Here is a 58118-nt window from a genome sequence, read left to right as displayed (position 1 = left end):
AGAAGATTCCCTAGGCTTAAAAAAGAATTAAAAACAACTGATCAAAACAAGACAGTCATACTACTGCTCAAAATGGGAAGGTTTATTAAGGGCTCCCCAAGGAGAGCAGCAGCCAAGCTCCTGCCTCTTAAGAGAAGCAATTAGCAGAAGATGCATGTCACACCTTGAGCCCCCACCTGCCACAGGAGGCATCTTCTTGACAAGCCCAGAGACTGTGCATCTTCCATTCTCTTTTAAAAGCGACTGTCAGTGTCTGCAGGGCAGAACCCATGTTGCCTTCCTAGAAAACAGAACAGATACACTCCCAGTGAGAGAAACCTCCAACTGTTCTTAACGAGAATATTTAAGACAGAAAGGAAAATAACCGACCGAGCTTCTTGGACTAGACAGTACTTATGCCTAAGATGGGATAACTGGAGGAAGGCTTCGACATCAATGTGGTTCTGTATTCAGTTTCCAAGAATAACTCGCTTTCTTTACATTTAGGGAGGATACCTGTTAAAAGGCTTGGATGGTTAGGCCACCTCACAAAGACCACATTCATTTCCCTCCCTGCAAAAGGGAGCCTAACCAGACCCTGGCCAAACACTCTGGCCAACCTGACCTTTAAGACTGGGGCTGTTCATGAGAGAGGGACTGTTTTGACATGAGAAACACCTTGGAAGGATCATGACAAGGCTAACTTACAACCCTAATGAAAATGCTAATTCTACTCCTCTAAGAACTTGCCATTTCTTCCTCCTTGTAACTCTAGTTTTGTCATAGATACCAGCTTATCAGAGCATTTGATCTGACCTGCTTTCTCATGTTCCTCTAAATGCAGAGGAGACATCATGGGGCAGTGGAAAGAGTACCCAGGAATAAATGTAGGGAGATCTTTTCTCTGCTATGGACTAGCTGGGTGACCTTGGGCAAGTCACCATTTTTTTGGTCTTGTTTCTATATCTGTAAGCTGAAGGGGGTAAACCAGTTCTTAAAGTGCATGATTCTATGATTCTTGACTCTGCAATAGGTTACAAAGGAAAGAATCATGGGTTTTTGCCTTGTTTTCCCCTGCGGATATAAGCCCATGGCAGGCATCACTGTCCAAATAGGAGATAGCAAAAGGAGGGGGTTTACTATAAACTCTGAAGGAATCAATATCTCACCAAAGACCCGACTGTCTGAAGTGCTTTAGACTCAGAGGGACTACATTTTGTCCCTTTTTCTGTCCCCAGGGCTTTGCACAGTGCCTGGCACATAGTAGGCACTCAATAAATATTTATTGATTGATTAAAAAGACAAATAGGCTAACAGGCAGTATGGGAAAAAAAGGGTACAATAAGAGTGCTTGGATGAATAAAAGTCACCTGACCCAGAAGAACTCTATCTTCAGATACCAGAAGGGCTGGAGAATGGGATTGCTGAGCCACCATCAGTGATCCCAGAGAATCAGAGGGTGCTGAAGAACTGAAGGGCAAAAGTTGTAATTAAAAAAGAGAGAGAGACCAGTCCATAAACTATAGGCCAGTGAGCTTGATTCTGACTCCTTGCAAACTCTAAGACATACATTAAATAGTTAATGAATAGATAGAGGAGGAAGTGGCAGTCACAGAGAACCCATATGGCTTCATCAGAACAGGTCATACCAGGTTAACTTTATTTTTCCTTCTTTTATTGATTAGCTTTGCTGACTTTCTCCTTTTCTTTAAAAAAAAAATTGTTATATGAGGTGGTGTTCTGGGAGGGGGGATAAGGATACAGGGGAAATTTAGGCAACATAAAGGCAAAAGATATCAATAAAATTTTTTTTTAAAGAACTGGCGTGGGGCAGCTAGGTGGCGCAGTAGATAGAGCACCGACCCTGGAGTCGGGAGGACCTGAGTTCAAATCCGAACTCAGACACTTAAGACTTACTAGCTGTGTGACCCTGGGCAAATCACAACCCCAATTGCCTCACTAAAAAAATTAAAAATAAAAATAAAAAGAACTGAAGAGGTCAGCCTCATAGAATGATGATTAATGATTTGATGAGCTCAAAAGCTTATCATCAGTGAAATGCTTCAGGGACCTGTTTGGTTGGCTTACTACTATTTAATAATTTTATCAATGATTTTGGGGGAAAATAAAGGTATGGACAGAATGCTTATCAAGTCTGTGGGTGGTACAAACCTAGAAATGATTCCTAACTCCTTCAGATGAATCAGGATCCAAAAAGGTTCTGAATTCAAATGTGGCTTCAGACACTAGCTGTTTGACTCTGAGCAAGTCAATTAACCTCTGTCTACCTCAGTTTTGCCATTTGTAAAGGGGGGATAATAATAGCCCCTACCTCCCAGGGTAGTTATAAGGATCAAATTAATTACTAAGCCCTCACTCAGGATCTGGCACATAGTAAGCATATTTATTATTATTATTATTATTATTATTATTATTATTATTATTATTATTGGAGCTACATGGCACAGTGCATAGAATGCTGGGCATAGAGTCAGGAAGACTCATCTTGCTGAGATCAAATCTGACACTAGCTGTGTGACCCTGGGCAAGTCACTTAACCCTGTTTGTCTCAGTTTCCTCATCTGCAAAATGAGCTGCCCAGAAAACCCCAAATGGGGTCACAGAGTCGGACATGACTGAAAGCAACCCACCAACAAATCATCATCATCATATAATAAAACATTTGGACATATCTGTTGATACGAAATTCGGTAGGGAGAAATGTTAACTTCTTACATTTAGGTTCATAGAAATCAATTTCTCCATCACAAGGTCGAAGAGACAAAGCAGCTACTTATCTTGAAAAAAACCTGGTGCTTTTATGGGTTGCAAGCTCAACAAGTCACCAGTGTAATATGACAGCCTTAAAAGCTGATGAAATCTCAGGCTGCATTTGGAGGTAGAGCTTTGAGGAAGGCATTGTGCGGCCTGCCCTGGTCACACTACCACTGGAACTGGGTGTTCTATTCTAGGCACCACAGTGTAGGAAGGTCTTGAAAAGCTGAAGAATAGCTGGAGGACGACCAGAACTGGGCAGGCCCATGATGAGTTCCTGTGAACTAAGGATTCCCTGGAATGAATGGGGATTTTAGGTAGGAGAAGACTTAAGAGGGGGGAGCATGATGGTTGTCTTCAAGGACTGGAAGGGCCATTCCATGGCTGGCCCTGAGGACAGAAGTGGGAACGACGGGTGCAAGTTTCAGAGGCAGACTAGGCTCGATGAGGGAAAACCTCCCAACCATGAGCACCATCCCAAAGTAGAACAGGCCACCTGGGGAAGCAGTTGACTCCCTTCAGATAGCTGGATGACCACTGGTTAAGTGTGTGCCAGCAGCTGGAAGGTATTGAGATGCAGGGGTCCTGAGCTCTGCCCCGTAGAGAGCTCCTTCAAATGTGCTTCCTCACAAATGCCGATGGGCCTATGGTTAGTCAGTCTGGGGCCGATGGACTTTCATTTCTCTATAAATGTGCGCGGCTCTAGCTCACTGAACAGCTGTACTTAACTTACAGGGCTACCTTTTTGTGTGTCATTAGATTGTAGAGTTCTACAGAGGAAGACTAAGTATTTCTTGATATCCTCTAACATAATTGAGTTGAATCCTTTCATTTGAGATGTATTAACTAATACTGAAGCCCCCTCTAGTGGAGCCTCCCATGCTTACCTAGTAAGAATCATAAAGATGAAAGGGACCATCCTTGTCATCTAGCCCAAGTCATGGGAGTTATAGAAGGGCCCTCAGAGGCCAGGTAGTCCAAACTCCTAACTTTACAGATAAGAAAACCAAGGTGGAGGTTAAGTAATTAAGTCACACAGCTGGCAAGATTTGAATGCAGGTCTTCTTGCCGAGTTCATCATTTCAATGTTCTGATAGGTGTTCCTTCTACCAGGGCACCTTTACCTATCTAGAACACTCTGCTGCTTCAGTTTATGTGATCAAAGCCTACCTGCATCCCATTCACAAACAGTAAAGCCCCACTTTGCTCCTTATCATCAGACTAACTCTAATCTCGGAATGTTCAGAGTGGAGGGTCCTCAGAGGCTGTTGAGTTTACTCTGTACCTGAACAAGAATGCCTTCTACAGTGTAGCCAAACAGTCATCTGGCCTTTGCTTCAAATTCTCCTTTTATCAAGTTTAAATCTGCCTCTTTTCAACTTTGACCCATTATTCCCAGCTCTGCCCTTTAAGGTCAAACAGCCTTCCCCATGACTGTCTTCGAATGTCTGAAAGAACTATCCTCTTTCCCCTGAATCTTTTCTTCTCCGGGCTAAACATTCCAAGTTCCTTGGACTTACCTTTTTATGACATTACCTTGGATGCACCATCTGACTTGTCCTTCTCTGGATGCTCTCATACCATGTCCCATTCTTGTAGAATGAGCCAGTTGGGGGTGGGGTGGGGGTGGAGACACACCGTTTTATACACACACACACACACACACACATACATATACATCTAAATCTACATATATTCAGGTAGGCTCTGCTGGGGCCAAGCCTATAAGTTCACAACAATGATAAAATGTTTTTAAACATTTAAACCGGTTTTACTCTACAGAAATCTGAATTTTACAAGATATCTTTTAGCCCATTTTGTCCACAACTACAGATTCTTCCAAAGATGGCAATGAATGTCTCTGGCATGAGTCTATGAGTTGCTAGTGTTTACAGTATGTCTGCCCATGGCCCCACAAAGTTCCAGCTTGTACCTAAGAGGATCACAGAAGATGTGACCCATCGCCCAACTAATAATACAAATACAAAATAATACTGATCTGCACAAACTGTGCAGACTGTTGAGTGCTTTAAATCTATCAGCTCACACTTTGGGGGAGGTGGGTAACACAAATATTATCATTCCCTCATTTCCAGCTGGGCAAAGGGGCTCAGGGTGGCTGGGATGTTCCCTGGATCACTAGTGGAGCCAGGAGGCAAAGGCAAACTTCCTGTTTTTGAGGTGTGGGGCTCTTTCCACCTGTGCTTCCCTGCACTTCCCCAAAGGTGCCTGTGGTGGCATTGGCACTCCAGCAGGCTGCAACCTCAAGTTATACTCTTTTATTTAGTTATTTCCATCTACTTTGGAAGCTCATACCAACTACAGAAAGGCATAGAACAAGGTTGTCTCTTAAAAGCTTTACTCATTTATAAGAAGGTTGCTCATATTTGTATATTTAAGAATGAAATCACTAGAAGATTAGTTTTAGATGAAGACACTGTTTCCAGGGTCCCTCATAAAAAACACATTCCATCCTAACTTTGAAGAACTACCTAGCCCCGTTTTTCCCACTTTCCTTCTTTTGCCTCTCAACTACCTAAGACAAATGCATAACTGGGTCAGTGGAAGAAAGGTGCTAGGACACTTAAGTTTTATTAGGAACTTCTGGGAAAACACCAACATTTCCAAATGCTTTCTCTAAGTCACATTTTCTCAGACTGATAAGAACTTACATTTCAAACCTACTTGTTACATCAATTCAGTGACCAGTGAGCTGATTATACCCCGAGAAAATACTATTTATTTTCCAGTAAAATTCTCATAACAGCTTTCAATAAAAGTGTAACTAGATCCCTGAGCAATGTTTTAGATTTGCTAGGATTGGGCTTCTACTTAATGATTGGGGGGCGAGGCCCAGGGTGTCCTACCCCTAGCCCTTGCTCCCACAGGACACCAAGTACAATTCCAACTCCAATATGCTCTGAGCCTGTTGTTGCTTTATGGAGAAAACACAGGTAATACTGACATAAATTCTTGTTGTACCTACTCCCTGAATTCTATAAAACTGAAAAATATTAGGATGGGGAAAAAGAAAAAAATTTCTCTTGCTATACATCACACTAAATTTTAAAATGAGCAAATTTCCAAATGGCTGCTTTTTCACCCTAAAAAATAAGGGCAGTTGGCAGCATCCATCCTCTATCTTCTGATCCTGGCCCATTCTCTCTTCCTTTCCCCTGAATAAACTCAAACTGATTACAAAGCAACTCTGAGAAACTTCCTCTAACATTTCATTCCTGAGCTCATGACCTACATATTAACAATGGTGAAAGCAAAGATTCCCTCAATGAAATTACGAGCCAAGTAAAATTAAAGACCACAGTAAAAGTCATACCCTGATATAGTATTAAATTTTTTTAACATATAAAAATAATGTACACAGGGATATTCAGTAGAATACAATCTTTAAGATCCAAGAGAATATACAAAATGGTTTCATGTAGCCCAGTGTAGTTTGCTATATATTAGGATGAAATATATTAGAACAGTAACTGAGTCTGTTCCTTGAGAAACCATTACTATTAGGGTATAAAACCAACTATTATATAGGTACAGGGCAAGGAGGAGGCTATTGCTTCATTTCAAACAAATCAGTCCGTATTAAAAAAAAAAAATTCCTTATCTGTGGAACAGTAACAAAAACACACAAACCAAATGAAAATGTACTAAAATTTAATCATTCATAAAAGCTGTAATTTAATCTGTGACAGTAAAACACAAGAAGCAATATTAGAGTTGGTTTAGTATATTATATATTTTAGCTTTGAAAGCCATAGAAATCAGTTATCCCAGGTTTTTTTTCCTATAAAAGACCCATTTTTTCCAAAGCATTATGCACAAACAATTTTAATTAGAATATAATGGCAGAATGATATTCCATAATTTTTTAAATATAAAATGAAGTCAATGACTCAAAAAAGTTATTTGCTGCAGTGAGTTTGTGGGAAAATTTCCTATTCTATATCTATATCATTATAGATATAAAGTATAATGGTTCAACTTTTTAGTGCTTGATGGGGAGGAATTATGATAAAAAGGTCAATATGAAATCGTTTAATTAGAGTAGCAATACCTAACATTTGAAATGCATCCATGCTCTTTTGTATAATCATATTAGAGTCAAGTATATTTATTTTCACATCTGTTATAACTGCTATTGCAAAGGAGAAATACTATTGTCTTCTTTTTCCAAGAGATATACACAGAGCAATTTTTTCTCCAGGGAACTTGTGCAAACCATTATAAGATCTGGATTCTTCACATAATATATAAAACAGGAGAAGCCTCTTCAGGTATGTTGTTAATTAATTCATGTATTTTTTGAAGTCTGGAATGCTGGCACTTTCCAATTAGGCAACAGTTCTTCATTCCTGTAATCTTAAAGAGGAACAAAAGAAAAAGTTAACTTTTGGATCCAGAGAACACAAAGCCACCTAACAATGAAAGAAGAAAACAGTTGGGGCTGACCACCACTAGAGGGCTGTAAGCACCCAGAGCACAAAAGATGTGTGCTGCTTGTTCTACAAGCTAGGTAACAGTCAAAGGCAATAAGGCTATTTTAATTTCTCTCCACTGTGAATCTCTGCTGTGTAAACAATAAATCAAACACACAGGACCAGATTTACTCAAAGAGGCCTACGAATGGCTTCTGATTTCAGGGCAGGGAACTTGCTCCCTCCATTCTCCACGATGGCACCTTCTCTGAAACGGAAAGCCTTAGGAAATTGCCTAGAACACTGCGAAGTTAAGGGATCTGACTAGGGTCACAAAGGCAGTAGAATTGAAAGGTAGAACCTGAGCCCGGGGCTTTCTGGGCCTGTATCCCCATAACCATGCTGCCTCGTGTTTACTGCTTCATCTTTATTTTATATACAATGGCATCATTCAGGGAAAGAAAACAAAGGATATGCTACTTTATAACAAATTTCATTTTTACCATAATCATGTAACAGAAGAGGTCTTTCCCAATGAAGGAATCCTGCCCAACTGTTAGACCCTTCATGGAAAAACTTAAGATTCTAAAGAGTTCTACCGGGCATGATGAGATGCAACACATTTTTGATAGGAACCTGAGTTCTTTTATCCCATAAGCCCACAACAAAGGTAGAAGTTTGGACAGAAGGCTTTGACCCCTGTGTCGGCCTATGGCATTTCTCCTGGTGACCTGTATAAACAGGACATGCACCCATGGCAGGATGATGGCACAGCTGCCCTTACGGGGTCCTTCCTGACCCAGGGCTCCCACAACCAGCCGACAAACAAAAAACCCACTTTGGAAACAGTGCAACTCCATTCATTCATAGTGTTCTGTGCCTGTGGATGACAGCACCGCCCTCTGTACATATGAACAAGCAGTTACAGCAAAGCACACAACAAATGTGTGGCTATGATCTGACCTAGCATTTGTGTCACCCAACAAGCATCTACTCTGATGTGCCAGGCAGGGAAGTGTGCCGAGTGCTAAATATGATAAAGATAAAAATGATAAAGAAAGAACAAAAATGATGCCTGCCCTCAAGGAGCTTACATTCTAATGGAAAGACAACATACATATACATTAGTATAGACAAGGCACATTCAAAGCAGACATTCCTGAGCATCCACAGTGAAATGACAGTAGAGGTTTCAGAGCTAAAGAATGTGTGCCAAAGGATGGGTATCGATTCTCAAAGCTTTGGGCTCAGGCTAACATCTTCCCTTTACCAAAAAACAGCTCACCATCTATGGGATCATAAGAGGCCAGCAGATGGCTCCTTTCCCACTACACTTAAGAGGAAATTATATCTGCATGAAACAGATGTAAATGGAATTGTCTAATCAACTTTAAATCCATAGCTAAAAGGGAAGAGGAGTATATACAAGATATATATGTATGTATACATAAAAACTGAGGGCCCACCCTCAACCTCCAAAATGAAAACCCCCCCAAGATGCTCAGTTTTAAATGCTATATTTAAAGTCATTAAGCCACAGCAATATCCAAGCAAGATGTCTAAGGAAGAAAATATTTGCTGACTGTGGTTATCATTCAATTCTGTCAATCAAAACCAGCTTAATTCTACTTGCATTGCATCTCTTCCCTCACACTGCCACTAGGCTGGGTTTAGGCCCTTATTGTTCCTTGCCTAGATAGATACCTTATTAATAGTCATTCCCCCTGCTTCTAGCCTTTCCTTCCTTAATCCAGCTTCTGCCAGGTTTGTCTATACATTTAAGCCCCTTCCTCTCTCTCCAACCATTCAAGAAGCGTCCATGCTCCTAATGACTTTAGAATAAAATACAAACTTCCTAGGTTGGCATTTAACCAATCAATAAATATCTGTTAAACAGGTCAGGCACTATGCTAGACACTGAGGAAATTATAGTTGCAAAAAATGAAATAATGTGCTCAAAAAAACCTTACATTCCAGACCTCCACAGGCTTAATTATAAGTCTGTCTGTCTTTAGTTCCCTCCCATATAACAATACTTAACATTTATATAGGACCTACTATGTGCCAGGCACTGTGCGAAGTGTTTTACAAACATCTCATTTGGTCCTCATAACACCCCTGGGAGGTAAATCTACTATTTCCCCCATTTTACAGGCATGGAAACTGTGGCAGGCAGCCTGGTGTCACCCAGCTGGTGAGTCTCTTGGGCTAGATTTATGCTTTGAGCTCTGTGCCCTCTGGCACCCCCTAGAGTCCTCAATATCACACAGTGCTGGTTACTGTTACAAAAGTCTAAACAGGCATCATAACCACATTTGGTTCTCATGTGCTTGGATGGTGTCACAGACAGCATGCTAGATGCTCTCTCTTGGTAGAACATAAACTCCTTGAGAGGAGTGACCATTTTTTTTTTGTTTTTCATCTTTGTGTCACCAGTGCCCAGCATATATGTTTAAAATTTATATTCAACATTAACTGAAAGAACTTTTACTCATTTCTCATTCCTATAAGAGAGGAGGCTACAGGGCAGAGCGGCCAAAAGGCCACTGGGACAAGAGGAGATCTAGTCTCCCGTTGCCTCTGGGTCACAGGCTAGGTAAATGCTGCTGCTTCTCAGTGTCCCAGGAGGCTCTTTAGGACTATCAGTGGCCAATTTGAATGGCAGAGTAAGTTTCCACCCCCTAGTGTAATCAATCACAGGCCTGTCCAAAAAAATCCAAGTAATATTAACATTAACTTAGTGAGCTGCTCCTTGGAGTCTGAAGCAGGAATCCACTAAAAGCCACATAGCTGAGGCTTTGGCTAAATGCTAACTTTTCTTTTTTTTTGGTGAGGCATTTGGGGTTAAGTGACTTGCCCAGGGTCACACAGCTAGTAAGTATCAAGTGTCTGAGGCTGGATTTGAACTCAGGTGCTCCTGAATCCAGGGCCAGAGCTCTATCCACTGTGCCACCTAGCTGCCCCCTAACTTTTCTAATAAACATAGCTAAGGAGAAGCAGTTACCACCCAGAAAATTATATTTATTGGTCTTTTCGCCCTCTTATAAGGATTCGTGAATTTTTTTTAGGGTGGATATTCCATTGACATCAATCGAAAACCTTCAACAACCTTAGAAGACATTTTTTGAGATGTGTTGCAGCCAAGAAACTCACAAATCCCTGGAAAACATGGTAATGACACCCTCTACATTCAGTCAGATGGCTTCCCTCTCTTACATACCCCCTTTAAAAAACATAACTACTTCTGCTAGAGGAATTAACCATTCACTTTTAGACAAGGGTCTTAATATTTTTTGTACCATGCACCTCCACCCCCCACCGGTGAATCCTATGAACTCCTTCCCAGAAAAATGCTTTTAAATAAATAAAATAAAATACATAGTTACAATGGAAATTAATTATACCAAAATAAAAATATAATCTCTTCCACCCCAATTTTGTGGATCCCAGATTGAGAGCCTGTTTTAGAAGGTTGCTCAGCACTTAGCACAGTGGCTGGCACATAGTAGGCACATAATAGGCACTTAAATTTTTTTTTTTTTTTGCAGGGCAATGGGGGTTAAGTGACTTGCCCGGGGTCACACAGGTAGTAAGTGTCAAGTGTCTGAGGCCGGATTTGAACTCAGGTCCTCCTAAATCCAGGGCCTGTGCTTTATCCACTTCACCACCCAGCTGCCCCTGGTAGGCACTTAATAAATGTTTACTGATTCAGGCTTCTAGGGAATGGTGTTATTAATTAAATTAAATTTAGTGCAGTAGAAGAGATAATTTGCTAAATGAACCCAAGTGATCTCAAAGAGTTAGTACAACTCTCCAGAGGGATCAATTTAGTTCCTTCTCAACAAAACAAGATGAGGCTTAGGTGTTAACTTTCACCAAAACATTTCTATAAATATTTCTTTTCAAGTGGTGGATTTGTTTATAGTATTGCTGGTGACAAGTAGGATTATTCAATTAAAGAAGTGGGCTCACAAAACCCAAATTCTAGCTGAGTAGGCAGCTTAAATGTTGTTTCTTCCCAGAGGGTTCCCTTAAATAAGTACATGTGATGTTTAGAGTCAGAAGTTCAGTTGGTCTTAGATAAATTTATTTGAAAGGCAGACAAAATAGGCCAAACAAGAGTTGATTTGTATAAAACTATGTTTAATGGTTGACACTGTGAATGGAAGAGACTTTCAATGTCCAAGAAGGTAACTTGGTCAACGATGAGGATACCTGGGATAAAGGGTCTCACCCCAGGGTTCTTTTCCTAATAGACCGATGCCATTGGTAAATGTGTCAATTTTGGAGAAAAGAGAACTTGTCCACTTAAAGAATACTTCAATCAAAGCTGGCTATGTTGTGTGATTCCTGGCAGTTTGTTTCAGTCTTGTTTTCTGGTTTTTTGTTTTTTTTTTGTTTTTGTTTTTTCCTGGGGAGCTGCTGTTATCTGACTTCAATGCTGCTTAATTCTCAGCCTTCCCTCTAGAGCAGCAAGAACCTGCCTGAGCCTGAGGGAGATGGATGAGAGAACCTGATGTTATGGAAATCAGAAAAGACCAGCAACTCTTCACTAAGGCAGAAGGGTTGAGGGTGTTTGCAGACAAACATGATGCTGTTCACCTGTGCCCACCTATCCACCTGAGAGCCTTGTGGTCTTACCTGGCTCAGAGCTGCTGCACAGTGGGGTCTAAAGCAGCAGGCAGGATTTCTTTTTAGGTTTCTTCTTTTCCACTGGTGTTTTTCTATTTATTTGTCTGACCAGGTCATAAAATATCTAAAGGGAAAAAAAGAAAATGGGCATTTAGTCAATTAATATTTGGCAATTCATTCCATAAAAAGATATCCCTCTGACATGCCTTCTTTCAAGCCTGTACTTTACATCCTTTGGTATAAGGTGGGGTTGTCTCAAAGAGTGCCAAATCTTTTAGGAGACAATCAGTACACCCACAGCAAAGCTGATGTTACAGCACAGAATATAATCTTTTGTTCTCAACCAATAAATGAATTAAGGGAAGGTGGTGTTGGGAAACTAGGAAACCTTTAGACTTAATGAAACAGACTTACTAGAAACAATTAAGGAACTTTATGCTATATGGAGTCTGGTAATTTTTAAAACTTCTAATGAGGGGCAAGGAGGAGGCACAGAAGGACTACTATTGTTGAAATGGTATGGTAAAACACCATTTACAATTTTAAATCCTGTCCAAAAACTCTTGTAAGTCTAGTTTTCAGGTATTTCTGGTTTGGACCATAGGATTCTATTGTTTGATTTTAATTATCAACAATAAATGGGCTAGGGGGCAGCTAGGTGGCACAGTGGATAAAGCACCAGCCCTGGACTCAGGAGTACCTGAGTTCAAATCTGACCTCAGACACTTGACACTTACTAGCTGTGTGACCCTGGGCAAGTCACTTAATGCTCACTGCCCTGAAAAGAAAAAAGGGGGGGGTAGTGGTGGTGGTGAAAAAAACAAACAAACAAACAAAATAAATGGGTGATGGGAAACTAAAAAGGGTCAGATTTAACAAACTGGACTGAATGAAATGAATTCAGAAATCCTTTTTTCTTTTTCTATATGTGGAATTTTAAAAAATCAAGACAAAAATTATAACAGCATTCCCTCCTTAATTTCACAGAAGCACAGATTTTAATTCTAATAGGCCTCAGTACCTCTCTAGGCAGGGTGGCACAGTATAGTGGGATGCCTTGCAGTTAAGGAAGACTACTAGTTTAAGTTCCATCTCTGACACATACAATCTATGTGACCCTGTACAAGTAATTTATCCATCTTAACTCTTTAAGATGACTTGCAGAGCAGGTGCAATGTTGCATTAGATGAAGGCATTTTCTCATTAAAAGTTTCCTAAGCCAATGAAATCACAGGTCCAGGAAAAGAAAAAAGCCTCAGGGTGGCCTAGAGAGAACATTCCAGCAGAGCAGAGACTCTGGTAAATTCTTGTTTTTTTTTTTTAGGGAGGCAATTGGGGTTAAGTGACTTGCCCAGGGTCACACAGCTAGTAAGTATTAAGTGTCTGAGGCTGGATTTGAACTCAGGTACTCCTGACTCCAGGGCCGGTGCTCTATCCACTGCGCCACCTAGCTGCCCCAACTCTGGTAAATTCTTAAAGCATCACAAGCTTCAAAAGTCTGAGCACGGGAATGGTCTGTTTGCCTATTATCCCAAGGCCAGCAGAGAGAACTTCAGATGTGATCATCACCAGGGGAGGCAGATTTTCAGCCACAGCAACTCAGGGATATCATCTACTAACAACAGAGAGAGGTGGGCATCAGGAGGACACACCCACACAGATAAAGTCCTGGATCACTTCAATATATCTAAGTACATGTTTATCAATTCCTCTTAAAAAAAAAACAAACCCAAATCCAAAATTGAGAGAGAGAGAGAGAGAGAGAGAGAGAGAGAGAGAGAGAGAGAACTGGCTGATCTACTTTCTTCCAGGTGATTTTTTAGTCACACTCCCTCTTCAAACATTATTTGCCCCTTTTCTGCAGCGGCTCTTGAGTAGAAAAATGACAGGGTGAGACAGATTATTTTGTTATCTGTGTGGAGAATGGGCTAGGGATGTGACAGTTATTTGATTCTTTAGCAACAACCCTATGAGGAGGGTGGATAATATCCAGAGAGGTTAAGCGACAAGTTCTGATGTATCATTTAAAGTCTTTGAAAAAAATCCTTTCTATGTCAGTGCAAGAGATGGTTCAGAAAATCCATGAAGCATTACTGGTGGGGAGATGGAGTTGAAAGGTCAAGTTTAAAATTAGTGCTTTTGGAAGTGTGAAATCACTTGCAATGATCTGAAGTTCCTTTTTATTGCTCACTGAAAGGATAAAAGGAGGACAGAATTGAGGTTTTGCCTTTTTTCCTCTATTCCCAAATTGGGATTTCTGAATTCTATTTATTATGTCAGCGTCAGGATGAAGTAATGATCTCTCCATAAAGGTTAGAGCATCCCTGTTTATGTAAAGTAATACACACAGCATTAGTGATGCAGCCTGAAAAACAGTTTAAAAGGGTTCTTGAGGTAACTTCAATCTGCTGCCAACACACCTGTGCAGATAACATATGAAGCTGACTATTACATGAGTATTTGCAAGTGTCCTTTTCCAGTGTCTAGACAGCTGGGAAGCCACACAAATTTGCTATGTATTGAATATGAACAGAAAGCTCCAGCATCAAAGTAAAAGACTCAAAGCAACAACTCCTACACAGGATTCTTAAGTTGTAAGGAGAGAATCATAAATGATCCAAATGGTTAAATTGTGAAAAACCATTAGCAGGAAATGTATATTAAGTGAAAACATCTCTTAAGGTGTTTAATTTAATTTGTTCCAGGACACATTTATTGACAACTAAAATCACTGGAACCTGAGGGAAGAAAGAATAAAAATGAGTATCAATATCATGGCTATTTGTCCTCAAGAACTTGTCAATATTCATGATATTGTAGGAACGGGAGAGAGAAGTCATGTAGTTCATCTCCAGCACTTTAGAGATGAGGGAACTGACCCAGAGAAGTTTCGTGATTTACCCAGTGTCACTTGGTGGTATACCCATGACCATCCTTTTTTCTGAAGATTATTAATAACCCCTAAGACCCCCACATCCAGATTATGATTTCACAAGAGGGAAATTCACAGTCAATGAGTAAATAAGACTCAGCAGCAGCAAACAGTACAAAAGGTACAACTGGATAAGGGTGTGGGATCATTTGTTGATGCTAGTTTGCTACAAAAGTTAAGTTTTGGTATTCATGATTGAGGAGGGAGGGAATAGACAACTGGTTGAAAGCTAACTCTTTCTGCCAAGTGCTTGAAGAGGTCCAGGAAATTCTGGCAAGAGAAGTCACAGTAGTTGTTATAAATTAAGGAAATCCTGGAGAGTAAAGGCAAATCACAAACAGTATCTAAGGCCAGCAAAAACCAGTAACCTTAACACTGGAGCCTGAGTACATAAGCACAACACAACACACCCTTAACCGGTGATGTCATCGATAAGCCAAGGGAGCTCAGCTACCACGTTGGGTTCATTCAGCAGGATGAAGCCACATGAGCACCCCTCAGACAGCCCTGTGAGGCTGGGCCAAGAGCCCTTCTCGTTGACAGCTCTGTTTACTTTGAAACCAAAAAAGACAAGGAGATTCTCTCCCAGGTTTCTGCTTTGGTAGCCCAGAGTTGACATTTATGGCACTATGGAGACACTTGAATTCATGTTTTCTGGGCCCTCGTAACCCTAAAGCACTAAGCTGCGTCTAAGGCACCTGTTCTAAAAACTCCCAACTCAAGTCAAGCAGTAAATGATGGACTGGGCAAAATTTGGCCCCAGTACAACATTCCTTACTATGTAGAGTAGTCCAGAGGTCAGGGACTAGAAGAGGGCTTATGCACCATGCCTGAATGATTTGGGTGCATGATGCCTACTGATGAATAAGTGTATTCACATATATACACATCTCATCCCTGGAATTATGTTGTCACTGGCTAGAAGCACTCCAAGGATGATTGTATGGTCTCCCAGAAGAGAACAAATATGGACAAATTGCAATGATCTGGTTTAAAAGACTGCTTTCTTTTAACTCTGTCCCTGATTCATAATAAAAGAATTTATAGATGATATTTGGAAAGGAATTTATTTCAGTATAAATCTTGATGGAATGGTTTTGACAGAGCATTTAGTGATGCTGTTTAGAGGATATTTAGAACAAAAGTAAATAAAAGCTTACATATTCTTTTCAACATAAAATGAACCATAAATTTATGTATTCGTGTTAAGTATGTTTTAGATAACTTTATCTGTAAATAGTTTCTAGAAATTTACCTAGTTGTTTTAAAAATTGTTCAAATTCACATTACTTAGAGAAAAGATATTTTTAAAAGCAATTTTTATATTTTGGCAGTTAAGGCAAAGGAAGAAGAGAGATATGTGTTTGCATGTCTCAGCAGCTCAAGGTTACCTCGTTAACGTTGATCTTTGACTTTGCAGAAGACTCTAAAAAGGCACAGTTACACCACTGTCTTGCTAAATTCTGACCCTGTTCTTTGCCAACTACTCGCTCATCTTCCAGGTCACATTTATTGCCAACCAAAATCATTGGAACCTGAAGGATGAAAACACAGAAATAAGTTATCACTGTATTGGCTATTTATCCTAATGCCGGAAATTTAGATAACCTTTGATTAAGCCTTCATACTTGCCTTTTAATATAAGTCAAAAAGAAAAGTAGAAGAGAGATAAACACCTATTAGGTCTACACAAGGTAATATTAAAATTCTCATGTGTTTTTGGATTTGTTTCAGTTGTGTTCGACTCTTTTGGGACCCCATCTGGGGTTTTCTTGGCAGAGAAACTTCAGTGGTTTGCCATTTCCTTCTCCAGTTCATTTTACACATGAGGAACTGAGGCAAACAGGGTGAATGAAGTCACTTGCCTAGAGTCATGCAGATAGTATCTGGGGCTGTATTTGAACTCAGGTCTTCCTGACTCCAGGCCTGGTGTTCTATCCACTGTGCCACCTACCTGCCCATTTCTTATATGCCGAAATAGATGAATCAATGATAATTAAACTCTAAGCAGAAATTCACAGGGGATAGAAGCTTTTTAGAATTTAGTTTCTTGAGATCCAAATCCCACCACCCAGCCTCCACATTGTTTTAATACCCCCAAATTAAACTTTAACTGTAGCTCAAAGACAAGCTTTTCGAGCTTACATATGCTCAAATATAAAAGAACAAATTTCAGTGCACTGTTTCCTACTCTAGTAATTTGCTCTAATCTAGCACATTAGGTCATAAACATATAAACAGATTGTACAGTAACATCCTACAGGGATCCAAAGCAAAACCAAACTACAAGTATATGGCATGAAAAACATCAATGTGCCAAACCAGAAATGGCACTACTTCATTTATCCTTGTTGGACAGTGAATGTATACACAGTCTAGTTCTTGGAACAGGTAAGCATTCTGGCCTAAATGTCAATTTAAACAATAGAGCTCTCAGGCTAGATGAAGCACAATCCTCTCTAAATAAGGATCAAAGATGGTTAAAAATGCTACTAAGATACATAGCTCAGAGTGATGCTCTCACACGCAGTCATTTAAACCTTGACTTGATATCAGAGACATTCCAGGGCTAAAGAAGTAACAAAAACCAAGTGAATGGGAAATGTCTGACTGTTTCTGCCCTTACATGTAACTCTTGTGTGGCACGTTCATATCCTGCACTAAGCTGGATAAACTGCAAGATGACCAGCTGCAAATGCAAGAGTTCCCTCAAGCTGCTTAGCAAACAGCCAACTCCTGCTCACACCATTAATAAAGGAGATTTAACCCCAGGGGTCTGGGTGCATAAACAGAGAAGAAATATGTTTAATCTCTACAATCAGAAACAAGTCTGACTCAGAATTAGGGACAACGTCATTTGTCAGGTTCTACTCCCTGCTCTGAGTTCTGCTCTCTGGGCACAAGCAGACTACGTCCACTAATTTTTAATTGAAGTAAATACTACATTTCTGTTAAGAGTATAGTGAAAATAAAGATGCAACTTTTCCCCCCCCATTCTGTTTCATGGACCCCTGTTATTTATGATGTGGTATTATTACAGGTCCATTATTTGTCCAATTGGATCATGGGTGCTGCTTTCCAGAATTTGTCTGGCAGCCCAAATTTAAAGTCTGGAAAGAAGACCAGAGAGTAATAATGATCAAAATAAAACCTGCTTGTATGCAACTTGACTCTCTCGTTCTCTATGCTTTCAAAGGCTCAGAACTTTGGGCCTACTATAGCGGTCTACAGAGTAACTGTAAGGATCAAATGTAAAGTGGCGACAATCACAGCATCTACCTCATGAGGTTGTTTTGAGTCTCACGTGAGATAAATCATAAAGCTCTTACCACAGTACCTGGTAAGGTAAGTGCTATAATAATGATGGCCGTGATGATGATGATGATTAGTTTAAGACACAGAATGATACGTAATGTTGGGAGCTCATTTGATAAATTTCATCAAGAAATAAACACATTTCAGGAACCCACAATTCAACTTTCATTAGACAAGACAAGATTTGTACTCCTTTGTTGTGAGATAGAGGAACAATGTTTCTGGCCTCTAACACTAGCAGTGCATCTTTATACAACCACCATGTATCAATATAAAAACAGAGGCTTTAAACCTCTTATGTGAATTAGCCATGAGAAAGAGGATAATGTATTCATTAGGTTATGGTTGGTTATGAGTCATATAAATTTTTTCCTCATGCAACATTACCCAAGGTTAAAGATCTTAGTAGACACATGGGGATCCTATTAATAATTACACAGAACATAAAAACCTTGGAATATAAAAGGAAAAAGTACAAATAGATTTTTATTTTCTAATTTATACCAAAGAAAAATTCTTTGTAGCTCAAAACAGAGTTAACCTGACATAAATTTCACTTCTGCTAAGATCTAACCAATTTATATAACAATGTGCTTAACTATCTACCTAAAAGTTTAATTACCAGACAGCATAGCCAAAATAGTTATTCTGACTATACAAGAAAAAAAAATAGCATGTTTAAAATTTTAAAACCTAGTTAATTAAAATTCTTAAATAACTGAGGGAGAGAGAAAAAATAAAAATAATTATTCAATTGGTATTATTTTAATAGGCATTAATTTTGCATCTAGTTTTGTGATTTAAACATCGACCCTCTTCATGAACCTTTCCTCAACAATTCTTGCCTAGTGATAGCTCTTTTCTTTAACTCCTTTTTGTGCCCTTTTGGGGACCTAACAATTACACTAGGGCAATTATCTGTACAGTACAATTAAGCACCTTATTATATATGATCTCAACCTTCACTTTTGTGAGGGAGTGAGTCTTATACTTTATATTCTTCAGTGCACCTAACACTTTGTGTAACTGATTGATAAACAGAAACTTCCTCATGTGACCCTGGAAGGATTTTAGTGCTCAGAGGGAATAAAAAAGCATTACTTACATCTTCTGTATCTTTAACTCGTAAAATCTGTTCCCTCAAGTCCTGTAAGTCATTAAACGTGGACTGAGCTGTAATAGAATATACTAGTGCAAACCCTTGGCCATTCTTCATATACAGATCTCTCATTGCTGTAAATTGCTCCTATAATAATAAGAAAAAAAAATGAATGTGAAGACAGTTACAAAATGTGATTTATGTTAATTAACTGGAAGCTTTTTTATATTAAAAGAGTTTAAGAATCATTCAGTTATTTCATGGTAAAGAAAATAAGACATAACATATAGATTTTATAAACAAATCTTTACCCATGTGAAAGAAATGCTTGTTTCTCACCCACAGGACAAATCATCTAACTCTAAAGATAGAAGAGTTCTGTAAAATAACCCACTTCAGTCTCCCTGCTCTCAGACAGGAAGTGTCAACCAGTGATGTGTGTGTTGTTGTTGTTGTTTTTAAAGAACAGTGCATCTCCCCATCTATACCTTCCCCAGCTCTGCCATATAAACTGAGACCATGATCTACATTTTATTCTCCTGTACTGTCTCAGTTTCCTCATCTGTAAAATGAATCCATAAAATGGACTAGATGACCTTCTGAGATCTCATCCAACTCCAGAGCTGTAATTCTAAGAGCAGTCTAAACCATTCAAGAGAGAAGGCTATCTATTCTTTTTCTGTAAATCTCCACGAATAGCCAATTGACAACCTCCTTTGGTGGCCCATACCAGTGGTTCACCACCCTGACAATCAAGACACTCATATATTCAACTAAAATATTTTCTGCTTTACTTCATACCTCTTTAGTTTTGTTCAGAAACAGAAGATAATGCAATAATTACAAAAATTAGAACTAGGGATATGTAAAATGAGCCAGAAAATTGGTATTTTTAAAAAATAGATTCAGATCTGTACAAAAGATAAAAAGGAATGCATTGCAGAATATTTGAAAATCTACATATCCCAGCAACAGGGAGTGTGGAAATATTGCTTTGTATGTATGTATGGGCCATATACCTTGGTCTAAGCATGACCTGTTTCTCATCTGCTCTGCCCCTTTATTTCCACAAAGCTCCTTCACTCTCAAGCTTTCCTGGGCCATCTCTCTTGGTTCCTATGTACTTGACTACAGCTGGCTCTGCTTATTCCCCTCTTCCTGCTATCCACCCCCCCCCTCCCCTTCCCCTGACCAAGCCTCTGCTCTCCTAACTCCTTCCTGCTCATTCCCTATCTTCAGTATTCTACAGTGTTCACTGTTTCTTGGGATGTCACCATAGTGCACTTCTGGAAGGCACAGGTAAATACAAATTTCCTATCTTCATATTTTCTGGGTATAGATTCTTAAAATTATGTTTTATAAACTACCATGATGTTAAAGTCAGTCAGCTCCCATCTTATTTATCAGCTGGTTAACATTAAATCATTTGATGGAAATAATCAGTTTATTTAACCACAAATGTTAAATACTTTCACTACTATGATTGAATCTTCCCAGCTCTCTTGCTACAATGCCTTATTTAATTTTTTTTTTAAGTGAGGCAATTGGGGTTAAGTGACTTGCCCAGGGTCACACAGCTAGGAAGTGTTAAGTGTCTGAGGCTGGATTTGAACTCAGGTACTCCTGACTCCAGGGCCAGTGCTCTATCCATTGCGCCACCTAGCTGCCCCTTTTTTAAAATTTTTTTTTTTGCCTTATTTATTTAATCACACCACTAATAGAAATTTCATCACTACATATAACATTATTTCTATGGAAAAATGCATTCTGAATTCTAAGCAATTAACTCACAAAACATAGCAACACAAACTATTAATAAGTTGGGACTATGGTTCATAGTAAATGTTTTCTACCTAAAGAGAAGCTCTTGGCATAATCCTCTCATGCTTAAACGCCTCAATTAAAAGGAAATGAAATAATACAGATATATGAGCACAACATAATATAATATGGTGTTATATACCAGTTAAATACACCACAGAGGTCTTAATACGCTTAAGAAAATTCAATCAGTCCTAAATTTAGGAAGATTCCGTTTTAATCATAACAATGATTTTTTTTCATGGTGAGATTAATCTAATGACCGCTTTTATTCAACATCCAAATTATTAATTCAAAGTTTCATAGAAAAATAAAACATCCTTACTGTCCCTGCTGTATCGAGGATTTCAAGCATACACTGTTGGCAATCAACTTCAACTTGCTAGAGAGAAAAGAAGGATATGATGAGAATTGAGCAGCAACATCCAACTTTTCACCCCATTTCCCTCCCACCTTAACAAAGTATCTTAATTTTAATGTATTAGTGGCTTAAGAGCCCCTTAAGATGAATCTCCCATTTGTATCTATTTGACAAGTTTCAATTAAAACTGTGTGTAAAATGACATTATGCACACCCACTCTATTACTCTTATGGCTTATATTCACCTGGACCGAAAGCATTCTAGATGTACAATGGAAAGATCACTGGATCTGCACACACAGAAGCTGGGTTCAGGGCCCAGTTCTGCTATGTGCTACCTGTGGGGCTTTGGGCAAATTCACTCCACCTTTCTGGTCTCAGTTCCCCTCACTCTAAAACAAGGGGCTGGATTAGAGGACATAAAAGGTCTTTCCCCAGTTCTAATTTGTGCTCTTATGATCCTGAGATGAAGCAAACTTGGGGATAGGACTTGTGATACTCTAGACACTGCAGTACTTCAAGTAATGACGTTCCTGGGGAAGAGTAATCGATAGAAACCTAAAGGCACTCGTAGTCACACTAAGCCGAACCTTCATTTTAGAGGCTACTTCTTGGGGTGCTCGTGACAGAGGAAAGATAGCACCAAAGTGACCCGAGGAAGGTTCAAGTAACATAACGAATTTATGAGAGTGCAATTATTCCATAATTTTCTCAATGTGGTTACTGTAAAACTTCACATATATTTTATTTTTAATGAGAGATATCTACACATTGTCAATTCCACTCATTCAGGAAACATTATGGCATTCTACAACCACACCGTGACAATTTCCTAAAGATCTTCTCTTTCCAGTTTGTAGGAAAATGGTCTTTTATTTGAGCACCCCTCTCTCCAATGATCTTTTAACACATTTTCTTTTCCCTCCCTCATATTGACATGAAAATAGGAGAAAAATTGGTAAAGATTACCACAGGACTTTATAGCTACACAGTGTGGCCATTTGTCCAGACCAAACTCAAGCTCTTGGTGTTTTAAAGGGGACAAGCTAATACTTTTATTGTCAAGCAACAAAATAAATAAAAGACAGTTTTATAACCACTTAATGATTTCAAGCATGACAATTATGGAAATTTTGAACCATGAAGAAAATAGGTAAAAATCAAAAGATCTATTGTAAGGATGCTGAAGTACTTTTTTCCTCCACACAAACTGCTTCCAGAAAAATGTGAAATTACCATAGTTTTAAGGTTTATCTTTCTATTTAATATTTAATTATAAGATCTTTAAAATAGCAATGGACCACTTAGAAATTATAAGAGGGCAGAGATCTATGAATTTAGGAAAGTTTTAAGTATTTAAAAATATACTTATGACTCATGCAGAGAAGTTGTAGCTAATTTAAAAATAACTTGTTTTTAAGAAGCAATTTTGTGTATCAAGATTTCAAGTTGTAAGGAAACACTACTGAAAATGTTGAGATAAGTTCCATAGCTTACCTTTCTGTAGGAGTCTTCTATTGTAGGGTCATATTTTTCAACAAAGATTCCTTGGACAAACTGTACTGTCTAGAAAAATAAAAGTGGAGAAAAGTTAAGTGTTTAAGAATAAAACCTCTTGACAAAGATTAACTGCTAAAAAGAGACCACAGTTCAATTAAATCACAATTTTAAATTTTTCTTCCAGTCTTTAATTTCTTACACTTATATGCTATAGCATAAATTACTTATAATATTAGACTAAGGTAATTGAGGTAAAACTTCAAAATATAACATATTTCAAAAAGAGGACCCTATGTAAAGTATTCAATGAAATCATTTAAGTCAACATCAAGGAACTGATGTTGGAGAAACAATTCTGGGCAAAGAGTACAGCTAATTATGTACCAAACTGGACTTCTATACTATCCTTAAATTCATGCCTCTGAATACAACTCTGAATGACCAAAGCGCACCTCTGAAAATCAGAAGACAGTTACCTTCAAGTTGCATATACATCCCAGAGTAAATTTCATTCCCCGACCACAAAAACTGAATATCACTTCACCATTCAATAGCAGTGAAAATATGGAAAGGCACTTAAATGATCAACAATATTGCCACCTCTATATGTGGAAATATCTAATACATAGTAAAAAATTGTTTTAATATTACATGAATGAGTACATGCTAGGTACATGTCAAGAAAAATGAAAATTGACTTCTATGGATTTCCCTCCTATCCCTTTATTCTTAATACATCTACAATCCCCTCTTATCTGCTCACTTCAAAACTATTTCTGAATGAATTAAAACCAGGACAGGCCCTGTATAAAGTCTTAGAATGTTGTTTAAAAGGTAACTGCATTGTTCTTAGATTTTGCTGAACTTTTCCTCTGTTAGAATTATCTAGGATGGAAACAAGGTACATTCTGTCTAAAAAATTACCCTAGATAACTTTAAGAAACTTTTCTTTTTTGGAGCAGTTAGGTGGCACAGTGGATAAAGCACCGGCCCTGGATTCAGGAGGACCTAAGTTCAAATGCAGCCCCAGACACTTGACACTTGCTACCTGTGTGACCTTGGGCAAGTCATTTAATCCTCATTGCCCTGCCCCTCCCCAAAAGAAATTTTCCTTTTTTGAATAGGTTAGATACACTCATACCACACCTTACCCAGAAGAAATATACTTTTTCTGGAGGAAGCATTACTTTTCAAAGGAATCTTATCATATATAAAACTAAAATGTCAAATGAATCTACTACCTTTCTTTGTAGCTGTCACATCATTCTTTCTCAAATTCCTTCCAGGGATCATCATCATCTCTCTCCCACCTTCTTGGCATGGGTATCCCTCAAGGCTCAATTCTGGGACCTCTTCTCTCCTCTCTTTATACTCTCTGCCTTGGTTAGCAAACAAAGTTTCACCACCTCTTTCTCTTCCGATCTTTGTGATGCTGAATTGCCAGATCTATGAGAGTAAGCCTTCTACTAACTCATGATACTAACTCATTCCAGATACTTCAACCCATCCCTCCAATTGGAACTCTGCCCATTGTACCTTTTGGAACTCCTATCTCAGTTCCACACTTCTCCTCACTTTAGATATCTTTCTCTTCCTTTTGGGACCTTTTCATCTTTATGGCTCCCCTCAAAATCACACCCTATCCCTAACCACTCTCTCTACCTTTGTCTACTTGATCTCCCAATATCACTACTGTACTCTCTCTGCTGCCACTACTCAACCATCTTTCTTTTGCGGTTCCCACCATTGAAATCTATCACAAAATCCAGATTTTAGTAACAGGTATCTACTGGTTCCTAACTCATTCTTCTTTCCTTCTTAAGGACTTAGGTATTTGGCTCACAGTTTCCTTTTACAGCCCAACTCCAAATAATCTGCTATCTCCTCTAAGAGACTAACCTCTTGATCTCATACAGCTCAAACTCCTACAACTTACTTTTCTATACTTTGTCTCTATCGCACACAAGGATGGCTAACATCCTTGACCTAGACATCACTCACAAGATCAGAAGCTCAAATCTCTTTATGAGATACCAATCTTCTGTGATTCCCCATCTCCCTATGCTTGTTCTTCTTCCTTACTGAGATCACTAATTCCTCCAACCCTTAGTACTCTCCTAGACCATAAACCCTGCTCTAAACTCACTTGCCTTCTTTCCCAATCTTGACCATATAGTTAACCAGTTCAATTCTGCAATGTCTTATCTTGAATCCCTTGCCCTGTTGTTCTATTTGGCTTACTGCAAGTGGCCTTTCCAGGTGGTGAGCTGTTGTCCCATCCCCCCACCCTTCTTCTTGCTTGAGCCTTCCCCCTCAGATTACCTGAATTTACACTGTAAATATCTTGTTAGCATACAGTTCCCCCATTAGAATATTTCTGCCTTCCTTTGTATCCTTAGAGTTTAGCACAGTGCCTTGTACTTAAAGCACTAAATAAATGCTGGCTGACAAAGAATCCTGCCAAACCCCAAACATGGATTGCTCCCACTTCCCACCTTCACTCCTACTCATGTATTGCTGAATGGAGCTAGAAGAAATCATGAAACCAAGAGAAATGAGATCACTACAAATCTTTATCTAATCTCAACTGGGACCTCACTAAATAAAGATAATCTTTAACTCCTCCTTAATGGAGTTTGTCCCACTCCCTGGAGGTCAGTGCAAACCTTTTTTTTTCCCTCCTCAAGCCTCCTGTTCCCCAATTTTCTGAATTGAAGATCTAGCCCAATCATCCATTACTGAGAAAAGAGAGGCCATTCTCTGGGGAATCCCTCTTCTCTTCATAGGAAAACCTCTTGACAAAATATGCCATTATCTCCTTCTTTACTTTTGTCTCTGGTAAAGAGGTGACCTTTCTCACCAGGCCAATTTCTCTGCATGCATCTATTCTTCCTGCTCCCAAACTTCAGTTTTTTGCCTATCGATGGCTTCTTCCCTGCTTGCTAACAGACATGCTCTAGTCTCCACATCCTAAAAAACACCTTCAGTAGATCCTACTATCCCCTCAAACTATTATCCTATTTTTCTCCCTTCCTTCTCAGCTAAACTCCTGGAGAAAATAATCTATACTCAATGGTTCTATTTCCTTGCCTCCTACTGACTTCTCAACCTTCTGCCATCTTGTTACAGATTTCATCACAACTGCTAGATCACTCTCTCCACCTTACCGATGATTTAACTCCTAAGTCTGATAGCCCATCTTATCTTCAATCCTCAGCCTGCTTGACCTCTCTGCAGCACCTGGCTCTACGGACCACACTCTTCTACAAGGGAAAGGAAAGGATAAAGAGAAAAGAGGGGAGGGGATCAAACAATTCATTCTCTCCTTGTTTTTTTACGACCAGTTTCAGAGCTTTCTCAGTTTCCTTGGTTGGTCCATCACCCATATCATGCCTCTAATTGTGAGTGCTGTCTCTCTAATATAACATAAGCTAAGCCTTGACAACAAACACTGTAACTTTTGGCTTTCAACGAATGATGTTTAGCCCACTTTGGCTACTGTCAACACTCATTTGACCTGATCCAACATGGCCAATCAGTTGCCAAATCCCGTTGTTTATGCCCCACCGTAGATCTCGCTCAACCTGTGCTAGAGACACAAAGGCAAAAATAAAAGTGTTTGCCACCAAGGAGCGCAAGGTCTACTGGGTTATAACCATCATTTATATAGCTCTGTAAAGTTTACAAAAGACTTTACACAGATTTTCTAATTTGATCCACATAACAGTCTTCTGAGCTATTAATTCATTTTACAGATGAGGACTCAGGAGGAGGGCTTAAATGACTTGTCCGTAGTCACACAGAGATTTTCAGTGGCTCTCCAAGTCTAGGATTCTTTCACTATGCCATATGGCTTCTCAAACAACTTCTCCACCCCAGGCCTTTTGGGGTAAAGTGTTTGGTATTATCTTCCTTCTGGGAAAAGCAAGATCGAGTCTGGGTTTTCTTTTGAAATACAGCTGAATCTTACTTTAGAACCTGATATACTCAATGACTCTCCATAACCACCTAGTGTAAAAACTAGAACAGAGCCTTAAGGCATCATTTTGTGCAGCCTCCTCATCTTACAAATGAGAAAACAGCAAATAAGTGAAATGACTTGCCCAGGCTACTATGGTGTCAAGGCTGGAATCTGAGCCCGGGACCCATGACTCCTGATCCAATGCTCTTTTCTGCTACATAATATTACCCTTTGACTTTCTTATGGAGTCTGAATAAAAAATGGGGAAAAGTGGGAGAAGACAATGGAGCAAAAAGATTTGAATGGGACAAAGATGAAGATGTAATTGTAAAGAAAACTATGGAAGATGAGGATCCAAATACAGAGGAAAGATCAAGGCCTAAATCCATTTGAGATCTAATATATATAAGAAATAACTTAGATCGTTTGAGGTTTCTTGAAACTTTGTGACTTTTCCCTTTTGTTTGTTATTTTTAATCGGCTGTTTCTGCCTAGTAGCTAGTCATAATATCCCTTAGAAAACCTCACAATGGTTGTGTGTCTACTTCAAGGACAGGAAGCTATGGGACAAGGAATGAAAGCATGTTTTAGTCCAGAAGTACTAGAGATGAACTTTGCTGAACCAAAAGAGAGGAAGGGAGAGAGAATGGGAGAGAGACAAGGAGAAAGGGAGAGAAGGAAGGAAGGAAGGAAGGAAGGAAGGAAGGAAGGAAGGAAGGAAGGAAGGAAGGAAGGAAGGAAGGGAGGAAGGGAGGGAGGAAGGGAAGAAGGGAGGGAGGAAGGGAAGAAGGAAGGGAGGGAGGGAAAACAGGAGGCATTATACCCAGAAAAGATATCCTATCAGCTCCTCACTACTCCCACATTTCTGAATTTGACTTCCAGGCTTGGAATGGACCTTGGAGGTTTTCTAGCCCAAACCATAACTGAATAAGAATCCCCTCTACAACATACCCACCTCATCCATCTTCTCTACTTAGACTCCTAAGCACCTAATGTCAACGAAGGCAGTCATGCCACATTGCTGTGTCCACTATGAATTTTGCTATCTAATTTCAACTGAGACCTCACTACAGTACTGTAATTTGTTTTTTCATAAGTTCCTATCCCAATTTAACTTAGAAGCTGTTTCAAGTCTTTTCCAGCTCCCAAATACTTTCTCCATCCCACTTGGAAGATATTTTTAATCCCCTTATTTATTGTGGAGACATATTTACTCTCCTTCAAACACCCTAACCTTCTTGTTTCGTAACTTATTCATTTCCCATGACCTTCTCTTCCTCCATGCCACCTCAGTCACACATACAGTCATACCCTTGCTCTTACCATCACCCATGAATGTACCAACTCTATGTACCACTTCAAGAACTCTAAAATCCCCCCTTCCAACAATAATGTCTTGGCTTTCCACCTCTCCTTCTGCCTTCCTTTACAAAACCCTAGTTTTTGTTTGCATCCTGACCTCCAATCCTTTGACCCTTCAATTCTCTCCAAGTCATCTCCTCAGTACTAACTACTCTCTCTTTTCTTAAGCTTGACCTTTTGGCAAATCAATGTAATTCTGAACTCTCTTGAATCCCTATCTCCCTAGCATATTGCCAATTACACTGAGCCAAGCTTCAGCCTTGAAGTACTTATCACTCTCATCATTTGCTGCCTTCACTGCTACATGAATACTGTTGAACAAACCTCCCATATCAACTCACCATCCCACTCTCAAAGCAGCTCTTCCAAACCTTTTCATCCCTCCTCAAACCTCCCATGGGTGCCACCCCACCTTACTCTCAGCCCTTTGTAGGTAAATCTGAAAAGGCTGTCTACAATTGGTGCCTCCACTTTCCTCCCAATTTCTTCTTAACCTCTTATAATTCAGCTTCTGACCTCATTCTACCCAAACTGCCCTCTCCAAAGTTACTCATGATCTCTCAGTTGCCAAGTCTAATGGCCTTTTCTCAATTCTCATTATCTTGACACTGCTGATCACTCTCCTCACCTTGATATTACCTTCTGTCTAGGTTTACAGGATATCCCTTCTCTCCTGGTTCTCCTCACTCCCTAGCTGCTCCTTCTCTGAATCCTTTGCTGGATCCTCTTCCAGATCATGCCTTCTAACATGAGGTAGGCCTCACATTCAGTCCTGGGCCCTCTTTTCTTCTTCTATGTTATTTCATATGGTGACTTCATCGGCTCCCATGGATTTAGTGATCATTTTATGCTGATGATTCTCCAATCTACCTAGTCTGCCCCAAACTCTCTGCTGACCCCCAATCTCACATCTCCAAACTGCCCCTTCAGGCATCTCAAACTGGATATCTGGTAGAAATCTTAAACGATTATGTCCAAATTTGAACTCATTATCTTTCCCCCTAACTTTCCCTGCATTCCCTAATCTCTTTTAATTTTAGGGCCTTTTCCTCTGTTAGTTATTTACCATTTATTCTGTATAAAGCTTTTATTTGTTTGCATGCTGTCTCTCCCATTAAACTGTGTGCTCCTTGAGAGCATGGACTGGGTTTGGGAAATTTTTTTTTTTTGCCTCTTTTGTATCCCCAGCACTGGCACATAGTGGGCACTTAATAAAAGTTTATTGATTAATTGGATCTCTTTCTTCTCCCCCATTCTTTAACTAATTTCTACCTATTCTTTCCTGCCAACTCTGATTAAGTGGCCCTTCTTGCTAAGGTTATTTTTTTTCTACCTGTGCCCTCAATTTTCTTCTTTCCTATTTATTGCAGCAACTTACTTCATCCATCCATCATTTCACCCCCTCTAATCATCAATTTCTTACTACTGACTGGCTTTTTCCCTACTGCCCTTCAAAGCATGCATTTTACAGATTCCGTAAAGCAGTCATTTTACAGATGAAGAAACAGAGCAAAGGGAAGTGACTTGCCCACAGTAATGAGGTAACGGAACTTGAATTTGAGTCCAGATCTATTCTTTAAAAAACAAACAAAAACCAACCTTCACTTAACCCTGCCCTTTCTTCAACTTATTACCATATCTCTCTCCTTTCATTGTCAACTCTTAGAAAGGATCCTTTACACTTCTTGCACCCACTTCTTTAAGCCCATTTTCTCAATTCTTTGAAATCTGGTTTCTGGACCCACCAGTTGATAGAAACTGGTCTCTAAGATTACCAATATTCTCCTAAATGTTAAATCCTATCACCTTTTCTTATTATTCCTTATTCTCCTTGATCTATTTGTAGCTTTTTGATACAGCTGATCACTTCCTCCTTCTGGCACTTTCTCTTCCTGTGGGTTTAATGCAGATGTTCTTTCCTACTTCACTACCTACCTGATCTTTCCTTTTCAGTCTCTAGATTATCACCCATCTCCTCCTGCCCCTTCACGGCAGGTATATTATCAGCTCCCACTGATTCAAATATCACTTCAATGCAAATGACACCACATTTATGTATCTAGTCTCAATTCCTTCACTGAACTTCAGTTCCACATCATCAAATAAATGCATGTTGGCTGTCTTCCTCCCAGATGTCATAGAAGTACTTTGATCTCAAAAAAACAGAAGCTATCATCTTTACTCCTAATCCTACTCCTATTTGCTGAGGGCATTACCCTACTCCCAATCACCCAGATTCATAATCTTGGCAACATCTTTGACTCTTTCCTCTGCCTTACACTCACCTCAAATCTCCTACTGCAATCTATCACAGCCTTCTTTATCCTCACAAAGCTGTCACTGTAATAGCCTAGGTAAGAGATGACAAGCCTGCTTTAGGATGTCTGTGTAGAGAAGGTGATGAAGGAATGAATTTTCTTGAAAACAACAACAACAAAAGAAAACAACAATGTGATTCCGTTCCCTCTTCTACCTATCCTGCCTCTTCTGAATCAAATTCACTATTGTGGAACTATTTTCTAGTTGTGTATGTTACCCTAGCAGTCCTCAAAGGTCCCTTTGGGGCCAAGTTTGCTTCCTTCTGTTAGGATCTACAGTTCACCTTACTTTTTACCTGTACTCTGCTTGCTGGCTCCTTTCTTGGTGGTGCTTGCTGTGAATTACTGGTACTAGCACCATTCTGCTTCTTACATTGTAGTTACTCCACAGAATATCTCATTTGGTGAACATAAATAGGATTTTCTTCCTTCTTTTCCTTCTCAGTTTAAAATCGATCTGATTATGAGTCTAATGGATAGACTTTTGGACATGGAATTGGAATATCGAATATCACCTCTGACACTTACTACCTATGTGACTCCATGAAAGCGATTCACCTCTCTGTGCCTCACCTTCATCATCTGTAAATGGAAACAGCTGGACTTGATGATCACTGAGACCACTTTCAGCTCTCAGTCTAAGACTTTACCATTAGACTTTTCACTATTACAGGCAAACATACCTTTAGCAGCCCCTGCTGGGTCTACCACATCAACTGCTGAGAAGCTTATCATTACTATCTTTTAAATCAAGACCATAGGTTCACAAATCTGGAGCTAAAAGAAACCTCAGAGACCACAGAGGAAGAAACTGAGGCCCAGGGAAGTTAAGTGACTTTCCTGGGATCTCCTAGCAGTAAGCATCAGAGATGGAATTTGAACCCAGGTCCTCAGACTCCAGAGTGAGTCTACCCTACACTGGCCCTACCACCTGGGTTTGTGTGTGTTGGAAGCATGTTCCAGAGGTACCTTATGGGTTAAATAGAATAACTGCGAGTTAGTCTAAGAACCTAACTGCTAGGTATAACTTATTTCTACAGGGAAATGTTTCTGAATTCCAAGCAATAGACTTCAGGCAAATTTTTAGAACACAACCCATTTTGAGTTGAGGACCATAAATGAAAGCAACACTCTCCCAGTGGAATGTCTCTAAAATGACACCATGATGTAGACAGGAGGCTATGCCTCCCAGAATACATAGTAGAAGTGTCCTATGCCTTCAAGGACGCCAGAATTGAGGTAAAGGTAGTTCCTTATCATTCCCAACAGCCAAAATTTTCTATCTTCCAATCAAACATTTATTAAGAGTGTCTACCATTTGTAAGACACTGTGCTTGGTGCTGGATATGCAAAGACAAAAATAAAAAAGTTCCTGTCCTCATCCTTACATTCTTCAGTCTTTCTGCCACGGCCTTTCTTCTTTCCTGTGTCAGTCTATTCTTCATGGACAATCTATCAGTCTCACTCACTTTCTCTAGGCTTCTCTTCATTGTTTTCCTCTCTTCAGTTTCCTGAAGCTTCTTCCACATTTGCATATTTCAGTTTAAGAATGGATCACAGACAGTACCAGACAGTTGGAAACTTCCTTATTTCTATGTGATAAACTGACCAATCATACTACAGCAAGGCATGTCCCCTCAGGTCTCTGGCTTTCTTCTGTGGTGCTTCTTTGTTGCTCTGCATGTTTGGGCCTCAACTCTTTGCTGTACAAGAAGTTCTCTCTACTATACTCCAAGCCATTGAAAGTATTTCAGCATTCAGGTATTCCTTTCATCCTGTCCTGTTGCCTAAAGATAACATACCTTTTTTTTTTTTTTTCAAAGGAGGGGCAGGGGGCAGCTAGGTGGCACAGTGGATAGAGCACCAACCCTGGATTCAGGAGGACCTGAGTTCAAATCCAGCCCCAGACACTTAACAATTACTAGCTGTGTGACCCTGGGCAAGTCACTTAACCCCAACTGCCTCACCAAAAACAAACAAAACAACAAAAAAACAAACAAAAAAAGGAAATCTGTCATGTATATGCCAGATTTTAACCTATGTGAATGAAGGTATAAAAGCAGCAATCTTCCTTCTAGGACATAAAGACATCCTCATTGTAAAATGCCACAAAGATTATCTACCAGAACTTAATCACAGTTAGGAAGAGGAAAGCAGGACAAAACAAAAGCAGGCAATCTCCAAGGCCTACAATTCCTACTCCTTTCACTTTAGGTCCCTACCCTGCCCTGGGACAGGAGGGCTGGCCACATTCCCACGCACAATACAGGAACTCCCACTCTCAGTTGCACAATGTGGGCTCAGTAACTCTACTGTTTACTGTACTATCAGAAATGGCTACATAGAACTAATATATTTTATTCTTTTTTTTCCTTTTCTTTTTTCTTTTCTTTCTTTTTTTTTAAGTGAGGCAATTGGGGTTAAGTGACTTCCCCAAGGTCACACATGTTAAGTGTTAAGTGTCTGAGGCCGGATTTGAACTCAGGTCCTCCTGAATCTAGGGCCGGAGCTCTATCCACTGCACCACCTAGCTGCCCGAACTAATATATTTTACATAAATGGCACTACTATCTCATCTCAAATCTATGCTGTTGCTCATGTTCCATGAATGATTACTAGGCATAGGGAACCTCCCACTCAAAAACTTGATGTCTTTCAGCTTAATTTATCTAGGTCTACTTAGCAAGTACCAAGAGGTAATATACCATTTATGCTTACAGTTGTGAAAATGCAAAATAGTTTAACATACCCTTATGAGGATGTACTAAATAGGAATAAAATAAGGATGTTGCTTTATAAAAACCCTAACCCCCAACTCTAGCCTCATTGTTTTGTCTTTCCCTATTTGTCTTGTCTTGCATTGCTCCTCTTCATATAGTACATCCAATAGTATAGTATACAATTGTACATATAGTGTGTGGATGGGTAGATAGATAGACAGATAGATAGTATACAATCCCCAATGGTATAGTACCATATCTTCTCTTGCAATGTCACTACCTAGAATACAGTCAAGAATTAGAAAACAAGTTAAAAAGGTCGCTAGGCAACCAAAATAGATTGAGAGTCAGCAAGGTGTATTGGAAAGGGTGAATTTAGGGTAAGGAAGACCAGAATTCAAATCCAGACATGGACACTAACTCGCTGTATGACCTGGCAAATCATGCCACATCTCTGAGCCTCAGTCTTCTTCCCTGTAGGATGAACAAAATATACTGCCTATCTCATAGTTTCCTATGAAAAGCATTTTGTAACCATATGACAGTATATAAAGGTCAATCACTTATTATATATTATTATTATTTATATTATGTTTATAATATATTATATTATATTATATTATATTATATTATATTTGTATATGATATAAATAGCAGGTATTTTACTCACAAGAAAGCTCCCCTGACTCCAGGGTCTATTTATTCAAACCTATTTCGAATGAGTTTAGCTACCTAATTTTCTAGCCTACAAAAAAAAATGTAAATGGGGTGGGTATCAGGAAGAGCAAAGCAGCAAGATGATGGAGAAAGACACACTAACAGCAAGAAAAACATGACAGCTGACAACAAGATAGAGACGGGGAAAAACAATTTATAAAGTAAAAAAAAATTTTTAAACAATTTCTGTACTTAAAGCAATAAGCCCTGTGACCTTTATTTGGGCATACCTGATTCCCTAATGATACCAGAGAAATGCAGCTTCATTGTACAAAACTAGTATTATCTGTTATCTTGTCGTTCTCATTGACTCTCATCTCATGGTACTGCTTTGCAGAACAGATATTATTCTGGTGGACTTAGTACTTTCAGCAGCTCCAGAGCTCTCCTGCTACCTTGATGAGGAATACCTCACATGGCCCAATACAATGAGGCAGCCCCAGGCAAGCTTCATTCTAACCCTCTCCTCTTACCCCCCACTGCCATCTTCTAGCCACCTGAGCTGCTGCACTGCATGTCATCTCAGTCCAACCCTGCCTCTTCAAGCTCTGCAGCAATACTCAAATCCATATTGCTGCTATGTCAACCTTCTCTATGCTTCCCTTCATCAGTTCCTGTAACTTTCTAAACCAATACGCACATCCCTGGCAACCAATTCCCTGTATGTGTGGTCTCTCTCTAGTAATAATAGTCAGCATTAACACAGCACTTTAAGGTTTTCGAATCACTTTATGTTATTTCATTCGATCCTCACAACAACCCTGTAAGGTAGGTCCTATTATTATCCCCATTTTACAGGTGAGGAAGCTGAGGCTGAAAGAAGTCAAGAGACTTCTCCACTAATCACACTGCCAGTATCTGAGGTAGGATTCAAATTCAAGTCTTCCAGGCTCCAAGTTGCATGCAGCTGCCATCCCATTAGATGCTGGCATTATCAGAATGTAAGATCCTTGAGGACAGGGACTGTTTTTGCTTCTGTGCTTAGCATAGTGTTTGGCACATAATGGTTAAAAACGCCTTTTCATTCATTCATTCATTCATTCATTCATTCATTCATTCATTCATTCATTCATTCACTATAGATTTGTGTTCCCAACTCTTAATTTAAATTCACTTTTTTAAACTGCTGTAGTGTTGAAATAATTTATCCCACTGTGAGTTAAGACCTCTTAGTTAAAACAAAAAATCCCTTTCCTCCTTGCTTTATAGTGACCATAGTTATAAAACTATCACATATCAGTGTGTATTTATAAAACTTATTTACAACTAGGTTTATGCTCACTAGTTAGATGATTAACTCACCAAAGCAGACTTCCCCACGCCTCCTGAACCAAGGACCACTAGCTTGTACTCACGCATGATGTGGTCTGTTCAAATGCTGATAATCTGAAAAATAGGAGGAATACCTAGGATGAGAAATAAACAAATTATAAATGTATTACTATCATATTAAGTAATGGTTCTTTCTCTTAGCAGACTAAGGGGAGAGAGAGCATATGGAAAACTACACCTAGTCAGTCAGGTGAGACAGTGGCTACGGTGCTAGGAGTGGAGTCAAGAAGTCCTGAGTTCAAATAATAGCCTCACGTTTACTAGCTATGTGACTTTAGACAAGTCATTCAACCTGTCTGCTTGGGTTTCCTCAACTGTAAAATGATAATGATAATGATAATAATAATAATAATAATAATGATAGCACATACCCCCCAGGGTCATAATGAGGATTAAATGAAATACTTGTAAGATGCTAAGCACGGTGTCTGGTACATAGTAGGTGCTATATAAAAGCTCTTATTACATTACAGTTAACATAAATTCAACATAGCAGCATTAGTTAAACAGATAAATTCACCAAATGTAGCCTTTATGCCCTACATGATCTTTGAGGGCACTTTTAGCACTGTCTATTGCAGGAGTTCTTAACCTTTTTGTATAATGGATCCCTTTAGCAGTCTGTTGAAATCTATGCACACTTCCTAAGGAATAACATTTTTAAATTCATAAACTAAAAATACACAGAATTACAACAGAAAACAATTTGGGGAGAGCTATTCATCAAGAATCCCTAGATGAGGAACACTAACTCTATGGGATAAGTATTAGTAAAGTTTCAGTGTAAGCCCCTTTGTCAACCTCCAAAGGCATACCTTTTGTATACCTCTAAAGATTATAAAGACCTTATCCTGGAACCACTGTTTCCGTATTTATAGAGACTGATCAACTTTGGTTTTCTTGTAAACAAAGCCACAAGCTAAATCTTTAACTATGGCTTAAGTCTAGAAGGGGAAAGAGGAGCAATATCTAGTCAAAGAGACATTTAGGGTGGTACAAGAAACATAAAGAAATGGTAAGGACAAGATAAACTATGAGGCATCAAAACACCAAGGTTGTCTGAGAGCTTGTAGAAATAAGGACAGAGGGGAGATCTGAGTCAAATTAAGTAAAGTTCTCTGAGGCCTCTATGTGCTATGAAATTTGATGAGATCTCATATGTGTTCCTTAAAATGGCCATATCTAACACAATTCTGAAAGACTTAAGAAATCTGGTCATTACAATGACCAATTATGACTCCAAAGGGTAGATGATGAAGCATGCTGCTAGATTCCTGACAAAGATGTGATGGACTCAGAGTAGCCTAAGACATGTATTTCTGGACATGGCCAATTTGTTTTGCTTAAATATACATTATTTTTACAGTGGTTTTATTCCCCCTCCCCGTACCCCAGTCCTGTCTCCTTCCTTCTATGGGGCAGTATGGGAAAGAAAAAATTTATTTTTGCTAATTGAATTTTTTTTTTAAAGGACACATTGGGGGCAGCTAGGGGGCGCAGTGGACAAAGCACCAGCCCTGGAGTCAGGAGGACCTGAGTTTAAATCTGGCCTCAAACACTTAACACTTATTAGCTGTGTGACCCTAGGCAAGTCACTTAACCCCAATTGCCTCACCAAGAAACCAAAGCAAACCAAAACAAATCAAAACAAAACAAAAAAGGACACATTTTCCAATGTCACACAGTGTAGCGACATTTCTTAGAATGGCTTGGTACCCTGTATTTCTGCCTCTCTCTTTTTTAATGTGTTAGCTGAGTGATAAGACTTGTTGCCAACAGATATGAAGGGAAATGTTCAAGATAAGCAGACTATTCTAGGTTCCAATCTCTTCAAGACCACTAAATCAAGGAACTGACACAGTAAACAATATACAAATCTATTCTCTTTAATCCATGTATGTGTATTTTCACAGAGCACACCTTGACATAATTATATTTGTACTTCTAGGGCAATGATATGTCCTGTCAAAGCCAATTTATTCTAAGTACTATTCTGTAATAACAGCTCAACCCTGCCCCTCAAGTTAAATGGCAAAAAAAAAAAAAGTCAAAGTAGTTTTTCAGGTGCTGCTCTTAACCTTTGTATCACACATTTAAAACTGAAAGGGATCTGTAGAGTCCATCAATTCAGATTCCTTCATTTTACAGAAGACGAAGCGATGGCTGAGAGAGCTTAAATGACTTGCTGTGGTTCACACAGTGAGTGGCAGTCCCAGACTCAGCACTCTATAAACCGGGACACCTACCTGTTACTTAAGTGAAGTAGCATTTTAATTCAGCAAATTTTTACTAAGAACCTACTAATGTAAAGGAACCATAATAGGTTTTAATACAAAAAGGAAACAACAATAACCCCAAACTCTCACAGACAATAGAATAGGGATGATATGAGGGAGGTAGCACAGGTATAGTAAAAAGAATGCTATAGTAGGAGCTGGAATCTCTACTTTGCTACTTAATACCTATGTGACCTTGAACAAGTCACAACTCATCTAAGCCTCATTCTTCACCTATAAAAGTCAGCCAGTCTTTCTGATAGTATCCTGTTCATCATAACCTGTATATAGTACCTTAAACTTGACAGAGAATTTTCTTCATACTAACCCAGCAAGGTAGGTACCATACCTCTTCAAGTGAAACAGGGGTGAAGGAAGAGAAAGTGGAAGAAGGCATCTAAGTGATGGAGGAGGAGGAGGAGGAGGAGGAGGAGAAAGAGTAGTGGGAACTCTCAGCAAAACGTTTTATTTTATTATTTTTTTTCCAGTAAAATACGAAGCAGCGTTCTCGACTGGGAGGGAGGGGGGAAGGGGAGCCATGGAAGGCTTGAAGAAGGATGAAAAGGTTTGGAAAAGCCACTGTGGTGAGTGGCATAATGAATTAATTAGAGAGGTTTAAAAAGGCTTGCCTTGCAGTAGTTGACATCACATTACATAAATCTGTAGTGGACCCAGGAAAGCAGTTTCATGGTTTTCTCCACCTTTGTTCAACAGCACATGTGTAGGAACAAAGGCAGTGGTTGGTGGGAGTAATCCAAGGCTAAGGCTCAGCACAGCAAGATCAACAACATGATAAAGAGGCAAGGGACTCAAGAGGACAGATAATGTGGAACTGAACTGGTTCAACAGAGTCAATGAGGAAAGGAGAATTAACTGAATGCAGGGGTGATGGCCAGAGAGACAATTGAAGGGGGGAGAGACTGGAGGGCACAATGTGGATGAAGAACAGAGAGAACAAAGCAGAGGGAAAGGTGAAATAACAATAGTGATCAGATAAGGGAATTCAGGAGTTCAGGAACATCTGTGAGTAATGAATGTCAAGGTCAAGGGTATGCACATCTTTATGTGTGGCTGAGATGAGATGGACGAGGAGGTGATGGGAAATGAGTGAGTTGAGGAACTGTGAGGGGAGGATGTTTGAGAAAGTATCAAAACATATGTTGAGGGCAGGATTTGGAGAAAAAGACTGTGAGACAGACATTACCCTCACTCATCAAAGAAAGAGAATGTCCTAGAGTTCAGTAGACAACCACTGCCAGAATTTGGACTGGTGGTAGATACAGACTGAGTGAACCTCAAAGGTGAACAGGTTACTGAGTACTGGTAGTAGAGGGAGAACCTGGAAATAGCAATGGGGCACAAGGAGTATTTCCAACTCTCCTACCTTGAAGAGGGAATTTGGGGGTTGGAGATGGTGGAGTGGAATGCAAGTACAGCTAGGGTAGAAATGGCAGCCATGGGGACTATGTCATCAAGAGAGAGCCAGGAAGCCCTCTAGAAGATGGAAGGAATAGTAAAGGAAAGGAAAAGATTTCAGATGAGAGCAAGTTTGGCTCCTACCAAAAGGGCATGGGACACAGACTAGACAGTCACTCAAGTCTTTCACCTTTAAATCTAGCTATTGAATCTTGGCTTTGTTATTGGGTGACTAGTCCTTTTCTTCTAGGCCTTAAGTTTCTTCTGTAAAAACTGAGGAAGAGACTAAATTTCTAGGGTTCCTTCTAGGGCTAAAGCTTACAATCCTATCATATTTTCTTTCTAAAGGGGTTACTACTAACTCATCACTGCCAAGTTAGAAACCACTATGTTCTTCCAAGTAAATCCTATGCCTTTTTATGGAAATCTCTCTCGATCTCTCTACTCATTATACAGGACCAGAAAATTTCTCTTTCTGTTCAAGATTTCCCTACAAATAAGGAGAATTACACATCCAACAATAAACATTTTACCGTGTTTACATTTTGAGTCAGACTTGGTTCCCCCTACCAATATAGACCAAGCAAATAACAGCCTTTTCATTTTTCTTTTCAAAAAAACTGTTTTCAATAAAACTATTGAAAACACAAGATGATTCTTTTAGAAAAAAATTCCACCCTCAATTTTGCCTTTACTTGAGTTTGTTTTTTAGTGAGTAAACTTACAAACAGCAGGAAGAAATATGTTCCTTTAGACTAGTGAATCTGAAGTGATATAAATTTGTTATAACTAAACTATAGGTCTGAGGAGGGAAAGATACAGAGTTCTACTTTTGACATGTTGAGGTGGAAATGTCTCTAGGACATCCATGGGGATCATCTGCATAGAGATGATAATTGCCATAGTTAGGGACTGTAATATGGATGATAATTTAAAAAAAAAACTGAGAAGGATTGGTCAAGACAGGTAGAAGAACCAAAAAAAGTAGTGTCATGACCAGAGAGGAAAAAGTACCTGGGACAGTATTAAATATGGCAAAGAGATCAGGCAGGTTGAAGACAGAAAAGTTTATCACATCTGGCCATTAAAAGATCATTGGGAGCTTTGGAGAGAGCAGTTTCAATTAAGTGATTTGGTTAAAGCCAGAATTGAAAGGGTTTTGGAATTAGTAAGAAGAGGGGAAATAGAGGCAATGTATGCAGACAACTTTACTTAAGAATTTGGCTGAGAAATGAAGAGATAGAAAGGATAATATGAGTTTAGAAAAGGGTTTTTGATGGGTTATTTTTTTTTTAAAAATGGATAAGGACGCTTGGGCATGTTTGAGAGCATAAGAGAAAGAACTGGTAGATAAGAGGAAGTTGAAGATTAGAGGGGAAGATGACTGAAGAAGCAATCTTCTAGAGAAAACAGGAGGTAATGTGATTAAAAGCAAATATAGAGAGTCTGGTATTGGCAGGGAAAAGGGCCATCATTAGAGGAAAAGGGAAGAGGAAAGTGGGAGGTGATTTCAAAAGTTTTTGAAATAAGAGAAGGGGAGAGTAGACTGACAAAATTTTAGGATATTAGTTTTAGAAGTATATGCTTCATCAAATTCTAGACTGAAAAATGCCTTTAATTAAGTACTTTTTCTCCCCATAATCACATAATTCTTTTCCACAAAAATGTATTTTGCCTACCTCATTCAATGCTCAAATGGGAAAAAATACCAGATGATTACGGAAGAACAACTCTTCAAGTAAAGTTACATCAAAGTAAAATGTACTTCCAGAGAAGCCCTCCTTAAAATACTTGGAAGCTTATTAATGTCCTTCTTAAATCCTCCTGCCCAGAACTTAACACAATATTCCACATGTTATCTGACCAGGACAATAACAGTGATTTTCTGGATATATCACACTTAGGACTCAAATTTAACTTGCAGTACAGTAAAAGCTTTTCAAACATCTCTAATCATGTCTCCACCAACTAACTCTACCTTGGGTTTAAAAACAGACTTTGTGATCTTAATAGACCAGGATCAACATTCTACCTGTGGAGTTACTTTTGGGTCCAAATTCAATAATCCAGTGTTTTAGCTATCCTCCCTTTGTGTTACCTGCAAATAAGACAAGCATATATGTCATCTATGTCTTTATGCAAGTCACTAATCTATATGAGCCCAGGGCTCAACACGGATCCCTGGACCTTGCCACTGGAGACAACCGCCTAGTTATCATTTGACCCTTAATGAATCCAACAAGTTGAACAAATTCTGAATATATATAATTGTACTACCTAGCTCATATTTTGCCATCTTTTGCACAAAAGGATGAGAAGTTTTATAAAACATTCAGCCAAAATCTTGATAAAACTACAACATTATCCTGATCTATTAATTTAATAACTTTATCAATTAAAGAAAATAACAAGATTAGTCTAGCATGACCTGTTTTTGATGAAGCCATACTGGCTCATTCTTTTTTTTTTTTTCGGGGCAATGGGAGTTAAGTGACTTGCCCACAGTCACACAGCTAGTAAGTGTCAAGTGTCTGAGGCTGGATTTGAACTCAGGTACTCCTGAATCCAGGGCCGGTGCTTTATCCACTGCGCCGTCTAGCTGCCCCCTCTGGCTCATTCTTTATAACTACTGTTTCTTTTACTTAAGGGTCACTAATCATCTCTTTAGTAATACATTCTAAAATTAAAGGAAAGCTCATTGGTTAGTTTACAGCAATGCAGATTCTATTCTTTTCCCTTTTCTGAAAACTGGGCAGCATCTGACCTTGTATTTTCCATAACCACAAATATCCTGTTTTAGTTCTGCCATACCAAAAGGATATAGTTCTTCTGGCCCAGGGAATCCAAAATCCCTAAGGATCATTACATGTTACCTTACTATCTTTTCATTTATATTGGATATCAACTCCCTCCTTAATTAGCTATTTTTGTTCTTTGCTTTCTAATCCAAGGTCATTCTTCCTAGGCAACTGCCTAAAATGAAGAATCAAGCAGTTCTTCCTTTTCTCTGTTGTTAGTTATCAGTCCATCCAGCTGAAGCAGAGCTCCTGACCTTTCTAGGATCCTCTTTCTCCCAACACTTTAAAGAAAACAACCCAAATTCTTCTTGCAGTCCTTTGCTTTCCTTGCCAGTGCTAGCTTGTTCTGTGCATTAGTAGTCTAGAAAAGATATTTACATGAACATGCCACATTTCTGTGTTAACCTATTACTTATTCTTCTGCCAGCTGTACCTATCTTTTCAAAATCCAAAGGTGATATAAAAAGAAAAGAGAAAAAATTTTACAACTCGACTACTGAGTTTTCTGGGCACCCACACTTTTCTTTACACAATTCCCATTTTTCTTTATCATCAGAATCCCCTTGTGTCTTCAAAAATCCCATTCCAGAGAGTTTCCTATCTTCCTGGACCAAACTCCCCCGGTAGGATTTTAATCTATGGAATCCTAGTTCTTCCTCAGAAGCCTCTGATATCTGATCTCCCCAAATCTGAGATTCATTTCAGACCACAGCTGCTTTCCTCTTCCTTTCTATCACAAATAGCAGGAGAAATGGACCGTTGCTCCCTAAAGTTCTCACCCCAGCAACCATTTCTTCTCTGATGATGAGATGATGATGATAACAGTAATATTTTTAGCTAACAATTACATAGCACTTTAAATTTTTACAAAACTTTTCTATAGATTTCCTCATGTAACCCCTCACAACAACCCTTCCAATTAGGTGCTATTATTATCTCTATTTTGTAGCTGAGGAAACGGAGACAGAGAGTTTAAGCAATTTGCTCAAGATTACACAGCTAAGTGTCTATGGGAGGATTCAAATTCGGGTCTTCTTGATTTCATGTATGCCTGGAAGTCTCTTTGCATCCCTTAACTCTGCCTTTTGAAATTTTCCTATCCTTCAACCCCCTACTCAAATGTTCCTTGTTCCAGGAAGCCTCCCATGATTATCCCACTGAGAAATCTTTCTTTCCTCAAGCCTCTCATAACACTTGTAACCTCTCTATGATGACATTATTATAAACTGTAGTTGTCATATATTCCTACCTGGGTGTAATATTCACTAGCACAGCATCATGCACAAAGTGCCTAATAAATGTTTTTTAACTGAATTGAACTCCTCCCTACCAACTATAAGTACCATAAGGAAAGGGACAATATATATATTTTTTGCACATAGCAGGAACTTAATAGTTAGTTGATGAATGAATTAATGAATGTTGGAGGATCAATAAATCCTTGTTAAATTGAACAATTCACAAAAGGCACTCAAATGTTTGTTATGATTTACATAAAAATATGCTTCTGTACATAGTGACTAAGTGACCTCCATAAATTTTGCCTATTTCTGTAATTCGTGATACGTCAGAACTAAAAAAGATGAAGTAGTCCAACACTTATTTTTTAAAAATGAACAATCATAATATGCTGACAAAACCATATATGTTTGTTATGTGAAAGAATGTAGGATGATAATGCTAATAATAATAGCATTTACTTAGTGTCTACTATGTACCAGCCAGCACTGTACTGTTACAAGTAGTATTTCATTTGATCCTCACAACACTGCAACACTGTCAAGTAGATGCTGTTATTATTCCCATTTTATAGAGGAAAATGAGGCAAAGACAGGTTAAGTGACTTGCCCAAGTAGTCAGAGTTAGTATCTGAAGTTGCATTCAATTTCAGGTCTTCCCAACTCCTGATCCAGGACTCAATCCACTGTGTCACCTAAATACTTTATGTTGTTAGTTGTTTAGTTGCCTCGACTCTTTGTGACCCTATTTGGAGGTTTCTTGGCAAAAATACTAGAGTGATTTGCCATTTCCTTATCCAGTTAGTTCATTTTACATATGAGGAAATTGAGACAGTGTTAAGTGGTTTGCCCAGGGTCACACAGTTAATAAGTGTCTGTGGCCAGGTCTGAACTCTAGAAGATGAGTCTTCTTGACTCCTGGCCCAGTACTCTATGCACTATGGCACCACCTAGCTGTCCACTGTATTTATAAGACATATAGATAGTGTGTCTTATAAATACATGAGAGGGGGGTGGCTAGGTGGCGCAGTGGATAAAGCACCAGCCCTGGATTCAGGAGTACCTGAGTTCAAATCTGGCCTCAGACACTTGACAGTTACCAGCTGTGTGACCCTGGGCAAGTCACTTAACCCCCATTGCCCCGCAAAAAATAAAAAATAAAAAAATAAATACATGATAAAAAGCAATATAGAAAATAAATAAGGATATGGTTCTGGTTATGGAGTTGTTTGGAAACTGAGACTTATGTAAAATCATTTATCTTAGCAACTGAAGATAGCTGAGACAAATGCTGAAGCAATTTATGTAAAACTAATTGAGCTTTTTATGAGACTAGACATATTTTGCTGATAACTTAAAAGAAGTACTTCTAGATAAACAGCTTTAACAGACTACTTAATGTCCCCAAACATATGACAATGTATTTATCTGATTAGGCCTGCACTATGTTAGATTCTAATTCTTAAAAATCAGGATTGTTTCAATAATTTAGTAAGTCAGTGACTACTATGGCAATTCTTAAATCTTTTTTGGGGGGGGGGGGGCAATGAGGGTTAAGTGACTTGCCCAGAGTCACACAGTTAGTAAATGTCAAGTGTCTGGGGCTGGATTTGAACCCAGGTCCTCCTGAATCCAGAGCTAGTGTTTTATCCACTGTGCCACTTAGCTGCCCCAATCTTTCTTTTTTCCCCCCAATCTTTCTTAATATTGTATGGAAATAAGTACAAACTGATCTTATTTGGTAAGTAGCAAAAAGAAGGTTAATTACATGCAACTAGTTTTCCATGTCTCAGACATCCCCGTTTAGTTTATTCTTAGTATTTTTTTTAAATGCTCCCGTAAAATGTGTTTTAAATACTACATCAACAGCTTAAACTTCAATGGGAGTTAAATGCATAAATACATTAGTTCTAGCAAACTTTTTTCCACCCATGGCCATAGGAAGAAAGAAATAATGAAGCTAAAAGAGTAATTCACAGAGCGACAAAAACATTTCCTGGTTGTGGGTTTTTAAAAATAGTTTTAATTTTCCACACTAATGAGCTATGTAAGGTGCTAAGCAATTACAACACCCAGATTTTTTTCCTTTTATATCCCACTCTCTGGTGAACCACTAAAGTAGTGAATGTCCAAAAGACTACAGCAAATCTCATGATGAACAATTGGGATAACATCACCTATGGATATAATTTCTCTCCACTCTCTCTGTTTACAATGGCAAGGGTTCTTCTAAGAAAAAGAACTAGAGTCATCAGGACTAAATGAAACCTGTATGTATATATATACGCTGTGCGCAGAATTTTGCTAGTGAGAGTTGTCATGTCTAGATACACAATGAGCATGGTGCTTGATTTTTCATTAATGCTGATTTTCTTTTAAGACACCTACAGTTTTCCTGTTCCTTAGTTTTCCTCCCTCCCTCCATATATATCCCCTCTTACATGGTCTGCCTGCAAGAAAAAAATGCATCCACAATATTCTTAGAAGAAAAATTTTAATTAGAACTTTAAAAAGTACTATTAGTTATGCAAATTACTTTCTGCTGGGAAAATATTTGACAAGAAAGAACATACTCAGATAATTTGCTTAATAAAATTCATCATTTTCTATTTTTAAAAGCTATTTATGAAAAAAATAAGCTATTTATGTTTAAATAAGACTTTTTTTTTTACCATACAAGAACATGCTGTAGGAAAATAACTTCATATGTGACATTCATTTATTGCAGGGAGATGTACCAATAAGCCACAAATTTAGTCTGATGATTTTATGTTAAGCTCACTTGGGAATATTAGGTAGACAATAAGAGATAGCACATGCTAATGTAAGCTAATTAAGAAATGTTGAGAGGGAGGCCAAGAATACGGTGAAAGAGCATTGGCTGAGGAGTTGGGTAGCCAGCACAGACTCAAATCCTAAGTCTCAGTTTCTATAAGGTAAAGTATTGGTGGCCTGAGTTCCCTCTTAGCTCTAGATCAGGAATTCTTTATCTGTGACCAACAGACTAGTTTCAGCAGATTATGTGAATTTTAAAACATGTTTTGATAACTATTTCAACAAAACTGATTTCTTTTGAAATCCTACATATTTTATTTTATGCACATAAGAACAAGATTCTGAAAAGAGGTGGACCATTGGTTTCAACAGATCCCATCCAAAGGTGACTATGACACACAAATCCCTGCTCTAGATCTATGATCCTATGGAAAAATCATCTTCTAGCCATATCTAGGCCCTACTGCCTTGTACTCAATCTCTGCACTCACTACCAGAAGCTTGGACATTCTACCCCCGATACTGGCCTGTCTGATCTTGCCCAGTACCAGGACTCCCTGCCATCTGGTGACTACCCCTTCCCCACACTTATGACTTCCCTTTATGTGCTGTTTTCTATCAATAGAATATAAGCTACTTGATTGCAGGTACTGTCTTACTTGCTTGTACCTATATCCTTAGCACTAAGCACAGTGCCTGGCACAACATAAAGAATTAACAAATGCTTTTTCTATCTACCTCTCTACAATGGATGCCAAGGGGATATAGACTACATTGAAATCTCTCTGGATCATGGGTTCAGGTTAATAATTACAAAATTTCTGAGAACTTTGGGTAGAACAGAGTATGCTTTTCTCTGTTCAGAAGATTTTTCATAACAATAGATTAATGCTTATAAGAAGAGCATTTACTATACAGATGTTATTTTTAAAATGGTTAACACACATGTAATAGGAGATGTTTCTTACCCTTTTAAGGTGTCTTTTTTTTTTTTAAAGGATTCTTTGGGGGCAGCTAGCTGGCGCAGTGGATAAAACACTGGCCCTGAATTCAAATCCAGCCTTTGACACTTGACACTTACTAGCTGTGTGACCCTGGGCAAGTCACTTAGCCCTCACTGCCCGGGGGGGGGGGGGGGGACTTTTTGTAAAGCTCTAAAGGTTCAGAATCACATTTTGGAATGCAGTAAGGTAAACGTATCTGATAATGCTGTAATTAAGTGACAAATCTATTAATTCTTCAAAGTACATTCTAGTCCATGACTAGTTAAGTTTGCTTTGAATCTAGGAGCCAGCCCCAAAATTTAGATGGCAGACAAATTAGCAACTTTCAAGGAAAGAAATAAAAAATGCATACATCTTAGGCTTGTTCAATTCAATGTGACAAGTGTTTAAGAGACTATTATGTGTCAGATGCTATAACAGGAAACAAAAATAAAAATGAGAATCTTTGCCCTGAAAGAACTTACATTTATTATTCTAAAGATAAATATTAAAGGGCTAAATAAATGTGAGTTATCATTATTAAATGAGATAGCATATTAAAAATGGAATTTTAGAATAGGAAGAGAATTTAAGAGTTATATAACTCCTACCAGAAGTATGATCTGTCTATAACATCCATTAGAAGTGGTCCTTTGACTTCCACTTGAAGACCATAAAGTACTATATAAATAACTTGCTATTATTGTTACTGTTCCGAAATAATTCTCAACTTCAGCTCAAGGTTCAAATTAGTGTCTATAAGGAAGATCTGGGGGGCAGTTAGGTGGCACAGTGGATAAAGCACCAGCCCTGGATTCAGGAGTACCTGAGTTCAAATCCGGCCTCAGATACTTGACTTACTAGCTGTGTGACCCTGGGCAAGTCACTTAACCCCCACTGCCCAGCAAAAAAAAAAAAAAAGGAAGATCTGGAAGGATGCTCTGGAAAGGCTCCAGGAGGGAGCTGGACACATCTGGAGATCTCACTTCCTGAGACCCATAGGAAGCAGAGAGAACTCCCCCATCTGACAAACAAGCTGGTCTTTGAGCTCCCAGGTTCTTCCCTTCTCAGCTGCAGGAAGTGAAGCAGGCCTTTCCCTTTTTAAGCCTCAGTTCTGTCACCTGTAAAATGAGGATAGTACCCATTTCACAGGGTCATTGTAAGGAAAGTGCTTTGTAAGCTGTGACACCTATATAAATATAAGCTACTCTTGATACAGGCATGAATATGAGTAGGAACAACAAAACACACGTCTATCGTTTCAGTTAAGACTGCCTGGAGAACATCAAATGACCTGATGCAACTGTGAGCTGTTTCTCCCATTAGAACACGGGTTCCTTAAAGGCAAGGCCCAGGTTTTTGCCTTTCTTGGTACTCCAGGCTCAGTGCAGCACTTGGCACATAGTAATCATTTCATAATTCTTGTTGACTGATGGACTTGCTAGGCACTATGGCAACCAGAAGACCAAGATTTGTCAGACCCAATTCTAATGCAATTCTGCCTTCCTCAAAATTAACTTATAAGAGACTTTCAACATTCTTTCACTACACAAGCCATTTTCCAACTTCACTTTAAAAACATCTCAACTACCCTCAAAAAAAATACAAAAAGCTGAGGCAGAAACAGGTTTTAGCTCCTAAAAAGCCCAGTCAAAACCACATCCAAATTGGGGAAACAGTGAAAATTTTCACCTCAAGTACAAAAGTTGCAAGAAGATGCTGTAATTAAACATCCCTGAATGAAGTTTTATAGCAGACTTACAATCCTGACACATATTAGAACTATATTCCTACCTTGGAAAAAGGCTGCCACTGGCAAGCAGCAAATAACTGAAAGAATTAATAGCATATCCATTTATCCTAAAAACAAAAAATAGAATAATAAGCATTTTTAAACCAAGATCGGGAAACCTGAATGGCATAGTCATGTGGCAAAAGACAAATTATTGTCATTGTGAGTAATACCATAAAATATCTACTATCTACTGCGGAAAGAAGGTATTTGGAAATGAGAGAGAACAAGTCATCAATTCATTCAAATTATTACCAAAAAATCCTTTTTATTGATGAAGTATTCAATGTATGAATTAATGTGTTGTTCTTTAATGGCACTGGATCAACAAAACTTTCCACTGGAGTATAGCAATACATATCCTAAAATACACAGGTACTAACATAATTCTGCGGCAAACTTTGGAATTTTCTTGTCATATTTGAGTTAAGTAACAAGTAACGGGGCTACTTTATTCCAATGAATGTTTTCATTTTTTAATCCCCTTGGTTTGTATTTGCTTTAGTAGCTGTTTACAAACTGGCTGCCAACTGAAGAAAAAAATAATAATAAAGACAAACACTTGATGCTACTTCCTCAATTTGAAATGATATGTCACTGACTGGCAGAGTTTCTCTCCCAAATGGACAGATAAATAACAATAGCTGGTGGGAAAAAAAAATAAAAGGGAACAGTCCACCAATGATGGGTTCTATTTTGAGAGGAAAGAGAGGGATGAAGCAGTGGATAGTGATGGGCCTAGACTTACAAAGATCTGAGTTCAAATCTAGCCTCAGACACTTACTAACTATGTGACCCAGGGCAAATCACTTGACTGCTGTTTCCCTCCGTTTCCTCATCTGTAAAATGAGGATAATAATAGCACTTACCTCCCAAAGTTGTATGGATCAAATGAGACAATTGTAAAATATTAGCATAGTCCCTGGCACATACTAAGTACTACATAAATGTCAGTTATCGTTGCTATTACTATATTGTTATTATTACGATAGCATCCTACTAAAAATGGGGGTGGGGGAGAAAAGAAATGTTGCTTTCATAAGAATATCTAGAACTAAAGAAACAGAAGCAAAAGGTATTATAGAGTACAAATGTGTAACAGCAAAAAGTAAAAAAATAAAGATAATAGTAATCATGAAAAATGAGCAGTATATGTCTGTACTTACATTTTTTGGTCAGAGATATAACAAAATTGGAGTACTACTATATTAAAATTTTTACTGGAGGGGCAGCTAGGTGGCGCAGTGGATAGAGCACCAGTCCTGGAGTCAGGAGGACCTGAGTTCAAATCCGGCCTCAAATGCTTAACACTTACTAGCTGTGTGACCCTGGGCAAGTCACTTAACCCCGATTGCCTCACTAAAAAAAAAAAAAATTACTAGAAAAACTGAACAATTAAGCAGTAACTTGTTAAGGGCTAAAATTCTAGCTAAACTGTCTAAAATATCTAATGAGTGGTCGCCAATAAATTATAAGCTTTAGCAAGCGTTAGACTTTTAAGCATTTATTAAGGAGAATAAGAATTTGGTAAAGAGAGAGAAAAAGGCCTAGATTCCTATCTATTAAAGGGAGAGCACATTTCTAGCTCCCTTCTCCGCCAGAGTCCAGAGGAAAGAGGCCCGAGACTGAGCGCCAGTCTCTTCCTTCCTCCTCCCACTAGCCCGCGTCACTTCCTGACTCCTGGTCTTGCCCTCAAAGACCTTCGCTTCATGGGCAGAACTCTTCTACAGTAAGTATCCAGCAGATGGCGTCATTCCAATCGTTACAAACTTCATCTCCCCTAGTTTCCAATAATGGCTTTCTTTAAGCTCCTGGGAGCCTAAGTCCAAGTTTGAATAGAGAAACAAAACATGAAACTACAATGGTTTTAATAAAAACTTGGTCCAATAATCTTTTTTTTAGATGTATACTAAGATTTACATTGTAAATCATTATTCTGTGGGACAAAAGATGACAACTCTGTATCAATGATTAGACAGTTTGAAAACATGTGAAAAGTAAAACTATATCAAGTGAATTGCAATTTTCTTGCTAAGGAGGAACAAAAAGAAATGAGGGTGGTGTCCAGGGAAAGAGAAGGATAAAAGGAGTTTCTAAGTCCTCAAATATCACATAGGCTCTCTTCAGTATCTATTTTTTACTAGAAGTATCTATTTTCGCTTTTTCATTCCCATACTTTTCAAAAACAATAATTTTAACATTGCTGTTGCCAAATCTCAAACAACTATTGAAGCTTGCCTCTTCATTTTTTGTGTATTAGCAACTCCACAGGTTATCAATGGTATTTCCATTACTACTATTTCCTGATAGTTCACAGGTTTTAATGTTGAAAATCATTAAAGGAAAAATTCATCATAAATGAAAAAGAATACTGTATATTTTGACTCCAAAAGGATGTTTAGACTATCTGATAGATATTCTAATAACTGATAAATTTATCAAATAATCTGATAGATTTGGTAAAGGCTTTTAAATATAAACTTTACCTCTTAGCTACACCGCAGAACTGTTTATAATATATACCATACATATCACTTTGTTGTTGCTGAGTTGTTTCAGTCCTGTCTAACTCTTCATGACCCCATTTGGGGCTTTCCTGGGCAAAAATACTGGAATAGTTTGCCATTTCCTTCTCCAGCTTATTTTTACAGATGAAGAAACTGAGGCAAACTGGGTTAAGGGACCTGCCCAGGGTCACACAGTTAGTAAGAGTCTGAGACCACATTTGAACTCAAGAAGATGAGTCTTCCTGACTCCTGGCCCAGCACTCTATCCATTGTGCTTGCCACCTAGCTGCCCTGAACTAGGACACAATTGTTTCAAGAAGTTGCCAAGCAAACTAACTAGAGAAAACCTCGAAAACAGTATCTTACACTTAGCAAACAATAGCCAAATGTTACATTAGTTAGTAGTCTTTTTAAAGTTTCTGCTTTCTTAAAGACCAACAGAAAAAAACGTTCCATTTGGAGTAAGAGGACATGGGTTCAAATCCTTCCTCCTTGAGCCACTTATTATCTGTGTGATCTTTCTTGGGCAAACTAAGAGGGAAAAAGGAAACATGCATTTATTAAGTGCCTATGTATCAGGCACTGTGCTAAGCACTTTACAAATATTATCTCATTTGATCCTCACAACAACCCTGCTGTAATTATTTCCATTTTACACTTGAGGAAACTGGTGCAAAGATTAAGTGACTTGCCCAGGTCATACAGGCAGTGTCTGAGGTCAAATTTGAATTCAGGTTTTCCTGACTCCAGGCACAGCACTCTATCCACTGTGCCTCCTAGCTGCCTCAGTTTCTATATATGCAAAATTAAAAGGACAGGGTCGATGATCCTGTGATCCTATTATATGTTCTAGATATCTGAAAGTACTAAAGTAGAATAATAATTCACTAAGAGAAATATTCCTAAATTCTTCCTTCATACTGCAATTAAATTCTATGTCCCTAAAACTTGTACCCATTGGTGCTACTGCTTTTAATATTTAATTATTCAGTCCTTATTGAGGCAATAATGATCCTTTATAGTTCTCATAGAAGGTATTTGTAGCCTCGGAATGTAACCTGTGTTTAGACAGGGAAGGACCTTTAGAGTTTTAATCCAATCACTTAATATTACAGATGGGGAAACCAAGACATACTCCTACGATCACATAGCAGCACAACTGGGGCCGGGCCATCGCCAGTCATCTTGACCTATATTTTGCCACTGGACTCTAATGATTCTGGAGGAGAGTGATGCTAATGACTTTTCACAGCCCTGCCTCACTTAAATCCAATTCATTCTCAAGTCACAACATCACTCTTGTGATGTCATTGGTCTAGAACAAAGGATGAACAACAACAGCTGGGACTCAACCACAAGTTTGAGGATGCTCAGCCCAATCAGTGCTCTTTCCCTATACTACTTTCCTCCTCAAAAAAAAAAAAAAATATGATTCTTGGTGGAAGCTAGGTGGAGCAGTGGATAAACACCAGCCCGGGGACTCAGGAGGACCTGAGTTCAAATTCAGACTCAGACACTTTAAATTTACTAGCTGTGTGACCCTGGGCAAGTCACTTAACCCTCATTGTCCCACCAAAAATAAATAAAATTCTTTTGAGGGTTAACAAATGGCCAGGTTGATAAAATTTTTGTTCATGTGTTTTGGTGTCAAATATAATTTGGAAATCTTGTGGATGTGAAATATATGTGGACAACAGATCAATTATTCATCAGAGACACAAAGCAAAATGTCAGTCTGTATTGGAGATTACCCCAGTGTGGCTAGAGAGAGCCTGGGAGTTGTTTGGATGTTGTATACATGACCATTATATTTAGGGCCTAAATTTATAAAGCCCTTTATGAAGTGCCTATTGTTTGCAGGGCATGTGGCTAGCCTCTGGAAGACAAAATTTAGTCTACCAAGGAATATGATAGATGCACAAATAATTGTAATACAAAATAATGAATGATAAATGCACACAGGTTCTCAAGGAGATACACAATTTAGTCTACTAAGGAATATGACAGATGCCCAAATAACTATTATACAAAATAATACATGATAAGTGCATTAGAATAGTATGAAAACAAAGTGCTATGTAAAGAAGTCATTTAGGCAACAAGAGGATGAGAATGAGATAAGATACAGATAAACCTTTTATTAAACCTACAATGTGCCAGCAACTGTGCCAAGCTCTAAGGATACAAATACAAGCAAACAAGACAATCCCGTCTCCCATCAGCTTACATCATAATGGGAGAAGAAAACAACAAAAGGGGAACTGGAAGGAGGAGGGGGAATGTTAATGTAGCAGGTTGGAAGGATTCTGGAGAGAGTCCAGGTGTGAGGGAGGTGAAGCACAGGGCTGGGGTCCTTCTTAAAATTGTGGTTCTATAAGAGGGAAGGGTTTATGGAGAAAATGCTGACATCTACATGAAAAGGATTTTAACTCAACCATACTTACGTAATGGAGGACTGGATAATGAGCCCAGCCCTTATAAGCATGGAGAGAATGCTTGACTGATGCAATCCCCATGTGGACTGTGGAATATACTTAGATGTTCTGTAACTAGTTCTAGTCTGCTAGCCAAGTGATGAAGAGGAGCTTTTTGGTTTGACTGCATGGGGAAAAGAGGGAGGGTACCTCTGAAAGGCACTAACTGAACAGATTTTCACCCTTCTCTTGGTGTGACTGGTCATATTTTGGTCAGAGAAGAGACAATGTAAAGAAAGGCAGAGGCCTTGAGTTTCCTTTCCATCCAGGACTGACATACTGCTCCTGCAAACGGGCCTTGCATCTTTGCCTTGGTATTTGTTCCTTCAGTTTTAGATAAAGAAGACTGGAGGCTACAACTTGTGGGTTTCCAAAGGTGAAGAGAGTGAAATACCAAGAGGTCTGGGAGTAGTCCGTGACAATGTTTGAAGCCTAAGGCCAGACACTAAGCAAAGAGAAGGGGAGAGGGTGCCCCCAAGGTGTTGGAAAGGGGGATTTTTGTACTTATGTTCTTGCTATATTGTTGAAGTAAATGAAAAGCTAATTGAAGTTAACTGGGTAAATATAAATGGGGCACTAGGAATTAATAGTTAGGGGGCATACAGAAAACTGGATTTGAGCCAAGAATATTGGAAGAAAAACACCCAACCCTTCAGCAGGTGTACTCATAGAAACTTGAGGGAATTATGTAGCCTTCCCCTTCTCTGCAGAGGAAGGCTAGTGTACTCAACAGACTTTCAACTGTGTCTTTTTTTTTCTTGGCCCAGATCTGTACTTTCATTTTGGGGCAAGTAAACACCCCCCTACTAGCACAATACTGGCACTTTTGTGTGACTTAAAAGTCTCTACGAGTTTCCTGGAATACTGAGAGGTTAAGTGACTTGCAGGAGACTTGAATCTCTATATTAAAGAAAAGTCTAATAATCTACTACTTGTACTGCTGACTCGGCATTTTCTCTGCATGTCCCCCATAACTAGAATGCTCTCCCTCCTTACCTCCACTTACTGGCTTCCTTCAAGTCCTAACTAAAATCTCATCTTCTACAGGTAGCCTTTCCTAATTCCTCTTAATTCTAATGCCTTCCCTCTGTTAATTATTTCCATATATATATATGGAAATATACGTGTGTGTGTGTGTGTGTGTGTGTGTGTGTGTGTGTGTGTATAAAAACTGTAGGGGCAGCTAGGTGGCACAGTGGATAAAGCACTGGCCCTGGATTCAGGAAGACCTGAGTTCAAATCTGGCCTCAGGCACTTGACACTTATTGGCTGTGTGACTCTGGGCAAGTCACTTAACCCACATTGCCTCGCCAAAAAACAAAACCAAAAAAAAACCTGTATATAGCTTGGTTGTAGATATTTGTTTGCTTGTCTCCGCCATTAAAATGTAAGCTCCTCGAGGGCAGGGACTGTCTGGTCTTTTTTTGCCTACAGTGTGTAGCACATAGAAGACTCTTAATAAATTCTGATTGGAATGAAAAATGTGTAAAGGGGGATAATATTAAGTAAGATTAAGGAGGTAATTACGAACTACATAATGGACAATTTTAAATGCCAAGCTGAGGATTATCCTACTAATAAGAAGCCACTGAAAAGCTTTGAACAGAGGTGTAGTGGTGGTGATGGCATGGTCAGAGCTGTGTTTTGGGGATACACTAAGGAGGAAAGTAACTGGAAGCAAGGAAACCAATTAGAATGTTAGTGCAAGGGGCAGCTAGGTGGCACAGTGGATAAAGCACTGGCCCTGGATTCAGGGGGACCTGAGTTCAAATCAGGCCTCAGACACTTGACACTTACTAGCTGGGTGACCCTGGGCAAGTCACTTAACCCCCATTGCCCTGCAAAAAACAAAAATAAAAACAAAAACAGAATGTTAGTGCAATAGTCCAGGCAAAAAGTGATGAGGGCCAACCAGGACACGTCTCCTGTTGTTGCTATTCTCAGTCATGTCTGATCCTTCCTGACCCCATGTGGGGTTTTTCTGGCAAAGACACTGGAGTGGTTTGCTATTTCCTTCTCCAACTCATCTTGCGGATGAACAGGGTTAAAGTGATTTTCTCAGATTAACACAGTTAGGGTCTGAGTGTCCTGACTCCTGACCATGCACTGTGCCACCTCGATGCACATTCCCTATGTAGCACTGAGAACTGTCTTGCTGATGCTCTTGTGCTGACTACTTCACTTGGCTTACTGCATAAGTATGAAGCTGGGTAGCATGTGATTTGAAGCACTGGTCACTGTGTAAATTATGTATATTTGAATCACTAACAGGAGCGTATATTGTATGTCTTTTGTGTTCTTCATAGTGCAGAATTTGGTGAATGTTCAATAAATACAATTTGCTCACTAATGAAAAAAGCCTGTGCTTATTCCACAAATAAAATACTCCACGGTGCTCTGGATGGAGCATGCCTATTTATGAAATTTAATAAAAGACATTCGATTAATTTTTACCTTTGATTTAAAAGATGATAGACAATGCTAACAAAGATTCTTACTTACCGGCTGTTTTGAGGGCCTCTTAAACAGTAGAATTCTGATGACTGTGTTCAAACATGATGAGTATTGCTATTTTTTATCATAAACAACCATTATAAGATTCCAAACTCTCAAACATGCATAACATTTACTGAATGACTACTAAGTACAGGGGGAATTACAAAGGAGTGTTCAACATACAGGATACAAAAAGTTACTTTTAAGAAGTTTACAATCTGGTTGTAGAGACAAATACAAACTGAAAAATTAACACATAAGTTAAAATAGCATGAGACAAATTTCAGAGGTCATAAAACAGTATATGATTAATTGCCATAATGAATAATATAGATATGCTGTTTTCTCAAAGGAAGGCGAGATCACCATAAGCTGAACTGCCTGGATAAGGAACCATGCAGGAGGTGTGATAAACATAGGTATAGAATTAGGGAAAGTATTTTGGGTAAGAAAAAGATTTGAGTGTGATGATAGGGAGGTAAAAGGTATATTCTAGGGACAGTGTATTATTCCCTCCAAAAGCCAGGACGGTTCTTCAGAAAGATAGTGAAAGCTCTTTCTAGTCTAATTATAAAGTTGGCATAACATGGAACTTGCAAAAAGCACTGTTAAAATATACCAGAACATTATCTAAGAAAAGATTCTTAGAAGTACAGCTTCTATTCAAATTGTATCTAGCATTTTAATATGTACAAGTAGGCTTATTGTTATATGACTGAATGTCGTGTATCCCTGTCAGACCAATATTCTCAAAGCACAGCTATGAACACCTCCTTCCCCTACTTGAAAGTTTTCAGTGGCTCCCCACTGACACAGAATAAAGTCCATAATTCTTAGCACCACAGTTAAAGGCTTCCATAATCTGGCTCCCACTTATTTGTATGCCTCAATTTTTTCAGTTGTATCTCACAGTCCTCTGCCCTCCCCATACAACCTCCGTATATATTATGTCCCAGGCAAACTTTCCCACTTAGCCTTTGTTCTGGCTACAAATGGAATGGCCCTTCCCACCTTGAAATTCTACTAATTCTTCAAGATCCAGCTCAAGTGACTTTTTCACCATTTGTAATTGATCCTCTTTACCTGGAAATAATCTCCCACTCCCTTGAACTTTTAGAGCACTTTGCACTTCTGTTAGATATTTATCATATCACAATCTAAATTATAGTTATTTCAATCAATTGATTAATATTTACTAAGCATCTACTGTGTGTCAAATATTGTGCTATGCCTGGGGATGCAGAGAAAAAAGACAGTCCCTTAACCTCAAGGAGCTTACAACCTAACTTGGGAGACAAAATACAAATATATAGAAAGCAGGCTATATGCAAGATAAAAAGGAGATAACTAACAGGGGGAAGGTATTAGAAATAAGTGAGGTTTGGGATGGCTTCCTAAAGAAGTTGAGATTTATTTGTGTACTTAATAACTAACTTTTATTAATGTAACATTTTAAATTTTGCTAAGTGCTTTATACATATTATCTCATTTGAGTTTCACAGAAATCTTGTTTAGTAGATAACACAGGTATTATTCCCATTATACAAATGAAGAAAATGAGGCTCAGAGAGGTGAAGTGAGTTGTCTACAGTCAAAGTGTCAAATGCAGTTCAGAAAGGTCTTCCTGAAGACAAGTTCAGCACTTTTAATGAGGTTTTGCAAAAGCAATATTGTATTCTTTACTAAACGATGTGTTCTGATGTTTATTTTGTCTTTAAAATATCATGTCAAGTATAATAAGCCATTAGACTGAAGTTCCATGAGGGCTAGAATTCTTGTCTTGTGCTTCCTGGTAGCTTCCACAACCTGTAGTACCACCATCTTCCCTGCCACCAGGCTAACAAGCTCAGCATCAACCTGAACTCCTTCCTCTCATTCATTCAGCCCACATGTCCAGTCAGTTGCCAGTTCTTGTCACTTCTGTCTTAACCATCTCTCTCCACTCACACAACCACAACTCTAGCTGAGACCCTCACACCTCTTGCTTAGATGCACTCCTCATTCCAACAATACTGGCCTACTTGCAATTCCATCTCTGGTCTCTGTGCCTTTGCACTAGCTGTCCCCCCTTCCTAGAATGCTCCTTCACCTCACTTATGCTTCTCA

The 58118-nt window shown here is 38.8% G+C and overlaps 1 protein-coding gene across 2 annotated transcripts; it reads right to left on the bottom strand.

Moving 5' to 3' along the window:
* Positions 1-6126: 6126 nt before the first annotated feature.
* RAP1A (RAP1A, member of RAS oncogene family) lies at positions 6127-35331 on the bottom strand. Of its 2 annotated transcripts, none has more exons than XM_043963196.1 (7): positions 35228-35331; positions 22845-22913; positions 21312-21368; positions 19172-19312; positions 16143-16286; positions 11829-11943; positions 6127-7131 (listed from the first exon to the last, which is right to left on the bottom strand). In XM_043963196.1, exons 1-6 carry the CDS (start codon positions 35282-35284, stop codon positions 11857-11859), a joined length of 555 nt encoding a protein of 184 aa, XP_043819131.1. In that variant the 5' UTR covers positions 35285-35331; the 3' UTR covers positions 6127-7131; positions 11829-11856. The 2 variants fall into 2 exon arrangements, with proteins under 2 accessions (XP_043819131.1, XP_043819133.1); XM_043963198.1 differs by having other exon boundaries at positions 35281-35306.
* Positions 35332-58118: the final 22787 nt, after the last annotated feature.

This window comes from Dromiciops gliroides, chromosome 4 (assembly GCF_019393635.1).
Source record: "Dromiciops gliroides isolate mDroGli1 chromosome 4, mDroGli1.pri, whole genome shotgun sequence".
Taxonomy (NCBI): Eukaryota; Metazoa; Chordata; class Mammalia; order Microbiotheria; family Microbiotheriidae; genus Dromiciops; species Dromiciops gliroides.
Note: the sequence above shows the minus strand (reverse complement) of the source record. Positions and strands in the feature narration are given on the sequence as shown.

Coding starts and splice junctions, on each gene's coding strand:
- RAP1A (XM_043963196.1), bottom strand. CDS start 35,284: ATGCGTGAGTACAAGCTAGTGGTCCTTGGTTCAGGAGGCGTGGGGAAG. Junction 19,313..21,311: donor TCCTCGATACAGCAGGGACA/GTAAGGATGTTT, acceptor TTATTATTATAG/GAGCAATTTACAGCAATGAG. Junction 11,944..16,142: donor CAAAGATCAACGTTAACGAG/GTAACCTTGAGC, acceptor TTTTCCCTTTAG/ATATTTTATGACCTGGTCAG.